This window comes from Pistacia vera, unplaced genomic scaffold (assembly GCF_008641045.1).
Source record: "Pistacia vera cultivar Batoury unplaced genomic scaffold, PisVer_v2 Contig784, whole genome shotgun sequence".
NCBI classification, from domain to species: domain Eukaryota; kingdom Viridiplantae; phylum Streptophyta; class Magnoliopsida; order Sapindales; family Anacardiaceae; genus Pistacia; species Pistacia vera.
The window spans coordinates 74,232-146,320 of record NW_022196650.1 but is presented as its reverse complement, the minus strand read 5'-3'; the positions used below and the strand labels follow the sequence as shown (position 1 = coordinate 146,320).

The window sequence follows — 72,089 nt, the reverse complement described above, 5'->3', positions numbered from 1 at the left end:
ATGCTCAGGTGTCGATTATGCTGAGACTTTCAGCCCTATTATAAAACCGACCACCATTCGGCTCATTCTCTCACTGGCTCTGTCAAACAATTGGCCCCTCAAGCAAATCGACGTCAATAACGCGTTTCTTCATGGCCAGTTAACTGAGCAAGTATTTATGCAGCAACCTGTAGGCTTTATCGATCAGCCCCACCCTCATCATGTTTGTTCTCTCCAGAAATCCATTTATGGTCTCAAGTAGGCGCCTAGAGCCTGGTACAATGCATTGCGCTCCGGCCTTCTTGAGTTGGGTTTCTGTAATTCCAAGTCTGACAGCTCCTTATTTATCTTCAATCAGGATGGAGTTTTACTATTTGTGCTGGTGTACGTTGATGATTTAATCCTCACCGGTAATAATAGCCAGTTCTTGCAGCATGTTGTCAAATCTTTAGGTGAAAAATTTTCTCTGAAGGAACTCAGTGATCTACATTATTTTCTCAGGGTGGAAGTTATTCCAGTTCAGCAAGGTCTATTTCTTTCTCAGAACCGTTACATTCTGTTTCTTTCTCAGAACCGTTACATTCATGATCTCCTTACTAGGTTGAAGATGGCTGGTGCTAAGGAAGTTCAAACCCCCATGTCTGTGACTGCTAAGCTCATGCTTGATGATGGTTCTGCTAACTGTGATACTACTGAATACAGACGCACAATTGGCTCCCTTCAGTACCTCTCGCTCACTCGCCCAGACCTCGGTTTTGCAGTCAATCGATTTGCTCAGTTCATGCACAAACCAATAGTCACACACTGGCAACATGTTAAACGGCTCCTGCGCTATGTCAAGCAGGCCATTCACTTTGGTCTCCTACTGCGTCGACAATCAAACCCAGTGCTTAGGGGCTTCTCCGATGCTGACTGGGGTGGTGATCTTGATGATCGTAAGTCTACCACGGCTTATATAATTTTTCTGGGAAATAATCCCATTAGCTGGCGCACTAGGAAGGAGAAGGCTGTGGCTCGCTCCTCTACGGAAGCAGAGTATCGTGCATTGGCCATTGCAGCTTCAGATATAGCTTGGATGAAATCTCTTCTTGATGAACTTGGGCTTACGTTACGTGAACCACCGCTACTTCTCTGTGATAACGTTGGCGCAACCTAGCTTAGTCTCAACCCTGTCATGCATTCCAGGATGAAACACATTGTTATCGATCTTCACTTTGTTCGTGACTTTGTTAGTCGTGGAAAATTGCGTGTTGCCCATGTTCACACGGATGACTAACTTGCTGATTTACTGACAAAGCCTCTTGCTCGGTCTCGATTCAGCTTGTTACGTGGCAAAATCATCGTTGCTGATGGAACGTCCATTTTGAGGGGTCGTATAAGGGAACCTACATAAATCACATTTATCCGTGATTTCCTCTGTGTCAAATCCTTTGTATAGCAACTCTATATTCTTTGATTGTATATTCCTTAAATAGCTGTAGCTCTGTTTATGGTTGTACATTCCTTAATTAGCCGTAGTCTTATAATATATTAAGACTCGTTGTAATGCAAAGTATTATTGTGAATTTTACCAAATCACTTTCTTAATCTCTATATGTTGTTGTGATTACAAGCTATAGCTGATTCGGATGTTGAATTCTCATTTTCGAAAGTAATATCATTCAGATGCTGACTGCAGGTTGCTGGATGTACTGACCAGTGGGAATTATGTTTATCTTGTGTTTGAGTACCTAGACCTTGATCTTCATTCATTCATAGCCAAAGCAACTACTACTATGAAAACCCTCATGATAAAAGTAAGCAAGATTTTTTTGGCTTGATTTTGTGAATCAGTATTGTAAGAGTATTTGCATTAGCATTAGCATTCACAGTTAGAAATTTAGAATAACAAAACTGAAACAATGGACTACATTTGATACTGGGGAAAGGAGAAACTAAATAGCTTCAGTAACCTTGATTTTCATTCTTCATCTGCCTCTTTGCAGGCTATTCTGAAGCAAATTTTTATTAGTGTAGCATATTGTCATGCACTTGAAATTCTCAACCGAGATATAAAGCCTACGAATATTCTGATAGATCTCAAAAGCAACATAGTGAAAATCGCAGATTTTGGGCTGTCCAGAGCATTTGGAATTCCTCTTAAAGAACATTCTTCCCAAGTATTGAAATTTACCCGTTACTCTTATTGAAATTCCTATTTTCATTTAGTCTTAGCTCTCTTGTAATGTTCTATTTTCATCTGTTTTTGGCTCTTTATTGCGAGTTTCCATTTCTTTAAAATGTCTATATATTTATTGTGTGCAGATGGCATTTTCCTTGTACACTGCACCGGAGCTGCTGCTTGGCTCCCGGTTATACTCAACTCCAACAGATGTGTGGGCTGTGGGTTGTATATTTGGTGAGATGTTAACTCGGGAGCCTCTATTCCCTCACGACAACCAATTGCGAGCAATTCGTAGGTTTGTTTTAGCATTGAGAGACTACCTTATTATATTTTCATGTGTAGCTTTCCAAGAATAATCCTGACATGATATTTCTTTTATGAAGATTCACAGGAGAAGTGAGGCAGCAGCCTCGAGTCCCTCAAGACTGTAGGACGGCCGAATTGCAATTAGTTCGTAGGTTTGTTTTGGCATTGAGAAACCGCCTAATTATATATTTATGTCTAGCTTTCCAAGTATAATCCTGACATGATATTTCTTTTGTGAAGACTCAAAGGAGAAGTGAATGTCATGCTTGATGATCCTTGTATAAATGCTCTAAACAAGCTTGCAGTAAGAGGAACTCTTGAGATTGGTTTTCTTATTTGAATTTTCTTTCCTAGTATCTTTAAATTCTATGCCTTACATTGTTTTCATTGATCAGAAAATGTTGGAAACATTTCCAGATCTTGGCCGAGCCGGAATTGACCTTACTTCTGTAAGTCTGCGTATTTCTTTAGGCCATACGATATTAGTGGTTTAATTTCTTGACTGATATGAAGTTTTTTGTGTTATAAATAGAGTATGCTTACATATAATCCAAGGGAGAGGGTCACTATTAACAATGCGCTTAAGCACGAGTACTTGAATGATGTTGAGATTGTGGCATTGACACCACCACCCAGGACCAGCCTTTTTTCTGCTTTCCAGTGTTTTAGATTAATTACGAAATCAAAGAAGGCCCCCCAGGTCAACAGACTGAATTCTTTTGACACAATGCCAACTGTCAGGAACTTGAAGACCTTTGCTTATATTGTGTTGTTAATTGGTTAAATATATTTTCCCTGTCATGGCAGTAATTAGTATGATACAAATTACAAAATTAATGAACACAAACATATAGTACACGAACATGAGATAATGTATCTTCATCACCATTAAAGAAGTGCATTGTTATTAGAAACAATTTTAAAATTCCCATGCCTAAAACATACATGTAAATATTCACCTTTAAATACATTTCTTCGTCAACAAGTGACATGTAAATATTACTTCTTTCTATCACTCACGTCGTAAAGAGTTTGGGCTTCTTAACAACAAAGCAAAATAAGAGAAAGATTGACGATCCAAACCGTTATATGTGAAGCTTGGATCACCATCAATAACATACTGAAATTCCGTAGAAATTGATGGAAGTTTTACCGTTGGATTTGAGCTCCTAAAGCCAAAAAAAGAAAAAAAAGACCATTTTTTTTCTTTTCTCTTCACTATCACTTTTTGCTTCTTTTTCACTCTTACGAATGAATGTGGCAGACTGCCAATTTTTTAAAGTGAATTGCTTTCAGTTTATTTCTTTTCCTTTTTCCTTTTCTTTTGTTTCTGGGCTTTGGGGTTACAAGTCTTATTCAAGCCCAAATTTAGGTGGACAGCCCAATAAGTCACCCCCTCCACCTCATGTGAGGGGCTTTGCCAAGCCCAATACTGCCTACATGCTTCAAGCTTCCCTTTAGGCAAGGCTCTATTCGTCATATTTGAATCATTAACAACTCCATATCCAACACATCTCCAATCTAATGATAACTCACATCAATATGTTTAGAATGAGAATGAAAGGTAAAAGTTCTTACTAAGGTGGATAGCATTCCAACTGTCACAATATAGTCTCCAGTAGTGATGAGTTCTTCTATTTTGATTTTCTTGGCCTTGGTAGCGTATATGAATCTTGAACTAGTTTAACTTAATGTGAAAATCCTGTTTTTACACAATGATTTGAAAAAGAAAATCTACATGTCTCAACTAGATGGTTATAGGGTTGCTGGAAACAGGGGTCGATCTAGCAATTGTTGAGGGTGGGCCATGATTTTAAAAAAAAAAAAAATACTAATATGTACAATTTTTGGATTTTGGCCTACTTTAACAAAAATATTAATGTGCAATTAGTTTTTATTTTGGTCAACTCTAATAGAAATTTTTGGATTTGTTACTGGTTGGAAAGGAATATTGGGTTAGCAAATTAGAGACATCGCTATTGAAGAAGTCACCGAGATAGTGGCACAAGCGATTTAATAGGTTTATGATTAGGAAGAAGTACAAAATAAATCAGATTGATCATTGGCATACAATGATGTATACTAGGCCCAACATTTCACATACAGTTGGAATTGTGAGTAGGTATTTGCATGATTTTGGTAAAGGATATTGACAATTTATGAAATAAAACTATGTGTTTGATAGCGCCATTTGACGCATTTGAAGGTGTTGTCGAATTTGTCAAAAGAATAAAAAAGAACTTTGAAGGTTTGCTAATTTATCAAGGTGGAGATTTGTTAAAAAATTGACTCATTAGCGATCCTACATCAAGTGGCAATAGGAATAGAATAATTAGCAATCTCATATCTAGGAGGAATGAAATAATTAGCAATCTTATATCTTGTAGGAATAGGATAATTAGCAATCATGCATCAAGTGGGAATAGGAATGAGAATAGGATTTTGGGCCTATATAAAGGAGGTCAAGTTATAGTATTGATCATTCAAAAAACGTTTCTCCTTATACTCCTATTGAAAAGGGTTTTTATTCTATAGTTTAGAGTTTCTTTGTATTTCTTTTTATTTTGGAGATTTGTAGTATTGTTTAAAAGTTTGTAATATTCTTAAAAAAAAATAGTAGAGTTTTTCTACTAGGCCGGAAGGTATAGATAATAATATTGAACCTCATTAAATTCTTATATTCTTTATTTATGTATTTATTATTGACCATTTAGTAGTCATTAATATATTTCAATAACTAGCTATAGAGTTTGTATTTCCGCTGCACAACGCTAACAATTACTTTATTATTTTGAAAAAACTAAAGCTGAGGTTGATCGCAAGTTTGATTATTATAGAACTACGATTGATGCGCATCGTGAGAAGTTGGCACGTGGACAATTGCTGAGAAAGGCGAAGAAAGACCGTCAACAATGATAACTTGGAAGGATATTAGAAAAAATCTTTGATGATATTGCGGGCAGTTATCTCTTTTCTAGAGTATGATAAATTACTATTTTTATTAGTAATGTTGTAATTGTGCTTCTCACTATTTTAAATAATACATATAATTTTGTTTTGTTTCAATAGTCTAGCTATAGAGAGCTCCTTTGTATTCTCATAAAAAATGTTGATGAATCAGAATTTGCGTAGATGGAGTCAAACATTTTAGACAATATAATTAAAGAACAATATGTTTCCAACCGTGCAAAATAAGATCACTCATAAAACGCCATAAAATAATTTATTAATTTTTTTACAAATTTGAAGGTAAAAAATTGATGAAAAAGAAATTAATTAGGTCCACACCGGTTTCACACAAGCATCATCCACTCAAAGTACGCTTGTTTAGTTATGGAAAAACCAAGCCAAATTATAGGCTCATTCGTAATGATCTAGAATGTGACAATAATTTTTGACACTTTATAAATGAGGGAAATAAATATTAAATATAAGTTTGGATAAAAAATTTATTAAAGAAAATCCTTTTAATGTCTAACTAAACAAAATAATTTTCTTTTTAAATGTTGTCTTTTAAGTATATTTTATAATTAAGATTTGAAATAAGTAGTATAAAATTTCTTATGTTGTGAAGGATGACTTAAATATTAGGAACCATTTAACCAAAAAGTTGATTATTCTATATATAGTTTTACGGCAAAACTACATTTACAATTTAATCCCACAAATTTTCTCTCACAATCTCGACGTAGCAGTTTGTTATTAGTCAACTTTTAAATAGATTTCTCCTATTTACTATGGGTCTCGCTTATCTAATTATAAGTTATTACGCTAGAGTTATAAGAAAAAGTTTATAAAATTAAGTTGTGAATAAGAATAACAATTCTCAATTGGGATGGGGGTGTCTAGATTTTTTGCTGGCCCAAATAAGAAATTACCAAAGTAATAATTGGTAACGTTGGTGGTTGGATAACAAATAACAATCTCATATTTAAAAAAAAAAAAAAAAAGAGCATTAATTGTATATTATATTTATTTAGATAATAAATATATTTCGTATTGAAATCTTATAAAAATTAGTAGTCATACCATATCACCTAAGCTAAACCGCCGAAAGACTCAAGTGACGTGGCATTCTTCTTGACCGGATATCTTATGTAAAAACTTGTCCACGTATAACGAAATTAGTGGTTCATATAATAGTTATAGCCAAAAGAAAATCTTGTAGGGATAAGGTATATATATTTATATAATAACATAAAGCCCCTCAATATTCATCATTAATTCAACATCTTATCTATCTGCAATGGCCATGGCCATTTCCACTTGTTCAGATTGTTCATTTCCTTTTATTAACTCTTCCATCAAATCTTACAAATTTACCCTCTTTTCATCGTGCAAAAACCTTCCCTTTTTTATTCTCCCAACCACAAATCTTTCACTCTTTCATGTAAATTCTTCAGGTTATCCATCTCCAATCCTGGAAGATTCTTCTACAAATTTGCCAAATCCCATGATTGAATCGGATCAACAATTTTCACCCAACAATTTTGATAGTTTTTTGTATGGTTTGTTACAAGATCCTCAAACACAACAACTAGCTTATGAGTACTACAGCAAAGCTAAAGAAAATCGAGAATTTAGACCAGAAAAACCAACTCTAAAGCTTCTCATCAGGTACTTGATAAAATCTAAGAAATGGGGTCTCGTTATCTCACTTTCTGAAGATTTTAAAATTTACAATGTGTTTCCTGATGCTAATACTTGTTCCACATTGATTACTAGTTGCATTTCTGCTAGAAAATTCAAAGTTTTAAACAGTTTGCTTCAAGTTTTAAAAACAGATGGTGATATTGCTGTATTGGCTTTTGATTCTGCAATGAGAGGTTATAACAAACTTCATATGTATAGTAGCACAATTACGTTGTATGAGACAATGAAATCTGCTGAAATTGTTCCTAATTCTAGTTGTTATTGTCAGATTATGGAAGCTTATAACAAAATTGGTGATACAGAGAAAGTAGTTAGCTTGTTTCATGAATTTGAAGGTAGAAAATTAGATGCAACACCATTTTTTACCAACATTTATAGACTTGTATGCGATTCGTTAGGGAAATGTGGTCGTGCTTTTGAAGCTCTTAAAATCTTCAGAGATATGACAAGGAAAGGTATTTCTGAGGACTCTTGTATATACGCTTCTTTGATATGTTCTTTTGCAAGCATTCGAGAAGTGAAGATAGCGGAAGAGCTATTCAAAGAAGCAGAAGAGAAGAGAGTGTTGAGGGATCCAGAAGTGTTTTTAAAGGTTGTATTGATGTATGTTGAACAAGGTTCAATGGAAAAGACTCTTGACATTGTTGTGTCAATGAAGAAAGCAAAATTGAAGGTTTCTGATTGTATATTATGTGCAATTGTGAATGGCTTCTGTAAAAAAAGAGGATATTGGGCTGCCATTAAGGTTTATGAACAACTCATCTCACAAGGGTGCAGTCCAGGGCAAGTGACATATGCTTCAATCATAAATGCATATTGCCGAATTGGGTTGTATTCAAAAGCAGAAATGGTGTTCTCAGAAATGCAAGAAAAGGGTTTTGATAAATGTGTTGTTGCATATTCAAGCATAGTAGCAATGTATGGGAAAACAGGAAGAATAAGAGATGCAATGAGGCTTGTAGCCAAAATGAAAGCAAAGGGTTGTGAGCCAAATGTGTGGATATACAATTCTCTAATGGACATGCATGGAAGGGCTAAGAATTTGAGGCAAGTGGAGAAATTATGGAAGGAAATGAAGAGAAGAAAAGTTGCAGCTGATAAGGTGAGTTACACAAGTGTGATAAGTGCATACAATAAGGCAAGAGAATTTGAGAAATGTGTGAATTTTTACAATGAGTATAGGATGAATGGTGGGGTGATTGATAGGGCAATGGGTGGGATAATGGTTGGTGTTTTCTCTAAACTCAGTAGGATTGAAGAATTGGTGAAACTTTTAAGGGATATGAAATCTGAAGGAACAAGACTTGACGAGAGGCTTTACCATTCAGCTTTGAATGCTTTGAGGGATGCTGGACTTCAAATGCAAGTCCAATGGCTGCAACAAAACTTTGAGGGGACTTAGCTACCCTACCTTTTTTTTTGGTAAGCATTTATTAAATCATTATCAGCTCTTCAATTATAACTCCCTTGCTTTATCTAAATTCTGACATTTTTTTTTTTAACTATTAGTTCCATATATATATATATTAAATTTCGAGGTTTTAACATGCAGACCAAAATTGAGTGACCGATCATTGGCTTTTGAATTTTGCATTTTGTGAAAATAGCAACCAATCACTCACCTTTGGTTTTTTTTTTTTTTTTTTCTTATGTATTATGCATTTGTCATTAGAAGGAAAAGAAATGTAAATACCATATTTGGCTCAAATTTCAATTGGTTGATAAAAATTCCTTTAATACACATTCTCTCATAATTAATGAGATTGATAATCGGTATTAGAATTTTAATTTTTCCTTCTTGAAGAAAGGCCTCCTTTCGTAGATGACTCTCTACAAGACTTGTATCGGTCAATGTTATCAATTTTATAAAAATCTTAGGCTTTTAAACCTGCAAATTATCTAATGAAAGGTTAAAATACATATTAGCCCATAATAGGTTATTTACACATAAACAAAAAAAAAAAAATTCATAAAACATGAAACAACATAGAATAAGATTATCAATGTATTCACTAAAAAAAAAAAGAAGCTTTTTTCATCGATATCCAAATAACATTTCGTAGAACAAAGATTTTCACGTCCAAAGGGCAGATATAAATCCCCTCCCTTTTTCCCTTAATCAAGCAATAAATTATATAATAATTTTGTATTAGAATTTTTGACTATATGCATATTGAAATGTATAAAATTTCCTAATCAGTTAATACCAAATATAAATATATATATTAAAATCCAATGATTATCTAAATTTTAGATAAAGAAAATACCAAATACAAAATAAAATAAATCATCAAAATATTCATGTTATATTATTATTTTTAAATTTTTTTATTATCACATAGTAGGTGCAGCGCAGAAATTTAGCCCCAATGGTGTCAGAAAACATGTTCTAACATACTAAGGAAGTAATGAGAATTAATTTTCATATGACAGGGGTATTTTAGGTAATTTGTTCATGTAGAATAACATACTGAACGACATTATGACAAAGAAAGACGCCGTTTTGTACATTTTTGAAATGAGAAACAACGGGATTCAAATCCCCTAATTCAATTCGATTTCACTCTCACGACTCTACTTCAATCTGATATTGTTTCTTGGAGGTTCATTTTGGAAACCCTTACAGCATTTTCGCTGGAAACTAGTTCAGGTTGCTGTCGGCATCGTCTTGAGGCGGCGCTGTTGCATATTGTTTTCACTGCTCTCCTTTACTGTCACTATCTTGTTGGTGGAAATTCACGGCAGTTTCGTCGGAAACTTGCTCGGTCCCTGCGGGTTTGTGGCGTTACTTGAGGCGCTGGGCGTGGCCTTTTTTTCTTTTTTTTTTTTCTCTCTGCTCATCTCCACTCTCCTTATAAGGTAAGCTTATTTCCCAAAAGGAATAAAGCTCACATAATTCCGTTGATAACCAATTGGAAAGCTCATATTTGGGCGGTGGTGTTCACCGGAAAGCTTGACTGTAGACGAAGACTAGGTGCTTATAAAAGTATCGTACAGTCTTCTGCCTTTGTTTTTTTGAATAAAAAAAAATTCTTTTCTTTCAAAAGCTGAGTAGTACCTGAATTTAATGATAAAATGGGGTACTGGCGGATTGAGATTATGCAAATTCTCCCTTAATCAAGATTTGCGTTTGTTTATTAGTGGATCCATGTAGATATGTAGTTTATATTAATTTTGATTTTTTAATTCAACTTAGTAACAACAATGTAGCTTGCAGGGTATTTCATTTGGTGAGAGTTGAGAGAATGCACTTGAGTGATTTGTGAAGCTTCTAAGCTAATTAAATTGTGATACCGTTTTGTGAAAAATGGAATTATTTGCTTCTAAATTAGTTAATACACATTGAACTGGGCAACGTTGGCTCTAGATGCTCTTCTGCCCAAGCTTGTTGTTTTGGAGTGATATTGGTTGTAGTTTCTAGTATTATATATATATATATATAATATTATATATATAATATATATATATATATATATATATATATATATTGTATCTTTTAGGGGTGAAACGTGCTTGACTGACTGAAAGTTTTTTATGAACTTTGTTATTAGGCTATTTGCTTGTGGAAGTTCTTTTGGTAGTCATCCTTTCCCTACTTTCCCAGAAAGTTACAACCCTCCTAATCGGCCTCTAACGAAGAAGGTTTTTGTCATAGTTCTTTGAACTGTCATTTCATCCACAGTTCGGGTATAAAGAAGCATTTATGTTGTTTTTTTGATAAGTGTTGGGGTGTAAATTTCATGTGTTATGGTGGTGAATTTTTCTATAATTTATGGTTCTAGATAAGTAGTAGAAGCTGGGAAAGTTGGGTCAACTTTATGAGAATCTCCTCACATGGGATATCAAATATATTTCAATTTTGTTAAATGTAAATCTTATCAAGTGTTGTTATGTGTACAGCCATGTGTTTCTCACAAGTTCCCATCTTTTTAATATGTGCATTAAATTTTATAGATTATTTGTCAATTTACTTTGTACGCCTTTAAGGCTTCATTTGTTTGATGCTCTTTGTTTTTCATAAATTTTATTGTTCCTATTGTAATTTGGCCGTCATTCATTCCGATTTACATAATTTTATATCAACCTAACATTGCGTAAAGTTTGCATGACATCAATAGGAATAGATGAGCTGTGCGATGAGTGGGTTCTAGAATCTCTTATTCTCATTATCAGTAAGAAATGCTATATGAACCCCCAGTATTGGAAAGGTGCAAATGATGTTATTACCAATAGATTTTGTTTGAATGTAGCAAAGCTATGTTGCTGCCTGACTTTTTAGATGTAAGGGATACCCTGTTTCTACATAGTTGAGTTTCTTTAATGATACCTCTCATTATTCCTGTGTTTTATATATTTTGGTTGCCACTCTTGTTTGCACTCTATTGTAGTTTACAAGTCAAACTATTGTCTTACATGCCATATTAAGTGATATATATATTTCAAAGTTATAAGTAATGCCTTACATGTCTTCATTAATTTCTACTTTGGGTAAAAAACATTGTTGTATATGGTTTACCCTATAAACAAGAAATTGGTCTTGTAAGATTGAGAGTTATTACTGAATAATTGATAGTGTTTTGCAAAGTATTTGAGCCCATGAGTGCAGTGCTGCAGGGCCGCATACAATAATAATGGAAAAGAAGTGTGAATTTTGCTTCAGCAAAATCTTGGATTTATCAGACTAGAAGTTACTTGTAAGAAAAGCTATTTCCATTCTAAACTTATAGTATCCATGAATCAACGGTGCTCAAGACACTTACTGAAAACCTATATTAGGAGTCATGCATCTTTGCATTGGAGATATGGTGTTGATTCTGTGGTCTACGTGGCTTCTATGGAACAATGGTTCAGACTCGGCTATGAAACTACTTTCAAATGGAACGAGTTTAAGTTGCTTTTCCTTTTATATATGTACGTACTTCATTTAGTAAGATAATGGACCTTTTCATATTTTAACAAGTTTATATTCTGTTCAGGTGTTCATCTTGATTGAGGCCAAAATTGCTAAGTTTTTGGGAACCCTCTATCGTATGGACTTTCCACCATGTTCAGTGCTATTCCCTGTCTTGTAAAAGAGAGATCTCATTGTTGTGTGATAAGATTCCCTGCCAACACTGATCCAGACCAATACACACAGCAATCCAATGAATTATCCAAGACAAACATGAATAAAAGTAATTCTGTATTAATAATGATCTGAGTAACAAGCTCTTCCCAAATTAGTAAGGAAAAACAAGCAAAAATGTAGCTTCGTTTGGTTCACATATTGGGAAACTATTCTAGTTTTTCCGAAAAAGTTAACTTTATTTCACTTATTTTCAAAATAGTTTTCAAAATTATTTAATTTCCTTTAATCCCCCTAAATTTTTAATTTAACTAAACAATCCCGAATTTTTTTTTTTTTTAAATTGACAAAAACACCATAGTAACCCAAATTTACCAGATTCTGGCCACCATTGCTGGAATCTGGCCGGAATCTGGTGTAATGGCGTACTACAGATTGAATTTGGTCGGTAGTGCGCCGATCTAACTTTTTTCGATCAGATCTTTGGTCGTAGCACGTTATCTTTGGCCGTCGTTGACGATCAAATGCAGCCAGATCTGACTTTCAATGGCAGATCTAGCCGTAGTTCTAGCATTTTGGCCAAATCCACGGTGGATCTGGCCGGAAAATGCCATATCGGCGACGACCGACAAGATCGAGTAGGTCATACGCCGATAAGGCAACTCCGGCACCCTCCGGCGGTGGTGGGCGGCTGTCCGTATTTATGAGTGGATTGAGAGTGTTTTTGTTAACTTTGAATATTTATTATAGGGGTGTTTAGTAATAAAATAACATAGGGGTATTTATGTAATTTTCAAAATCTACATCGTAATACCTACCCAATTTAACTTTTTTTCAAAAGATTATTCTAAAAACTACCCAATAATGAACCAAACGGAGTCGTAAAGGATAGTTCTAGCAATTTGAGGAGCTAGGGGCCTCCATTGATTAACTTCCCTCAAAGAATAATCCTATATTATATACTAAAGTCCCTAACAAGATATCCTTCTCCAACACAATCTTGCCACGTTGAGATGCTTCTAACCAATTCTCTTAGCAGCACCTCTAATGCTCATTCACACTCTTAACACCATCTTGCCCCTTATTCCTCTTATGCCCCCTCAACTGGTATACATTATTAATAGGAGGCCCTATCATTACATGTAATATTATGACACTTTAATTTTTAGATTACCTGTGTGGTAGGGTTAACGAAGGGAGATGATGATCACTTTTAATTTGTATGTGATCTATATGGATAATATGAAAAATTAGTTAAACTTTAACATAAGCTATTTGGTATTGAATGCGAGTTTCCGAATGTGGACCTTGACAAATTTAGTGATATAGTGTTGATTAAGGACATGAAAAAATGTGTGGTTGAGGAGAATGAGGAAGTACACCTTATCTTGATGAGAAGTTTAGGTGGAAGCTTTATCCTGATGAGAAGTTTAAGGTGAAAGCTTTATCCTGATGAGAAGTTTAGGGTGGAAGCTAGGTTACGTTCGTCGGGGCAGAATTGTTTATTAGACAGTTGTTGAGTTGAAGACATGAAACGGTGCAGTTTTGGCCATAAGTGGTGTGACGTCGTTTTGGGAGTTGCTGAAGTGAATCCTTGTTATTGATTAACTTCAGATCCAATGGCTGAAAATCAACCCTTGGTCAACACTATATAAAGAAGCAAATATTGGGAAATGGCTACAGTTCTTCTTCGTGTTTGATAGAGCAATTCTCTTAAGGTTTTTTTTTCTCTTTTACATTCAATCTTTGTAATTTTGGGTGAGTGAGTGTTTGTTATTCATTCAAGTGAGAAGGGTTTTACTCTCAAGTTCTTAGGGAATCTGATAGTATTCTCTAGGTAGGATTACGGGTAAGATTGGGTTGTATCTTTGAGTGATTGATCTTTGATCTGTGGTGTAAACTCTTGATTCTAATTGATTAGTGCAGCGAGCTCCTCCAATTCTGGAGCTCAACGTGGACGTAGCTACCCAATCTTGGATAGGTGAATCATGGTAAATCTGTGTGTATTGTTGTGGTTTTTTGATCTTGATTGTGTGTTAAAGATTAGGAAGCTTTTCATAACAATGGTATTAGAGCATTGGAGATAGGATCTTGTTTGATTTCTAAGTGACAAATTTGTTCAATTGAAAGTTTAGGGAAACCTAGGGTTTGTGAACAATTTGGGGCTTTTGTGTCTAGGCATCTCTTTAGAACTCCAGGGTTCCCAAATCGTAAAATCGAAGGTGAAATTTGTTGATTTGATTTGTTCTTGGAAGTCTAGGGTTTTGTTGGGGATATTAAGTCAGAAATCAGAATTGAACTTTTAGGATTAAAATTAGAGTGAATCTTGAAGTTTTTTTAATACACACACAATGTCTACAACTACTAGAATGGAGATTACCCAATACGATGGGAAAATCGACTTCAGTAGTTAGAAGAAAAAGATGAAGACACTGCTCTCCCACAACAAGGTGGCTCTGGCTCTAGAGAAGAATGCTGAGAAGTGGCCTGAGGATAAGCTGAAGAAAAAAGCAGAAATCGATGAAGAGGCTTACAACCTAATCATCATGAACTTGGTAGACAATGTCCTGCGGAAGGTAGATGGCCTAGAGACTCCTTTGGCCTTGTGGGGTAAACTCGAATCACTTTACGCTTTACAATCTGCACCTAATCTTGCATTTTTAAAGGGTGCATTGTTTTCTTATAAGATGGATAGTTCTAAGTCTATAGAAGACAACCTAGATGAGTTTCTAAAAATGACCTTAATACTTAAGGGGACTGATCAAGAACTAGGAGATACCAGCCTTGCCATGATTTTACTAAATTCTTTAACTGATGATTATTTGGTTGTAAAGAATGCACTGCAATACTCAGGGACTGTATCGAGTCTAGATTTAATAGTAGCAGACTTAAAAGCTAAGGAACTTGAACTAAAAACCCAAAGAAGGAACATAAGCAATTTGTTTGTAAAGAGTAAAGGTGAAACTAGTCAATCTAGTAAAGGAAACCAGTATAATAATGGTCCTAGGAACAAGAAAAAGGGTAAAGGAAACAATAGGCCCAAAGGAGAAAACAGAAAATGCTTTTATTGCAATAAAACAGGTCACCTAAAGAAGAATTGCTTTGAATGGATTAAAAAGCAGAAACAGGGAAATACTGAGAGTAATATAGCTTCAACTAAAACCCACATAGAAGAGCCTGAAGTCCTTACTTTGTCAAAAACTGATTGTGTGCATGAATGGGTGTTGGACTCTGGTTGTTCCTTTCACATGAGCCCAAATAAAAATTAGTTCCAGGATTTTGAATTGTATGAGCATGAAATTGTTTTTATGGGTAATAATAATGCATGTAGGGTTAAGGGAATAGGGAGTATCACACTAAAGCTAACTGGTGGGAAATTGGTTAAATTGACCAAAGTCAGATTTATCCCTGAACTAAAAAGAAACTTAATATCTTTAAGGACTCTAGATGAATCTGGTTGCAGTTATAGAGCTGAAAATGGATGTTTGTTTGTGTACAAAAATGAGAACCTTGTCCTTAAAGGAGAAAAGAAAAATGGCTTGTACATTATCTATGGTAGTTATAACTCTGAACTGCATAATTCTGCTCTTGTTACTACTAATGTTTCTGTAACAGAAAAATGCACCTAAGATTGGGCCACATGAGCCAAAGGGGGATGAACATCCTCAATAGCCAATGGATGTTTGGTAAGGATACTATTTCTACTTTAGACTTTTGTGAAAATTGTGTGTTGGGAAAACAGCACAGGTTGAGTTTCAGAAGAGGAACTCACCTTGCTACTAAGTGTTTAGAGTACCTTCATTCAAACTTGTGGAGACCTGAAAAAGTTAGGTCCCATAGAGGAAATAGTTATTTCCTCTCTATTGTTGATGATTATAGTAGAAAAGTCTGGGTTTTTCTTCTTAAGTCTAAAGACCAAGCCTTTGTTAAGTTCAAAGAGTGGAAACTTCTAGTAGAGAATCAGGTTGATCATAGAGTCAAAGCATTGAGGACAGACAATGGTCTAGAATTATGTAATACTGAATTTGATAATTTTTGTAGAGAGAATGGTATCCTAAGGCATAGGACTGTTAGAAAAACCCCTTAGCAAAATGGGGTTGCTGAGAGGATGAACAAGACTTTATTGGAGAAGGTTAGGTGTCTCCTCTTTACCTCTGGCCTGCCTAATACTTTTTGGGGGGAAGCACTAACCATAACATCCTATTTAGTGAATATGAGCCCTTCCACAGCTATAGATCTGTATTGTCCAGAAGAAAAATGGTCGGTTAGGAGGCCTGATCTGAGTCATTTGAGGATTTTTGGGTGTGAGCCTATGCACACACTGTAGGAGGACAATTAGAACCTAGATCTACCAAGTGTGTCTTCCTAGGGTACCAAGAAGAACAAAGGGCTACAAATTGTGGCATAAAGAATCTCTAGGGATCAAAATCATAGTCAGCAGGGATGTAGTGTTCAATGAAAGTGTATTCCCATGTTATAACACCAATCATGGTGGAATAGCCCCAAACACCTTTGATACTCCCATAACCTCAACTGAAATTACCCAAATTGAGGTGGAGCCTACTGTCTAGCCTCCTAACTCACCCTAGCTAGAAACTGAAGCTACAACCAAAGCTGAAACAGGGCCAAATGATCCTGTCCAAGAAGAAATAGTTGAACCAGAAAAGCTTTCAGAGGCACAACAAAACTTGCAACAATATCAACTTGCAAGGGACAGAGCTAGGAGAGAGGTAAGACCCCTACTAAGGTATTCTTATGCTGATTTAATATACACTACCTTACTTGCAGGTACTAAAGTGCAAAGGACAAAACCTGAATCCTTTGAAGAAGCTGTCAATTCAAAGGACAAAGGAAAATGGTGGGCAACAATGAAAGAGGAAATGCATTCACTGGAGGTAAATGGGACTTGGTCCCTTGTTCCTAAACCTAAAAATAAAAGGATAATTCAATGCAAGTGGTTGTTTAAGATAAAGGACATCATCTCTTACAAGGACCCCCCTAGGTATAAAGCTAGGTTAGTGGCCAAAGGTTACACCCAAAAGGAGGGTATAGACTTCAATGAAGTCTTTTCCCCGGTAGTAAAGTATAATACCATTAGGATGATGCTCTCTGTAGTTGCTCACCACAACTTAGAACTGGAGCAACTAGATGTAACCACAGCATTCTTACATGGAAATCTAAAGGAAGAGATATTCATGAGTCAGCCCCTTGGTTTTGTAAATCCTAGAATGTCTAACTATGTATGCCACCTACACAAGTCCTTGTATGACCTTAAATAGTCTCCTAGACAATGGTACAAGAGATTTGACTCATTTGTTGTAAGCATAGGGTTTACTAGAAGCAATTATGATAATTGCTTTTATTTCTCTTTGAGTGATAAAATGCCCATTTATTTGCTGCTCTATGTAGATGATATGTTATTAATAAGTAAGTCTAAGGATAAAATACTTGAACTAAAGGGTAAACTTAGTTTTGAATTTAGCATGAAAGACTTAGGAGCTGCTAAGAAAATTTTGGGTATGGTTATAAATAGAAATAGAAGGAACTTTACATTAAAAATACATCAGCATTCATATTTGCAGAAATTGGTTGATAAATTTGGGATTACTGGGTCAAAGCTGGTCTTTATGCCTTTAGCCAGCCACTTCATGTTGAGTAAAGCCCAAAGTCCAAAAACTGATGCTGAATTGATTAAGATGGAGTCTGTACCATACGCTAATGTTGTAGGATTTGTTATGTATGCAATGATTAGTACTAGGCCTAATTTGTCATTTGCCATATCCATGTTAAGTAGATTTATGTCCAATCTAGGGGCTGAACATTGGACTGCGTTAAAATGGGTGATTAAATACATTAACAGTACATTGTGGGTTGGATTAGAATATGGAAAAAGGGATACTTCACTTGATTTGGTTGGTTTTGTAGATTCTGACTTTGCAGGTGATAAAGACACAAGGAAATCAACCATTTCTTACTATTTTACCCTTGGAGGAAACTACATAAGTTGGAAATCACAACTGCAACCAATTGTGGCTCTCTCATTGACAGAAGCCGAGTACATTGTAGTTGCGGATGTATTCAAGGAGGCAGTATGGTTAAAGGGAATCCTATCAAAGGCAAATTTGACATATGGAAAGGTGACAATCTACTTAGACAGCCAGAGTAAAAATCCGGTTTACCATGAAAGAACCAAGCATGTGGATGTACGCTACCACTTTGTGAGGGACTTGGTGGCCTTGGGTGGGATTGATTTGAAGAAGATTGCTACAGAAAATAATCCAACCGATATGGGTACTAAGGTAGTCACAACAGCCAAATTCAAGCACTACTTGAATTTGTTGTTTGTAACTTAGGCTAGAGCTTTAGAGTGATAAGGGACTTGGATTGGAGTGAGCTGCACTGATTAATGGTTGTTAGGATGACTATTTCAAGTCTTCAAGGTGGAGATTGTTGAGTTGAAGACATGAAACGATGCAGTTTTGGCCATAAGTGGTGTGACGTCGTTTTGGGAGCTGTTGAAGTGAATCCTGGTTGTTGATTAACTTCAGATCCAATGGCTGAAAATCAACCCTTGGTCAATACTATATAAAGAAGCAAATATTGGGAAATGGCTACAGTTCTTTTTCGTGTTTGATAGAGCAATTCTCTTAAGGTTTTTTTCTCTTTTACATTCAATCTTTGTAATCTTGGGTGAGTGAGTATTTGTTATTCATTCAAGTGAGAGGGGTTTTACTCTCAAGTTCTTAGGGAATCTGATAGTGTTCTCTAGGTAGGATTACGGGTAAGATTGGGTTGTATCTTTGAGTGATTGATCTTTGATATGTGGTGTAAACTCTTGATTCTAATTGATTAATATAGCAAGCTACTCTGATTTCGAAGCTCAACGTGGATGTAGCCTACCCAATCTTGGATAAGTGAACCACAGTAAATCTGTGTGTATTGCTGTGGTTTTTTTATCTTGATTATGTGTTAAAGATTAGGAAGCTTTTCATAACAACAGTGATGAGGAGGTTGCCTTCATTTTTGAGCAATATGGGTTGAAGAGGTTAAATGACATTCAGTTGTATGTTGATGCTTTACCCTTAGAATGTATTGAACTGTTACCTTCTTTGCCAGATCCTAACGCTACGAGCCTACTGATGAGCAATTTGAAATTCCTCTTGTAACGTGTTGTGAGGATGAGTTCTATTGGAGTGATGCATCTAATGATGACGATGATAATGAAAATCACAATGTTAATTGGAATGGTTATGGGATGTGAATGTAGATGGTTAGTGTGATGTTAATATTGGGGTGAATGTATTTATTATGGCTGTTGGAAATGGTGATAATGGGTTTATGTATTGGTTTAAAAATAATTAGGTTATCATGGGGTCATGGTCTAGTGGGGATGATGATGTAGTAAGTATAATGAGTAGGCATATGAAGTCTAATGAGTTTAAGTATGAGGCAGATGGGAAGATTTATTTTCAAGTAAGGCAGGTGTTTATGGGTGTTGACCATGTTACGAAGGTATTGAAGGATTATGTAATTTAGAGATCGGCTTTGTTGTTAAGAAGGTGTATAATGAGAATGGGAGGATTAAAGCAGTGTGTGTAAACAAGTGGGGTGTCCATTTCATATTTATGAAGCTTTAATGCTTGATAAGCAATTATATTAACTTAGGCAATATGACACACACACACACACACTTGCCTTAGAGTAGATAACAATCTGGATGCCTCTATCTCATGGATTGCTAAGAAAATGGGTGAGTTTATTAGGTCACACAGGGGGAGTTGTGTAAAGCCCTTATATGCTGAATTAGGGAAGGTACATTATTTGGAGGTGCGTAAACACAAGTTGTATAGTGTTAGGAGAATTGCCACTGGTATGACCCAAAAACAACATGTTGAGTCTTTTGCATGGTTGTACAAGTACTATCACATTCTTCATGTTACCTATCCTAGCTCCATGACATAACTGAGGGTGATTAGATAGCAAGTAGTAGAAACTCCTTAGTTCAAGAGACATTTTCTAAGTTTTGCAGCTTAGAAAAATGAATTTCTATAGGGGTTTAGACATTTCATAGGGATTGATAGGTGTTTTCTCAAAGGTTATTATGGTGGGGTTCTTTTTTCTATTGTCTCAATGGATGCAAACAGTGGGATTTACTCTTTGGCCATATGTATTTGTAAGGCAGAGAATAAGGACTCTTGGGGGTTTTTCCTTGACTTATTGCATGATTTTTTTGGGGATATAGATATTGTCACATTCATGAGTAGGGCGGACCCAACCCCTTTGAGGGTAGGCTTGGAATTTAGATTAAGAAAAAAAAACCAATTTTTTCTATAGAAAAGTTTTTCTTAGAATCTCTCCTTATCCTTTGGGATTCTACATGTCTTTATTAATTTGACCTTTCTGTCCTCCCCCTTTCCCCTAATTTAGTACATGTAAAATACCACATAAATCACTATTAATTGTGATTTTTAATTCTATGACCTAGCCTCACTGTCGTTTCATCTGTACTTACCTTTCTGTCTTTTATCCATTTATCTAATTAATTACTTAATAGACACCAATTCCCTCTATTAATAAAAGATTCTATTTTGTAACTTACACCCCTTTTTAATAAAAATAAAATTAATAACTTATATAATTAAAAACTAATAATCTACTTAATAATTATCATAATTTTTCCCTGATTTTAATAAATTTTGAATGATTATACTATATTATTTTCACAAATCTATCCTCTAATTAATGACAATGACATGACATAATTAAAAAATAATTAGAATATAATTCAATTTCAATCATTCATTGAACTTTGACTATGACAATTTAGTGTTAAAAGCAAGCATAATTTTTTATTATTTAATTTTTTTTTTTTTTTTTTTAAAGACCTTAATCATATAAAACATTACTTTAAAAGTGCATATAACTCAACTCATTTTTCCATTTGACCCTTGCTTCTTCCCTTCCAATTTCATCACAAATTTTCATAAGACATCAATAACATCAATTGGTAAGAGAAGAACTTGAATTGAAAGCAAATTAGGTTAAGATTTACAGTTTAGGGTTTCTGCTCTCTTCATATTGAAGAGGTTTTTCCACGTGAAATTTTCTTGTGTTTCCTTGTTAATTGAATGTTATTTTCAACACATTTGTTTAGTTTTGCTTCTCATAAATTTATTCAAGTAAGACAGTACTATGTTACTGTTTTCTTTCTTTTCAACTTCTTGATATTATATTATTTCATTTGCTCAAGATTTGATGGTTTTTTAAAAGTTTTCACTAATAATGATGCAGCTGTGGAGGCCCCCCGGGCAAAAATCCTAGGTCTACCACTGTTCACGAGTGATAGGCAGAAAAGTATTTTAAATGTGTTAAGCCCTTATGTGCATTGATGTGTCAAAACTAATCAAAAGAATGTTTAAAGACTAATAAATGTGCAAATGTATGACATAAATCATAACCAAAAATAAAAGTACAGTTTTCTAGCTGGAACGACCCTTCACGCAGATGGAATGCCCGTTCCAATAAAATATTTCTCAAATTAACTCTCAATTAAGCCGTTCCAAGTTGGAACAACATCGTTCCATGATGTCGTTCATCATGCTGCCCAAAATGAGGCAATCTTTTAGTCAAGTTGTTCCAAGCCGAACGGTCATCATTTTGAACATATTTGAAGACCTAGACAAAAAGACTGAAATAGACATTTGAAGAAGGAACGACCAAATCGAACGACCGTTCTTCAAGACTGTTCCACATGAACGACGTAGTTCCATCACATTGTTCATGGTTTTGGAATCTTGACACTCTTTGCAATATGAAGAGGAACGTCTGTTCCATGAGAGGAATGCCCATTGCAAGTTCAAGTCAAGATTTTGGACTTAGAAGATTTCGAGCTCAAGTCAAGGTTTTGGAAATTTCAAGTCAAATAGGATCGACCATGATGAACGCTCGTTCCCAGAATTTATCAAGTCATTGCAAGAAGGAACAACACCATTCTAGGAAGTCCTTCAACGTTTTGGAATTTTCTAGACTTTAAGAGATCTAGAATGGAACGACTGTTCTGAGAAGGAATGCTCGTCCGTGATAAGGGAACAACCATCTCAACTAGGTCCACTAAAAAACCCTAAATCAAATCTAATTTCATTCTCCTTTCCTTTATTCATCTGTGAATTTGTGTTCTTCTTCTGTCTTCGAGCTTCATTTTCATTGTTCACTAGCTCTTCTTCTTTTCTTTATTTCTTCTTCTTCTTCTTCACCACCCCTTCCCTCATCGTTGCCTCCTACCTCCTCACTGTTGTCCCCACCCTCACCATTTTGGCCACCCCTTATATATTCAATCCACCTTCTTTTGGCCCCATGGTTTACATCCATCACCATTAAACCGATGTGGAGATTTGTGGGTTTTTTGGTTTAGTTGTGTTTCATTTGGCTTGGTTTTGGAGATATTTGGGGAAGAGAAGTGAAGGGGTGGAGATCTATAGTAGATTTGTGGCTGGGTTATTTTTTTCGATAATGATGACATCATCATGCTGACGTTAGCATGATGATCTCACCGGTCGGACTGGTCGGTATGATCGATCGGACTGCCTGAACCGTGACCTAGCCACCTGACCAGGCCACCCAACAGTTCGGGTTTCAGAACCTTGTCTGTTAGTGAATTTGAAATGTTTCTGGACAAGTTCCCACCCAATGTATGATATAATGACAAGTTCCCACCTCATATGTTTAAAGTTTTTCTTGCCATACAGAGACAAATTGGTAATTTAAAATGTTACACATTTTAAAAATCCCAATGATTACTTCAAAATATCAAAATAAGAGGAACAAATTGGTATTTTACATCCCCATAAATAGTTGATGGTTATTAGTATTTTAAATTACAAAGAATGGGTATATAGGTAAGTGACTATGTTGACTTGACATAAATTAATTGAATAATGTTAAGTCAAACAATTAAGGCTATTTTCGTCATTGTTGTTATTGTACCATGTCAGGTAACAGAATTCACTAACAAATTCTGACGGAAAGTGAGTATTTGTCATTTTCAAACTTTTTGGGTAGTGAATTGTCTTCAGGGTAAACTTCGGGTGGGAGGATGTCGTTCGGCTAAAAAAAAAAAATCCTAACCTAAACCTCTCTCTCTCTTCTTCTTTTTTTTTTTTTTTTTTTTTTTTTTTTTTTTTTTTTTTTTTTTTNGCATCCGAGTCAACATTTTCAACGAGTGGTCGGATTGTTGAAGACAGAAGATGTTCTTTAACTGATGAGATGATTGAAGTGATAACGTGTTTACGGGATTGGACTCATGCAGAAAAAAAACTACAACAGCACCCTGAAGATCCCGAACTACTCGAACTCTTTAGGAATACATATTTGAATGATATAAATATTATTGACGATGAAAATGAATAATTTTATTAAAAAAAATATTTAATTGTTTATTTGTGAAGCGTGAATGTGTGAAACGTGAATTTATGTTAAAAATTAAAATTAAAATTAAATTAATTAAAATTTTAGAAATTTACTAATCTACCCCTAAGAAATACTAAAAACCCCCTACAAAATTTTGTTTTGGCCCCAAAATAAAAAAAAAGATTAGACGGGGGGGGGGGGGGGGGGGGGGGAAGAGAATTGTCCTGGCCCATAGGACCAGTCCTTAGGATCGGTCCGGGTCCTCATTCTGCTCATGGGCCTGGGAGACCAGTCCCAAAGGACCAGTCCTAGGACAGGCCTGCTTGGGACTGATCCCTGCCCACCTCTAATGTCAAGTAAGAGAATTCACTAACAAATCCTGACCGAAAGTGGGTATTTGTCGTTTTCAAACTTTTTGGGTAGTGAATTGTCTTCAGGGTAAACTTCGAGTGGGAGGATGTCATTCGGCTAAAAAAATAATCCTAACCTAAACCTCTCTCTCTCTCTCTCTCTCTTTTTATTTTATTATTATTATTATTATTATTTAAGAATGGATAATGGGACAAATTTGGGTATTCATGAAAAAAGTGGGATAGACACGGAAATCTTAGTACTCATCCGCATAGAGGAGAAGATCCTGATCCAAATAAAATATACTTTATATATTCTACATATTCACATGGCAAAATGGGGTAAAAGACTAAAAGATTGAGATACCCATAAAATATATATACTTTTTTAACACCCACAAAGCAGCCAACTTGAGAGAATATGCACTAGAAGATATATGGTATGATTAACAAAATTTTCTAATGAAATAATGCAGGTGAAAAGATAATAAAATAATTTAGAAATAACACAAAAATCTGAGAAGGCAGATGACAAGAGAACACCCCCATAATGAAACCTATTAATCCTTAATATTAAATGAATGAATATCATTCCTATTAATGAATTGGTTATAACTATCTATAGGTTCTCCAAGTCCAACTAATTAAGAAATCTAAATTCACAAATATTTTGACCAAACACTAATCAATACAAATATTAAATCTAAATGTCAATTATAATCGGAAATAATTGAGTGAATAGAATCAGAAAGATTGTTAATGGCCTCAACAAAGTTGGCGATTTCTTGGCGTTCAACTTCATTTCTAGTTTCTTCAATTTGCAGCCTATGTTGTTCGATCTCCATGAATAGTTGGTGTCGTTTCTCTTTCATTTCGTCGCATCTTTTAAGGGTTTGAGCCAATTTTGAAGCACTACGAACGATGCTGGAGCTTATATTTTTAACTCTTCTCCTCTTTGAATTGGAGTCGCTTTTCTCACCTGTGACAAATAATTATAATAAAAGAAATTATGGAAACCGGTTTAAGTGGAGTCAATCTATATCCATTAATTAGATTAATTTTTTAATATCTATACATAAATCGGTTGTACTATATGCATCATATTGATAATTCTTAATTTATCCTAAAGTTTTTAGTAGGCCAATTAAATTAGTCCGTGGACCAAAAGGTTAGGTGATGTTCCAGCTACATTCACCTCAATAAATATCATGTAACTTTTACTCACTTGTTTTCATCTTTATTTATTTATTTGCAACAAAATAAATAGAAAAGGGAATCTAGAAATTGGTAAAATTAGCTATATATCTATCTCGCTACTTCATTTGCCTTTCACCTATATATAATCATCCCTTCTGGTTTCTTTCTTCTTTGTCTTACCCTAATTGAATATTGGAGTCCAAATATTGACCTCAATACTTAAATATCTATAAAGGAAAATTCTAATTGAAGGTAGGTGTCTACATTTTTTAAATTTTGAATATTTATTTTCTGATGTAAGAAAACATCAAAAGATCGAACTTAAAAATTTCCTATATAATTGAATTTTTTTTTTTTTTTAAATTTACCAACTAATTAAGAGACACCAGAAAAAGATGTGTATAATCATAAATCTCAATTAAATTTCTCCAGCCACCAAGAGTATTTCTTCATCCACAATAGATTATGTATCATCAATTAAATACTGAAAAGTCTTATACATATATATACGTTAACTTATAGGGTGGAAATGTATTTTGTTTAAGCTGTATCACAGTCCACATGATTAAAAACAATAATGCGGTTGGTGGTAAATGCGACAGAATTTTCAAAGCCTGCAACTTTGACCAAATAATTTTTTATACTATTAACTCTCCTTCACGACAAAAATCAAGTGCTGATTTTAGAACGTACTGACACATATATGAATCAATGAAAAATTACTATTACTTTTGATAATTCAAATACCTGAAACATGGGTCCCAGAACCACCCACCGGTGCCGGAGGATATGGCCGGAAGGTCAATTGTTGTGGAGATGCATTTCTATGTCTCCTTTGAACAACCTCATTAAGTGCTTGAAAAACTTCTTGGGACATATTAGAAGGAAGATTATGAAGTTTCCGCTGGTGCTTGTCCATTTGCCAGTATGACTGTTGGTGGGTACTGAGTTTCTTATAGTCACGAAGCAAGTTATCCCATTTGTCATTGCATTGATTCTGGCTATGGCGGCAGCCGTGAGCCCAGCAGTAGTTCTCCACCCAATTCCAGCGGAGGTTGGCGGTGGTACGCAGGTGTTCAGTGCTAAGTTTCTTGGCAGTTATAAGGATGAGAGTTTCTTGGATTGTCCAGTTGCCTTTGTGGTACTCGCGGTTGCGGCTAATGAGAGGCGGCAGGTGGTGGTGGTGGTGGTGGAGAGAGGTTTGTGGGTTGGACATGGGCATTAATTGAAAGGAAAGATAAAGTGAGTGAAGGTCGATCACAAGTATGATTATTAGCTTGCTGGATTTCTTCTTTTTGGGAGATCTAGTGGTTTATGAGAGGTTTTCACCAAATCATCATGATGGTGTAGTGAAATTGTTCAAGTAAAAGTATGCATGTGAAGCACTTAATAGAAATAACATACTGATGAACATGTTTAAAAAAGAGCATTTTTTTATAAACAAAAATATAGGAGTGTTACAGATTAAAATAAATACATGTTATGATAAGTATTTTTTTTGTAGTGTATACAATAGTTTGAATTTTATTTGGGATTTGAGGAAATAAAACACTTGAAACAAATAAAATATTAAGTTAATTAATTTGAAGAGGTTAGAGAGTAATGAAAATGATGTTGGGTTACTTCATAAGAAAATAAGGTTAACAATAATAAATCAGGGTTCATTTTCAAAATAGAGAGAAAAACTACACTACCAATTAGATACCAATTAAAACTCTTTCATTTTAGAAATTTTAGAAATATCAAAGGAGATGCATTCAATTGCTTCAGTTCCTTAATAATCAAGTCACAAAAAATTAGCAACTCAAGTACTGTGAGATACTAATTTTAAATATAGATATAATAAAACTTCTTTATAGTCAAAATGATGGGAGTAACTAATTTTATAACTATTAGGAGGTTATAACTTAATAAAGGTGTAATTACAAAAATTATTATTTTAATTTTTAATTTTATAATTCATGTTTTAATAGTACAATATTATGATTTCAATTCATGTTTTAGTAGTTTCAGGATTTTAATTCAGTGCTTCAATTCCCTACTTTTGAAACAGATAGAAGATCGTGTCTTGGAATCAATAGAGAAAAGTGTCTTCGATGGAATTGTAAATGCAGTTGTTGTATGGTTAATTGATATGAAACCATAGACAATTGCCAATTCTTTTTGCACTGCAAAATTAGAACCCCTAATGTCGATGAATTGCAAGTTACTAATGAAGTGGATGAGGAAAATCAAAGAGTCATTGCAGAATTGAGTGATCAGATTCGACAACTTCACTACACTAATCGAATGGATATTAATATATTCCTTAATCATCCAAATGAGCAACAAGTCATGTATGCTTTAATTAAAGAAGAATTCATTGTCACAATTAGATAAGAAGAGAAATGAAATAATTATAAGGATGATAGTACGGAAATACAAAAAGTTTTATGCCAAGAAGCTAAAAATATTTTGTCTTCAACAAGAAGGTGTCCATGTTAGTGAATTATTGCGTACTTGCAAGTTAAAAGATATGGTAACAACTTTAAAGTATAAATCATTATTTTAAAAAACTTTAGATAAATATTTTATTTCATCTTAAACCTTTAATGTAACATACACATACACAGAGTAGAACCTCTCTATAGTGATACTCTATATAGGAATAACCTCTATGTAGTCATAAAAAATTCTGGTCCCAACTTGGGTCAGTTATAAATAAGAATAAATTTTACATTGTAATAAGTTATAATTTTTCTAGATTCTATCTTAAGGAACTTACCTCTACATAATTATAATTATATGTATATTGCAAAAAATAAATGCTATGTTACATTAAAGGTTTAAAATGAAATAAAATTTATCTAAGGTTGTTTGGGACAATGATTTATGCTTTAGAGTTGTTACCACATCTTTTATCTTGCGGGTACTTAATAAGCCGCCAGCATGAACACTTTCTTGTTGAAGCCAAAATATATCTAGCTCTCAAGCATGTTTATAGCTTTTTGGCATGAAATTTTTTGTATTTTCATATAATCCTCATAATTATCTTTTTCCTCTTCTTGTCTAATTCCAGTAATGATTTCTTCTTCAATTAAAACATATACAACTTATTACTCATTTGGATGATTGAGAAAGTTATTAATATTCATTTAATTAGTGTAGTGAAGCTGTCGAGTCTGATCACTCAATTATATATTAACTCTTCGATATCCATTTTCGTACTATCCTAATGTTATTAAAACAATGAATTGAAATCCTAATACTACTAAAACATGAATTATAAAATCAAAAATCAAAACAATAATTTTTATAACTATACCTCTATTAAATTATAACCTCCTTATAGTAATAAATTTAATTGGTCACAACATTATGACTATATATATATACACACATATAATTTTATTTGGATAATTTTTATCTAGATTATGGGTAATTTCAATTGAATCAGTATCAACTAAAATAAATTCATAAAAAATTATTGTTTTTAATAGATTATCAGGAATAAAATAAAAATCTGGAGGAAATTTTTTTGATAAGGTTTCTTGAAAAGTTTGTCCCCATAATTCGGGCTCAACAATACAAATTGATTGGGTTGTTTCTTTTTCAATGTATTGAAAGGTCGGATTAATGTTAATAGGTTTGGATGGAGAAGGTGAGTAAAATGTCGGTATTGCAAGGGCTTGTTGGTAATTTTATGGTGGTGACGAAGAAACTGATTCTTCATCTAGAAGAGTAAACTAATTTGGTTGGGTAATAATGATTTTCTGTTTATTGGGTTTTGAAGGTTTTGATTGTGGGGTAATAGGTTGTGGTAGTATTGCATACGATGCTTTTGATTTTGGATTATTTTGGGGTTTGATGGGAGTGCCCATCTTTTCCTCACTTTCTTTCAAAAAAAATTCGTCTTGAAAGTTATTATGAGAGAGACCATTAGAGTAAAAGCTTTTTGACTTTTGCATTTTATTGAAAACATAATTTTGAAACTTTTTAAATCTTATTACAAAAAGTTGAAAACACGTTTTTGTAATGCAAACATCCAAAATTTTGTTGGAAGTGAGCCATTTTTTTGTAGGAACAATTTCTAGACTCTCTAATTTAGTAATAGTATTTATCTTAGATATTGAAATATTTTTTTAAATTATTAATACTTTTACTAATGGCGGATTAACTCATGTGAGGGGCTTTGCCAAGCCCAATACTGCCTACATGCTTCAAGCTTCCCTTTAGGCAAGGCTTTATTCATCATATTTGAATCATTAACAACTGCATATCCAACACATCTCGAATCTAATGATAACTCACATCAATATGTTTAGAATGAGAATGGAAGATAAAAGTTCTTACCAAGGTGGATAGCATTCCACCTGTCATTTTCTTAGCCTTGGTAGTGCATATGAATCTTGAACTAGTTTAACTTAATATGAAAATCATGTTTTTACACGATGATTTGGAAAAGAAAATCTACATGTCTCAACTAGATGGTTATAGGGTTGTTAGAAACAGGGGCGGATTCAACAGTTGTTGAGGGTGGGCCATGATTTAAAAAAAAAAAAAATACTAATATGTACAATTATTGGATTTTGGCACACCCTAACAAAAATATTAATGTGCAATTAGTTTTTATTTTAGCTCACCTTAATAGAAATTTTTGGATCCGCTACTGGTTGGAAAAGAATATTGGGTTAGCAAATTGGAGACATCACTATTGAAGAAGTCACCGAGATAGTGGTACAAGCGATTTAATAGGTTTATGATTAGGAAGAAGTATAGAAGAAATCAAATTGATCATTGGCATGCAATGATGTATACTAGGCTCAACATTTCACATACAGTTGGAATTGTGAGCAGATATTTGCATGATCCTGGTAAAGGATATTGACAATTTGTGAAATAAAACTTGTGTGTTTGATTGTGCCATTTGACGCATTTTAAGGTGTTGTCGAATTTGTCAAAAGAATAAAAAAGAACTTTGAAGGTTTGCTAATTTATCAAGGTGGAGATTTGTTAAAAAATTGCCTCATTAGCGATCCTACATCAAGTGGCAATAGGAATAGAATAATTAGCAATCTCATATCTAGTAGGAATGAGATAATTAGCAATCCCATATCTTGTAGGAATAGGATAATTAGCAATCATACATCAAGTGGGAATAAGAATGAGAATAGGATTTTGGGCTTATACGAAGGAGGTCAAGTTATAGTATTGATCATTCAAAAAACATTTCTCCTTATACTCCTATTGAAAACGGTTCTTATCCTATAGTTTAGAGTTTCTTTGTATTTCCTTTTATTTGAAGATTTGTAGTATTGTCCAAAAGTTTGTAATATTCCTAAAAAAATAGTTGAGTGTTTTTACAATGCCCAAAGGTATAGGTAATAATATCGAAACTCATTAAATTCTTATATTCTTTATTTATGTATATATTATTGGCCATTTAGTTCCATCTTAATAATCATTATTATATTTCAATAGCTAGCGATAAAGTTTATATTCCCGCTGCACAACACTAACAATTACTTTATTATTTTGAAAAAACTAAAGCTGAGGTTGATCACAAGTTTGATTATTATAGAACTACGATTGATGCGCACCGTGAGAATTAAGTTGGCACCTGGACAATTGCTGAGAAGGGCAAAGAAGAGTAATGCTACACTTACACTATTTTTTTTATATTATTTTGTAAACATCATGATATGACATATGCTACAACCACATAAATTTTATTATAATATTAAAAATTCAAAATAATTAAAAATTTGTGTGGTTGTGACATATGTCACATTATGATATAATAAAAATCGTGTAAAAGAGTGATGTAAGTGTAGCATTATTCAGTCAAAGAAAGATAACGATAATGAGGACGATGACAAACCAAAAAAGACCGTCAACAATGATAACTTGGAAGGATATTAGGAAAAATCTTTGATGATATTGCTGGCAGGTATCTCTTTTCTAGAGTATGATAAATTACTATTTTTATTAGTAATATTGATAGTAATGTTGTAATTGTGCTTCTCACTATTTTAAATAATACATATAATTTTTTTTTTTTTTTCAATAGTCTAGTTATAGAGAGCTCTTTTGTATTCTCATAAAAAATGTTGATGAGCACCATGAATCAGAATTTGCGTGGATGGAGTCAAACATTTTAGACAATATAATTAAAGAACAATATGTTTCCAACCGTGCAAAATAAGATAATAACACATGCTGTTCTATCAAAATAAGATCACTCATAAAACGCCATAAAATAATTTATTAAATTTCTTAACAATTTTGAAGGTACAAAATTGATAAAAAAGAAATTAACAAAATAAAGCTAATTAGGTCCACACCGGTTTGTTTCCGGGTTTCACACAAAGCATCATCCACTCAAGTACGTTTGTTTAGTTATGGAAAAACCAAGCTTCATAAACCAAATTATAGGCTCATTCGTAATGATCTAGAATGTGACAATAATTTTTGACACTTTATAAATGAGGGAAATAAATATTAAATATAAGTTTGGATAAAAAATTTATTAAAGAAAATCCTTTTAATGTCTAACTAAACGAAATAATTTTCTTTTTAAATGTTGTCTTTTAAGTATATTTTATAATTAAGATTTGAAATTAGTATAAAATTTCTTATGTTGTGAAGGATGACTTAAATATTAGGAACCATTTAACCAAAAAGTTGATTATTTTGTATATAGTTTTAGGGCAAAACTACATTTATAATTTAATCCCACAAACTTTCTCTCACAATCTCGACGTAACAGTTTGTTATTGGTCAACTCTTAAAAAGATTTCTCCTATTTGCTATGGGTCTCGCTTATCTATTGTGAGCTGTTACGTTAGAGTTGTAAGAAAAAATTTATAAAATTAAGTTGTGAACAAATATTTATTAATAGTTTTAAGGAATAACAATTCCCAATTGGGGTACGGGTGTCTAGATTTTTTGCTGGCCCAAATAAGAAATTACCAAAGTAATAATTAGTAACGTTGGTGGTTGGATAACAAATAACAATCTCATCTGGAAAAAAAAAAAAAAAAAAAAGCATTAATTGTATATTCTATTTATTTAGATAAAAAATATATTTCGTATTAAAATCTTAGAAAAATTAGTAGTCATATCATCAATAAAGCTACGGACACCGAAAATTTTACACCAAAAATGTGTACCGACCTACGTGTACCCTGACTCATACCAACAGTTCAGACGGCTGATTTTTTTATAAATATTTTTCTAGTGAACGGTCGTCCATCAAATATAGACGGCCGTTCACTCACATAGACCCCCGTCCATATTATATGGATGGGGGTCCATATACGACAGACGGGCGTTCCCATTTAAAGGACGCCCGTCCATAAAGAAAATATAATTAAAAAAATTTATAAACATTAGGGACGGTCATCCCTTCATTTTAGACGGACGCCCGCAAATAAGAGACGACGTCTTTAACCAAAATATGAAAATAAAAAAAAAAACTTTGGGGACCATTCTTCATAAATTTTAGACGGCTGTCCCTTACGTTTGAACGGATGTCCATAAATTTTGGACGATCATCCCTTACATTTGGACAGGCATCTATTAGGAATGGACGCCCGTCCCTCATGTTTGGACGGGCGTCCATTCAGTCCATATTTAAAAAAAAAAAAATCATATTTAAAAAAAAAAATTCATATTTTAAAAAAAAAAAAAAAATTCTAAACAAACTTGGCTCTTCTTCTTCATCTTCATTCCTTATCTCCTCTCTTTTTCTTCTTCTTCATTCCCCATCTCTCTCTTCTTCTTTGTCTTTGTTTTATGAGATAGGCGTGTCAAATCCAAGGCTCCAAAACTCAGAAAACTACGGAAGCAAAACAGAGAGAGCACGGACAGCTTTATGGGAAGACTGATGTCATCATGTGAACGGACATTCACAGCAGAGCTAATGACCGAAGCAAGGTGGTCGCGCTCAGCTCCCATAGCTTCTGCTGCCTCCACACACTGAGCAGCCACCAAGGTTGCCGCAGATGCCACAGCCGTATCCGTCTTGGCAGACTGCTCGTTCCTTCTTGAAGATGAAGACGCAGTCGTGGCTGCTGTAACGGCTGCTATGGCAGCGGCCACTGCAGCCACTGAAACAGCAGCGTGGAGCTGCGCATTCTGGGCTCTGCAGCCACTGAAACAGCAGCGCGTTTCAGGAGAAGAAGAAAGAAGAAAGCAGAGCCCAGAATGCGCAGCTCCACGCTGCTGTCGACCCAGCCTGCAAAACGCACTGAATACAAAATTGAAGCTTAAAGAAAATATATCATTATTAAGCACGTGTTGATATGTATATTGTTGTACTGTTTTTATGTTATACAAGTATACGACATTGTTGAGAATTGAGAATGAAACTTGACCCATATGAACACGTTTTAAAACCCCAGTAAGGCACCTCAGCTAATCAAGATTTCTCAATTTCGACAAAACTCCAGTTAGCGTCCAACTGTAAAACGTCTTTTACTTGGTGCTGCGGTTTTGAGAAATTGGTTGTCAAACATTGTATGTTAATGTTTCTTCTTTTGCAGACTGGACTTCCATACTTTCCTTCGGATTTTCCTGATTGTAATGCACATGCATCCTTTATGGCAACTGAAGCTGCTGCATCTGACCAAAAAGCAGGACGAAATTCTGCTAGTAAAGAGTCTTCTCTTACGAGAGACACGCTCAAAGTCCATAGTAAAGAGTCTTCATCACGTGAGAGAAGACTCTTTCAGTATATTCGCAGTCTGAAGCTTGAGAGAAGGTAGAGTTTCAGCGGATGCTCGAGTCTGAAGCTTGAGAGAAGGTGGAGTTTCAGTATACACTCGAGTCTGAAGCTTGAGAGAAGGTAGAGTTTCAGTAGATGCTTGAATCTTTTGCATCTGCTGGTATTCTTTCAAACTAGCATCCCCATACTGTTACATACAAATATGAAAGTACAAGTTAATCTTAAAAATCTCCAGCCTGAGTATGTGCTTTTTGGACAGCCGTCCATATAATTTGGACGGCCGTCCATATTAATTGGAGGGGCATTCATTATTATTATTATTATTATTATTATTTAGACGTTTGTCTAAAATAAAGGGACGGCCGTCCATAATAGATGAACGGCCATCCCTAAATATTTTTTAATTTAAAAAAAAATTGTTAATGGACGGGCGTCCATTAAAATAATGGATGCCTTTCCCAATTTAGGGATGGCCGTTCATAACCTATGAATGACCATCTCTAATTTTTATAAGAATTTTTTATTTATAGATGAGTATCCTTTAAATAGGGACATCCGTTCGTAGTAAATAGATCATGTCCATATAATATGGACGGGAGTTTATGTAAGTGAATGGCCGTTCATATTTTAATGGACGGCTGTTCACTGGAAAAAAATAAAAATAATCTCAAATGTGTCCAATTTGTGGTGTGAATCGAAAGACACGCAGACTGATATAATATTTCGGTGCAAAAATTCAGGTGACTGTAACATTTTTGGTCATCAATATATCACCTAAGCTAAGCTGCCGAAAGACTCAAGTGACGTGGCATTCTTCTTGACCGGATATCTCATGTAAAAAGTTGTCCACGTGGAACGAAATTAGTGGTTCATATAATAGTTATAGCCAAAAGAAAATCTTGTAGGGATAAGGTATATATATATATAATAACATAAAGCCCCTCAATATTCATCATTAACTTAACATCTTATCTATCTGCAATGGCCATGGCCATTTCCACTTGTTCAGATTGTTCATTTCCTTTGATTAACTCTTCCATCAAATCTTACAAATTTACCCTCTTTTCATCATGCAAAAACCTTCCCTTTTTTATTCTCCCAACCTCAAATCTTTCACTCTTTCATGTAAATTCTTCAGGTTATCCATCTCCAATCCTGGAAGATTCTTCTACAAATTTGCCAAATCCCATGATTGAATCGGATCAACAATTTTCACCCAACAATTTTGATAGTTTTTTGTATGGTTTGTTACAAGATCCTCAAACACAACAACTAGCTTATGAGTACTACAGCAAAGCTAAAGAAAATCGAGAATTTAGACCAGAAAAACCAACTCTAAAGCTTCTCATCAGGTACTTGATAAAATCTAAGAAATGGGGTCTCGTTATCTCACTTTCTGAAGATTTTAAAATTTACAATGTGTTTCCTGATGCTAATACTTGTTCCACATTGATTACTAGTTGCATTTCTGCTAGAAAATTCAAAGTTTTAAACAGTTTGCTTCAAGTTTTAAAAACAGATGGTGATATTGCTGTATTGGCTTTTGATTCTGCAATGAGAGGTTATAACAAACTTCATATGTATAGTAGCACAATTACGTTGTATGAGACAATGAAATCTGCTGAAATTGTTCCTAATTCTAGTTGTTATTGTCAGATTATGGAAGCTTATAACAAAATTGGTGATACAGAGAAAGTAGTTAGCTTGTTTCATGAATTTGAAGGTAGAAAATTAGATGCAACACCATTTTTTACCAACATTTATAGACTTGTATGCGATTCGTTAGGGAAATGTGGTCGTGCTTTTGAAGCTCTTAAAATCTTCAGAGATATGACAAGGAAAGGTATTTCTGAGGACTCTTGTATATACGCTTCTTTGATATGTTCTTTTGCAAGCATTCGAGAAGTGAAGATAGCGGAAGAGCTATTCAAAGAAGCAGAAGAGAAGAGAGTGTTGAGGGATCCAGAAGTGTTTTTAAAGGTTGTATTGATGTATGTTGAACAAGGTTCAATGGAAAAGACTCTTGACATTGTTGTGTCAATGAAGAAAGCAAAATTGAAGGTTTCTGATTGTATATTATGTGCAATTGTGAATGGCTTCTGTAAAAAAAGAGGATATTGGGCTGCCATTAAGGTTTATGAACAACTCATCTCACAAGGGTGCAGTCCAGGGCAAGTGACATATGCTTCAATCATAAATGCATATTGCCGAATTGGGTTGTATTCAAAAGCAGAAATGGTGTTCTCAGAAATGCAAGAAAAGGGTTTTGATAAATGTGTTGTTGCATATTCAAGCATAGTAGCAATGTATGGGAAAACAGGAAGAATAAGAGATGCAATGAGGCTTGTAGCCAAAATGAAAGCAAAGGGTTGTGAGCCAAATGTGTGGATATACAATTCTCTAATGGACATGCATGGAAGGGCTAAGAATTTGAGGCAAGTGGAGAAATTATGGAAGGAAATGAAGAGAAGAAAAGTTGCAGCTGATAAGGTGAGTTACACAAGTGTGATAAGTGCATACAATAAGGCAAGAGAATTTGAGAAATGTGTGAATTTTTACAATGAGTATAGGATGAATGGTGGGGTGATTGATAGGGCAATGGGTGGGATAATGGTTGGTGTTTTCTCTAAACTCAGTAGGATTGAAGAATTGGTGAAACTTTTAAGGGATATGAAATCTGAAGGAACAAGACTTGACGAGAGGCTTTACCATTCAGCTTTGAATGCTTTGAGGGATGCTGGACTTCAAATGCAAGTCCAATGGCTGCAACAAAACTTTGAGGGGACTTAGCTACCCTACCTTTTTTTTTTTTGTAAGCATTTATTAAATCATTATCAGCTCTTCAAATTATAACATCCCTTGCTTTATCTAAATTCTGACATTTTTTTTTAATTATTAGTTCTATATATATATAAATTTCGAGATTTTAACATGCAAACCAAAATTGAGTGACCGATCATCGGCGTTTGAATTTTGCATTTTGTGAAAATAGCAACCAATCACTTAACTTTTTTTTTTTTTCTTATGTATTATGCATTTTGTCATTAGAAGGAAAAAGAAATGTAAATACCATATTTGGATCAAATTTCAATTGGTTGATAAAAATTCCTTTAATACACATTCTCTCATAATTAAATTGAGATTGAAATTAATCGGTATTAGAATTTTAATTTTTTCCTTCTTGAAGAAAAGGCCTCTCTTTCGCTAGATGACTCTCTACAAGACTTGTATCGGTCAATGTTATCAATTTTATAAAAATCTTAGGCTTTTAAACCTGCAAATTATCTAATGAAAGGTTAAAATACATATTAGCCCATAATAGTTAATGACACATAAACAAAAAAAATTCATAAGACTTGAAACAACATAGAATAAGATTATAAATGTATTCACTAAAAAAAAAAAAAAAAAAAAAAAAGCTGTTATGCTTGAAAAAGTAGGGCTGATGTAGAGTCTTATCAGTAAAGGATGGTTTGAGCTCAGAAGGGTTTTGTGCCGTCCATGTGCGGCCATATCGCACCTAACGCAAGTGGTATAACTCTTATCAGTGCAGCAGGTGAGTGTCAGGCCAACAAACGGTTGGAGATCACCTACGTGTCAAATACTTGTTTTAATCGAGAAAATCCCTCGGGCAGGTGATCAATGGGACGCAAAGAAAGGATTTGCACGGCTCTTATCCACTTGTAGCTTTTATAATTATTACCTTGAATTCTCCCACTATAAATAGAGAACTTCTCTCTCATTTATGGCAGATTAGCTAATTTTATTTTGAAATAGCTCTCTCTCTCTTTCTCTCTCTTGTATTCTCTCTTTAAACTATAACGCAGTTCGTTGAATGCGATCTGACCTCTCTCTCTCTCTCTCTCTCTCTCTCTTATTAATACAATAACAATGGACGTAAGATTTGCTTTTGAACACCTGAACTACTTTAAATATTGTTCTCCACCTTTTATTTAATTTAATCCCCTCATATTATGTATGACTTCTAAGCTTTTTTAGTATTTTATATGTATAAATAGTTGATGTCAAAATCAAACATCAACAGAAGATTTTTTCATCAATTATTCCAGATAACATTTCGTAGAACAAAGATTTTTCACGTACAACCAAAGGGCAGATATTAAATCCCCGCCCTTTTTCCCTCAATCAAGTAATAAATTATATAATAGTTTTGTATTAGAATTTTTGACTATATGCATATTGAAATGTATAAAATTTCTTAATCAGTTAATACCAAAATATAAATATATTATATTAAAATCCAATCATTATCTAAATTTTAGATAAAGAAAATACAAAATACAAAATAAAATAAATCATCAAAATATTCATGTTATTTATTAGTATTTTAAATTTTTTTAGGGAGAACGACATTGTCCCACCCAAGGTTTGGCGAAACGACACTTTTCCACTCATCAAGTTTCAAAATGACACTTTCCTACTCTCTGTTATGTTTCGATAGAAAATTCCGTTACTATTTGACTAAAAAGACAAAAATATCCTTAAATATTTGACTTAATAATTTCTTATATAAAATATGTTATATCAATATATTTAATTACCAATATATCAACTCTTTAAATCTGAAATTAATGATATGCCATTATTTATGCCCTCATATATAATGTAAATTACCAATTTTTCCTTCCAGATTTTTATTAAAAATGATGTTAGAAATGAATGATGTTACCATTGGATCTTTATAAATTTAAAACCTTTAAAATTACCAGTTTGTCCTTATAGTTGTCCCATATTTAAATTTTGTCAATTTAAACCAAAATAAACTAAGTATTGACATTACTAATTTGCTTAAATAAGAATCCAGATTGTAAAATTATAGTGCATAAAAAATATATTGTAAATTCAAACCTAATAAAAATAAGGAATTCAATACAAAAAAATCAGGTTTTCCAGTTTCTCATTAATTTCCCAAAATCCAGAAAGTTTTGCTTTCACCCACCCACTTTCTAGCTCCTTGAAGCTTGCTTTTCCTTTGCTTTATGGATCTTCAAAACTTTCTTCACTATCTTTTTGCTCTTCCACCAAGAAACCATCTCCAATTTGTCTTGTCATAGCATATCCGCAATCCAAAATCAAATATTAAGGCTGGGGGTATTAATAGGTGCTTCAGAAAGGAAAAGATATGAAGACATAATTTTCCAAACAAAGGTTTCAAGTGTGCACAGTAGTTCACTAAACAGTCACAGCAAAAAGGACTGAAAGATTCATTTTTGAGTAGTAATAACTAGTATTCCAAAGTACTACATGTAACTAACTTTGGCATCACCCAACGTGGGAAAACTCACTGTAGTAACTCTCAATGCTTTGAGGTCACAAGCCCTTCCTAACTTAAATGTTAATTATGATAAGGGAACAGAATGGAACAAGATGGGGAAGAGGGGAATGATTTTATTCATAGAAATGCACTTTAATTCACTACATTATACATATTTGCATCTGATTTTCACGCACATGCTTTTATATTTTTCCTCTAATGTACAAGCAAAACCTTGGTTCCATTAGTACACATTTGTAGATAACTCAAGAAATAAATTTCTAGACCTTAATGACACATGAAGACATATCTTGCATACGTAAAAGGTAACCAATACAGGACAATGTATACGTGTGTGCATACTATTCATAGGAGTGTAACCTTGAAATTACAAAAAATATAAAACTACATAGAATATAGCTTAATTTACCTGTTCCCTTGAAAGTTGCCCACACGACCACCCTCCCTGATAGTTCAAACACACATAACAACAGCTCCTCTCGACTCAGAACTTTCAGCTACTCACCCACCGCCAACAATAACCGCATAACACCTCCTTGAGCTTTATTTTTTGAAATCTGAATAGCAACAAGGGTATAAAGTGTGAAGTATAATAAATTATGCAAACACATACCCATATCAATGTGAGTACATGAGAAAAATGAGCTAGAGATCATGCTGTTTTTCTCATTTCAATGCAATGAATAATAGCAACTGAAAGATATAGGCTTCATAATAATAAGAATTGAAATTTATATTATGAGAAGAGGCAGGGAATGATAACAAGACTCCAAAGGAGAAAAAAAAAATTAACCTCAAATATGAAAAAAAATTGCAAACTGATTCTCAACAAAATATCTACTTTACCAAACGTTTCCATGTTCTGAAACATCTTAAATTACATACAAATATACATAAAAACATATAAAGTACCCAAATCTAATTTAAAAAAAAAAAAAAAAGGAGAATTAAATACAAACAAAAGTTATACCTTATAACTAATAGAAATTCCATTCGAAAGACAGCGTTGAGCGATCCCAATTTCTTTGTCATGCACTTTCGTGACATTTAATTCTAAGACCTTGGCACCAATGGAATTAACCTATAGTAGCAGATAATCGAGGATCAAAACCACTGTGTAAGAAAAATATTCATTTTTTAGAAAAGAAAAAAACTTGGAGCAAATCAGTAAGAAAGATGCAAGTCGTGTTACTACATTCTAAGAATTACAATAACGATACTTGTGCCTTCTTATGAGCACAAATTTGCTGGTACTTTTACAAAAACCCCTTATACTGAATAACAATTTTCACAAAAGCATTCCGAAACACAGCCCAAGAAATCCAGATGACAAGTACAAACAACCTCACATTCTCTCCTCCAGATCAGAAACAATACAATCAAACAGAGCAGCAAACCACAAACTCGCTAACTTACTGTTAACAGTTCAAAATTCCATGAACTGGGTACCAACTAAAGTGAACACCACAAGTAATCTAGATTAACTATGCCCGTGAAGAAATAGTTGTTGTTGTTGTAGTACCAAACGAAAAGAGAACAAAACAAAACAAAAAAACACAACAATTTTTTTAACCTAAAAAAAAATAGAAAGATTACCCACGACTTTCGGCTCAGTCGTCGTCGTATGTATTTTTTTCTCACTCGTCATCGCAGCCAATTGCAGTTTGTCGCTCACTGCTTTCAAACCTTTTTCTTAATCGTCGTCGTCAGTTGCCAACCCTAAGTCGCCAGCCGCTTCATTAAGAATAGCTCAAATTACACACCAACCCTAAGTCGCCAGTCGACGAAATTTTCATGTATTCAAAGTTCAAACCACTCCCATTATCAATCGCTTCAGTTACAAAGAGTGGGGAGATTTACAGAGTCTAGGAAGAATAGATAGCCAACCTTTCATTCTCGCTTTTTTTATTCAGAGTCAACTCTAGTGGGACACGTGGCAACCATTGAGGGACACTGAGATTTCAATTTTTTATTTTTTATTTTTTATTTTTTCGGCTTCCTGAGAATGGGCAATTCTACCCTTCTTCATAACGGAACTTCCTAACAGTACATAACGTTGGGTGGGAAAGTGTCGTGTTAAAACTCGACTGTCGTTTTAAAACTCGATGGGTGGGAAAGGGTCGTTTCCCCAAACCTTGGGTGGTAACAAGTCATTCTCCCATATTTTTATTATGACATAGTAGGTGTAACGTAGAAATTTAGCCCCTCAATGGTGTCAGAAACACTGTTCTAACATACTAAGGGAAGTAAGATTTGAGAATTAATTTTCATATGACAGGGGTATTTTAGGTAATTTGTCCCTGTAGAATAACATACTGAACGACATTATATCGACAAGAAAGACGCCGTTTTGTACATTTTTGAAATGAGAAACAACGGGATTCAAATCCCCTAATTCAATTCGATTTTCACTCTCACGACCCTCCTTCAATCTGACTATTGTTTCTTGGAGGTTCATTTTGGAAACCCTTACAGCATTTTCGCTGGAAACTAGTTCAGGTTGCTGTCGGCATCTGTCTTGAGGCGCGCTGTCACATATTGTTTTCACTCTGCTCTCCTTTACTGTCACTATCTTTTTGTTGGTGGAAATTCACGGCAGTTTCGTCGGAAACTTGCTCGGTTCCTGCGGCGTTTGTGGCGGTTATCTTGAGGCGCTGGGCGTGGCCTTTTTTTTTTCTTTTTTTTTTTTTTCTCTCTGCTCATCTCCACTCTCCTTATAAGGTAAGCTTATTTCCCAAAAGAAATAAAGCTCGCCATATTCCGTTGATAACCAATTGGAAAGCTCATATTTGGGCGGTGGTGTTCACCGGAAAGCTTGACTGTAGACGAAGACTAGGTGCTTCTAAAAGTATCGTAGCAGTCTTCTGCCTTTGCTTTTTTTGAATAAGAAAAAAAATTCTTTTTCTTTCAAAAGCTGAGTAGTAACTGAATTTAATGAAATAAAATGGGGTACTGGCGGATTGAGATTATGCAAATTCTCCCTTAATTCATAGATTTGCGTTTGTTTTATTAGTGGATCCATGTAGATATGTAGTTTATATTAATTTTGATTATTTTTAATTCAATCTTAGTAAACAATAATGTATATGCTTGCAGGGTATTTCATTTGGTGAGGGTTGAGAGAATGTACTTGAGTGATTTGTGAAGCTTCTAAGCTAATTAAATTGTGATACCCTTTTGTGAAAAATGGAATTATTTGCTTCTAAATTAGTTAATACAACATTGAACTGGGCAACGTTGGCTCTAGATGCGCCTTCTGCCCAAGCTGTTGTTTTTGGAGTGCATATTGGCGGTAGTTTCTAAGTTTTAGGGGTGAAACGTTGCTTGACTGACTTAAAAGTTTTTTATGAACTTTGTTATTAGGCTATTTGTTTGTGGAAGTTCTTTTGGTAGTCATCCTTTTCCTACTTTCCCAGAAAAGTTACAAGCCTCCTAATCGGCCTCTAACGAAGAAGATTTTTGTCATAGTTCTTTGAACTTGTCATTTCATCCACAGTTCGGGTATAAAAGAAGCATTTATGTTTGTTTTTTTTATAAGTGTTAGGGTGTAAATTTCATGTGTTATGGTGGTGATTTTTTCTATAATTTATGGTTCTAGATAAGTAGTAGAAGCTGGGAAATGTTGCGTCAACTTTATGAAGAATCTCCTCACCTGGGCTATCAAATATATTTCAATTTTGTTTAAATGTAAATCTCTATCAAGTGTTGTTATGTGTACAGCATCATGTGTTTCTCACAAGTTCCCCATCTTTTTAATATGTGCATTTAAATTTTTATAGATTATTTGTCAATTTACTTTGTACGCTTTTTAAGGCTTAATTTTTTTGATGCTCTTTTGTTTTTCATAAATTTTATTGTTCCTATTGTAATTTGGCCGTCATTCATTTTTGATTTACATAATTTTATATCAGCCTAACATTGCATAAAGTTTGCATGACATCAATAGGAAATAGATGAGCTGTGCGATGAGTGGGTTCTAGAATCTCTTATTCTCATTATCAGTAAAGACATGCTATATGAACCCCCAGTATTGGAAAGGTGCAAATGATGTTATTTACCTAATAGATTTTGTTTGAATGTAGCAAAGCTATGTTGCTGCCTGACTTTTTAGATGTAAGGGATACCCTGTTCTCTACATAAGTTGAGTTTCTTTAATGATACCTCTCATTATTTCCTGTGTTTTATATATTTTGGTTGCCACTCTTGTTTGCACTCTATTTTAGTTGACAAAGTCATAACTGTTGTCTTACATGCCCATATTAAGTGATATATATATTTCAAAGTTATAAGTAATGCCTTACATGTCTTCATTAATTTCTACTTTGTGTAAAAAACATTGTTGTATATGGTTTACCCTATAAACAAGAAATCTTGGTCTTGTAAGATTGAGAGTTATTACCTGAATAATTGATTAGTGTTTTGCAAAGTATTTGAGCTCATGAGTGCAGTGCTGCAGGGCCGCATACAATAATTAATGGAAAAGAAGTTGTGAATTTTGCTTCAGCAAATTATCTTGGATTTATCAGACATGAGAAGTTACTTGTAAGAAAAGCTATTTCCATTCTAAACTTATATGTCATCCATGATAATCAATGGTGTTCAAGACACTTATTGAAATACCTATATTAGCAGTCATGCATCTTTGCATTGGAGAAATATGGTGTTGATTCTTGTGGTCTACGTGGCTTCTATGGAACAATGGTTCAGACTCAGCTATGAAACTACTTTCAAATGGAACGAGTTTAAGTTGCTTTTCCTTTTATATATGTATGTACATTCATTTAGTAAGATAATGGACCTATTTCATATTTTAACAAGTTTATATTCTGTTCAGGTGTTCATCTTGATTTTGAGGCCAAAATTGCTAAGTTTTTGGGAACTCCTCTATTCTTATGGACTTTCCACCATGTTCAGTGCTATTCCCTGTCTTGTAAAAAGAGACATCTCATTGTTGTGTGATAAGAACTTCCCTGCCAACACTGATCCAGACCAATACACACAACAATCCAATGCAATTATCCAAGACAAACAATGAATAAAAGTAATTCTGTATTAATAATTGATCTTAGTAACAAGCTCTTCCCAAATTCAGTAAGGAAAAACAAGCAAAAATGTAAAGGATAGTTCCTATCAATTCGAGGAGCTAGGGGCCTCCATTGATTAACTTCCCTCAAAGAATAATCCTATATTATATACTAAAGTCCCTAACAAGATATCCTTCTCCAACACAATCCTGCCACGTGGAGATGCTTCTACCCAACTCTCTTAACAGCACCTCTAATGCTCATTCACACTCTTAACACCTTCCTGCCCCTTATCCCTCTTATGCCCCCTCAACTGGTATTACATTATTAATAGGAGGCCTATCATTGTGTAAGTACATGTACTATTATGACACTTTAATTTTTAGATTACCTATGTGGCGGTGTTAACGAAGGGAGATGATGATCATTTTAAATTTGCATGTGATCTATATGGATAATATGAAAAATTAGTTAAAACTTTAACATAAGCTATTTGGTGTTGAATGTGAGTTTCGGAATGTGGACCTTGACAAATTTAGTTACATAGTGTTGATCAAGGACATGAAAAAATGTGTGGCTAAGGAGAATGAGGAAGTACACCTTTATCTTGATGAGAAGTTTAGGGTGGAAACTTTATCCTGATGAGAAGTTTAAGGTGAAAGCTTTATCTTGATGAGAAGTTTAGGGTGGAAGCTAGGTTACCTTCGTCGGGGCAGAATTGTTTATTAGACAGTGATGAGGAGGTTGCCTTCATTTTTGAACAATATGGGTTGAAGAGGTTAAATGACAGTAAATTATATGTTGATGCTTTACCCGTAGAATGTATTGAATTGTTACCTTCTTAGCCAGATCCTAACGCTAGCGAGCTTACTGATGAGCAATTTGAAATTCCTCTTGTAGAGTGTTGTGAGGATGAGTTCTATTGGAGTGATGCATCTAATGATGACGATGATAATGAAAATCACAATGTTAATTGGAATGGTGATGGGATGTGAATGTAGATGGTGAGGGTGATGTTAATATTGGGGTGAATGTATTTATTATGGCTGTTGGAAATGGTGATAATGGGTTTATGTATTGGTTTAAAAATAATTAGGTTATCATGGGGTCAGGGTCTAGTGGGGATGATGATGTAGTAAGTAAAATGAGTAGGCATATGAAGTCTAATGAGTTTAAGTATGAGGCAGATGGGAAGATTTATTTTCAAGTAAGGCAGGTGTTTATGGGTGTTGACCATGTTACGAAGGTATTGAAGGATTATGTAATTTAGAGATCGGCTTTGTTGTTAAGAAGGTGTATAATGAGAATGGGAGGATTAAAGCAGTGTGTGTAAACAAGTGGGGTGTCCATTTCATATTTATGAAGCTTTAATGCTTGATAAGCAATTATATTAACTTAGGCAATATGACACACACACACACACACTTGCCTTAGAGTAGATAACAATCTGGATGCCTCTATCTCATGGATTGCTAAGAAAATAGGTGAGTTTATTAGGTCACAGAGGGGGAGTTGTGTAAAGCCCTTATATGCTGAATTAGGAAGGGTACATTATTTGGAGGTGCGTAAACACAAGTTGTATAGTGTTAGGAGAATTGCCATTGGTATGACCCAAAAACAACATGTTGAGTCTTTTGCATGGTTGTACAAGTACTATCACATTCTTCATGTTACCTATCCTAGCTCCATGACATAACTGAGGGTGATTAGATAGCAAGTAGTAGAAACTCCTTAGTTCAAGAGACATTTTCTAAGTTTTGCAGCTTAGAAAAATGAATTTCTATAGGGGTGTAGACATTTCATAGGGATTGATAGGTGTTTTCTCAAAGGTTACTATGGTGGGGTTCTTCTTTCTATTGTCTCAATGGATGCAAATAGTGGGATTTACTCTTTGGCCATATGTATTTGTAAGGCAGAGAAAAGGACTCTTAGGGGTTTTTCCTTGACTTATTGCATGATTTTTTTGAGGATATAGATCTTGTCACATTCATGAGCAGGGCAGACCCAAACCCTTTGAGGGTAGGCTTGGAATTTAGATTAAGAAAAAAAAAACAAATTTTTTCTATAGAAAAAGTTTTCCTTAGAATCTCTCCTTATCCTTTGGGATTCTACAAGTCTGTATTGCTTTGACCTTTCTGTCCTCCCCCTTTTCCCTAATTTAGTACATGTAAAATACTACATAAATCACTATTAACTGTGATTTTTAATTCTATGACATGGCCTCACTGTTGTTTCATTTGTACTTACCTTTTTGTCTTTTATCCGTTTATCTAATTAATTAATTAATTGACGCCAATTCCCTCTATTAATAAAAGATTTCGTGTTGTAACTTACACCCATTTTTAATAGAAATAAAATTAATAACTTATATAATTACAAACTAATAATCGACTTAATAATTATCATTATTTTTCCTTGATTTTAATAAATTTTGAATGATTATACTATACTCCTTTCACAAATATATCCTCTAATTAATGACAATGACGTGACATAATTAAAAAATAATTAGAGTATAATTCAATTTCAATCATTCATTGAACTTTGACTGTGACAATTAGTGTTAAGAGCAAGCATAATTGTTTATTATTTAATTTAATTTTTTTTTTCAAAGAACTTAATCATATAAAACATTACTTTAAAAATGCATATAACTCAACTCATTTTTCCATTTGACCCTTGCTTCTTCCCTTCCAATTTCATCACAAATTTTCATAAGACATCAATAACATCAATTGGTAAGAGAAGAATTTGAATTGAAAGCAAATTAGGTTAAGATTTACGGTTTAGGGTTTTTGCTCTCTTCACATTAAAGAGGGTTTTCCACGTAAAATTTTCTTGTGTTTCCTTGTGAATTGGATGTTATTTTTAACATATTTGTTTATTTTTGCTTCTCATAAATTTATTCAAGTAGGACAGTATTATGGTATTGTTTTCTTTCCTTACAACTTCTTGATATTATATTATTTCATTTGCTTAAGATTTGATGGTTTTTTAAAAGTTTTCACTAGTAATGACGTAGCTGCGGAGGCCCCTCTAGGCAAAAATCCTAGGTTTGCCACTATCAAGAGTGATAGGAAGAAAGTATTTTAAATGTGTTAAGCCCTTATGTGTTTTGATGTGTCAAAACTAATTAAAAGAATGTTTAAAGACTAATAAATGTGCAAACGTATGACATAAATCATAACCAAAAATGAAAATGCAGTTTTCCAGGTAGAAAGACCCTTCACGCAGATGGAATGCCTGTTCCAATAAGTTATTTCTCAAATTAACTCTCAGTTAAGCCGTTCCAAGTTGGAATGACATCGTTCCATGGTGTCGTTCATCATGCTGCCCAAAATGAGGCAATCTTTCATTCAAGTTGTTCCAAGCCGAACGATCATCATTTTGAACATATTTGAAGACTTAGACGAAAAGACTGAAACACACATTTGAAGAAGGAACAACCAAACCAAACGACTATTCTTCAAGACCGTTCCACATGAACGACGTAGTTCCATCACATTGTTCATGGTTTTGGAATCTTGACACTCTTTGCAATCTAAAGAGGAACGTTTGTTCCATGAGAGGAATGCCCGTTGCAAGTTCAAGTCAAGATTTTGGACTCAGAAGAGTTCAAGCTCAAGTCAAGGTTTTGGAAATTTCAAGTCAAATAGGATCGACCATGATGAACACTCATTCCTAGAGTTTATCAAGTCATTCCGAGAAAGAACAACGCCATTCTAGGAAGTCATTCAATGATTTGGAATTTTCTAGATTTTAAGAGATCCAGGATGGAACGACCATTTTGAGAAGAAACACTTGTCCGTGATAGGGGAACAACCATCTCAAGTAGGTCCACTAAAAAACCCTAAATCAAATCTAATTTCATTCTCCTTTCATTTATTCATTTGTGAATTTGCGTTCTTCTTCTGTCTTCGAGTTTCATTTTCATTGTTCACTAGCTCTTCTTCACCTCCCCTTCCCTCATCGTTGCCTCTTACCTCTTCACTGTTGTCCCCACCCTCACCATTTTGGCCACCTCTTATATATTCAATCCACCTTCTTTTGGCCACATTGTTTACATCCATCACCATCCAAATCGATGTGGAGATTTGTGGGTTTTTTGGTTTAGTTGTGTTTCATTTGGCTTGGTTTTGGAGATATTTGGGGAAGAGAAGTGAAGGGCTGGAGATCTATAGTAGATCTGTTGCTAGGTTATTTTTTCGATAATGATGACATCATCATGCTGACGTTAGCATGATGACGTCACTGGTCGTACTTGTTGGTAGGATTGATTGGACTGCCTGAACCGTGACCTAGCCACTTGACCAAGCCACCCAACGGTTCGGGTTTCAAAACATTGTCTGTTAGTGAATTTGAAATATTTCTGGACAAGTTCCCACCCAATGTATGATCTTATGACAAGTTCCCACCTCATATGTTTAAAATTTTTCTTGCCATACAGAGACAAATTGGTAATTTAAAATGTTACACATTTTAAAAATCCCAATGATTACTTCAAAATTTCAAAATAAGAGGAGCCAATTGAAAGATGGATGCATGAAGAATCAAGCATATCATGCTATAACAAGTATAGTCATAGTTTAAAAATAAATTTAAATCAAATTGAAATAAGTAAGGTAGAACATGTTACCTTAAGTCCTTAGCAACCTTGGAGACTCTTAATTTTAAGAGAAATTAAGCAAAAGAGCATCCACACCAAGGGAAGAAGAGATTTGACCAAGAGGGAGATTTAGGGTTCTTAGAGATTTTTCTCTACACAAAAATTCATATATCATTTTCTTTATATAGGAATCCTTGTAAACAATTCAATAATTGTTTTGGACTTCCTTAAACAATTCCATAATTGTTATGAAGTTGTTAAACTTCTTTAAATTATAACATTGGATTAACATTTAATCACAATTAACAATTTAACTCTTAAATTGTTTACATAACAATTTAACCCTTAAATTGTTTACAATTACAACCCCTTGTAAAATCCAATTTAATATAAAGAAAATGATTAATATAAATAACTTTATTACCTTTGGTAGGTGCTAGCCAACCTTGGATAATCAACTCTCTTTGGCTATTTCTTCATTCTCCTTAGTTTTTATGTGTGACCTCTTAGGTTCACTGTGGCCTAGCCGTGGGCCCAATATCACAGACTATTTCGATATGTTTTGTCATAACTCTTTATGAACAAAACTCCCACTGATTATGGTAGGCATCTAGCAATGCTCCATAACCCCTAAGTCACAATGAAGATATACTCCAACGAACCTTTTACAATCATACATGTTGTATAATCAAATCCTTCCGTTGTCTAATCCCAATTAAGAATGGATTCATGGTATGTCAAAATCCTTATCTTAATTTTAATTCAATACATATGGAACGTGTCACCATGAAACAACCTTTCATGTAACATTTTATATACCCCGGCCGGAGATTTCCCTTTTCCAATGTATCTTGACATTTGTCTTGGAACTTGATATCAATCTATACCAAGTCAACGGATCCCATCTTGACTATCACTTGTCCTCACACATAAACAACACATGGCCAAATCGGCTTATTAACACATGGCATGATTAGCCTCATGTTTATACACCATATGAACCATATGCGTTTATGCAGAATCCAACCGTGATATCTCAGGTCTAAGGATTAAAAATACCCTAGTATGATCTTATGATAAATCATTGACTACATTTTAAATGTCCATGTGATTCATCATAAATGGCCATATTCGATAAACAGTTCACTAACCGCGTATCCATGCTAATGCCCTAGTGATATAACTTTTATAATCACCCACACCAATACCATCACATGATATTCTACGGAGGCATTCAGCATGCCTACTATGTAATATTATTGCCCAATTAATATTACCTATGTAGGGAATACTTTGATGATTTTGATCTTCTAAAGATTTGTATCATCCGGACATTTCACATGTAATACATATATATAAATGAAGCAATAAACCACATGTGAAATAAGAACACTTTCTTCTATTGATAAGATAAAATGTATATACAAACTATACACATTCACATATATATACAAAACATAATGCCTCAGAACCGATGACACGATTGGTTCCTAGGGCATACGCTAACACCAATTGGTATTTTACATCCCCATATATAGTTGATGGCATATTAGTATTTTAAATTACAAAGAACTGGTATATATGTAAGTGACTATGTTGATGACTTGATATAAATTAATAAAATAATGTTAAATCAAACAATTAAGGCTATTTTTGTCATTGTTGTTATTGTACCATGTCAGGTAGAAGTAGGCATTTCGGACCGGGTCCAAAAGCCCAGTCCCAAAACCCGGTCCTAGGACTGGTCCTTGAGAGGACAGATCCTTTTGGGACCAAGCCTAAGGACGAGAGCCTGGGCCCTCCATTGGGCCCTCCTCCAAGGCTTGGGCCTAGGACCAGTCCCAGGCCTGGCCCCAAATTTTTTTGGATTTTTTCAATGTAATCCCTTGTACAATTACATAAAACCCCCTATCAATTTAAAAATAAACATAAATTATGGGGTTAAAATAAAATTTTACAAGATTTATAAAAAAATAAAAAAAATTTTGCTAACCGTTGGCTACTGCCAACGGTTATATATTTTTTTTTAACCGTTGGTTGGCAACGATCACATGCCAGCCAACAGTTATAATTTATTTTATAACTTTTTTTTTTTCATGTCAGGTAGAAGTGGGCATTTGGGATTGGGTCCAAAGCCCAATCCCAAAACCCGGTCCTTTTGGGACCAGGCCTAAGGAGGAGGGCCCGAGCCCTCCACTGGGCCCTCCTCCAAGGTTCGGGCCTAAGACCGGTCTCAGGCCTGGCCCCAAAATTTTGGACTTTTTCAATGTAGTCCCTTGCACAATTATGAAAACCCCCTATCAATTTTAAAATAAACATAAATTATGAGGGCTAATAAAAATTTTACAAGATTTATAAAAAAAATAAAAAAAATTTTTTTGCTAACTGTTGGCTGCTGGTAACGGTCACATGCCAGCCAATGGTTATAATTTATTTTATAGCCTTTTTTTTTTTATTCACTCCCCCCCCCCAAACTACACTATAAATAACCCTAAAATCTTTTATTTTTTCTACACCAATCAATCTCTCATTCTCTCAATCTCTCTACTCCAATTCTCCAATCAATTTCTCATTCAATTTATATTTATATTTATATTTATAATTTATTCATATTATTTATTTATATTATTCAATTTATTTATATTTTTCAATATCATCATAATTTTATATTATTATTTAATTTCTTTTCATTTTAATTATTTATTATTTTATCATAAATTTATAATGGCTTCTCCAAATGAGTTTTATGTTTAATCCACCGAAGAAATGGAAGGGTTTAATCCATTTTCACCATTTCCTCCAGAGGAAGCAGCTGCAATTCTACAACCACATTCGATCAGGACGAGGTGTAGCCAAACACATGCGAGCTGCGAGTCAACAGGCATGGGCATAGCCCAACCCTCCCGACCTTCAAAGAGGGATGTGTTCGATGTATGATGATACTTCACCAAATCAAAACAGCCAAAGACAAATGGGGAGGGGGAAGAATCATGTGGGATATGTAATTTTTGTGGAACCATTATTGGCGCTGAGAAGGGGACTTCGACGATACGACGACACGTGGAGAAGAAGCACCCCCAAAATAATGCAGTTGCCCGATGCATCTTCAAGCGGATTAGGTAGACAAATTTAAACTCAACTTAATTTTAATCCAAAATCCTCAACTCTCTCAACATGGCAATACAGTGCACATGTTGCACGAGAGGAAATAGAAAGATATATAGTTGCTACGGACTCTCCCATTTGTTTATCTGAAAATCCTTTTTTTATTCATATGGTTAAAACTGCATTTTGTCTAGCATATACCCCTGTTAATAGAAGTACAAGTAGAAGAGATATACTAAAACTTTATAAAAAAATAAATAATAAACTTAAAAACGAATTTCAAAATTTTTGGAATATATCTTTGCACTTACATCAGACATATGGGCTTGTAGATCAAAAACCGATTTTTTAACTGTCACAGTACATTTCTTAGATCATAATTGGGGTTTACAATAAAAATTGATTGGTTTTAAATTATTATATGAAAAACATAGTGCTGAAACTATTTATTTTACAATTCTTGAAGTTTTGCAAGAATATTTATTAACTGATAGAGTTGTAGCGCTAACGTTTGATAATGCAGTTACTAACACCGTGACAATCTCTTTATTTGTAAAGAGATTGGATTCGTATGTTGAAGACAAATTTTTTCACCAGAGATGTGCTTGCCACATCATCAATTTGATAGTTAAAGTAGGTTTAGATGCTATACATTCGAAGATGGAGACGGTGCGCAGAGCTATCGGATTTATCGTCAGCGGTAGCAATAAAAGATGGCAGGAGTACTTCAAATATTGTAAGCAAGAGAACCCACCGGTTCGACCTTTGAAGTTATGTACAGATATGCCTATCCGTTGGAACCCCACCTACTTGATGTTGGAAAAAGCTTTACCAACCGCGAGACAAATTACGTATTTCGTCAACCGGAAGAACCGTCCAGAGGAAGTTGTCAGCTATGATGATTGGACGGTTTGTGAACTTTTTTTTCATTTCTTCAAATTTTTTATGATGCTACTATTACATTAAGTGGTATTTATTATCCAACTACTAATTTAGTGTTAGATATTTTACTTCAAATTGCTAGAACTTTTGCTCAATATAGATATAATAACATTTTAAGTGAAATTGTCTTAAAGATGGAAGAAAAATATAAGAGATATTGGTTAGATATTTCATTCTTATATGGATTAGGCCTTGTTCTAGATCCTAGGTTTAAATTACACGTAGTTAACTGTATAATTACTTAGATAGGCCAGCATTTAGGACATGATTATACGTCTTATTTGACTGACTTTAAACAAAAATTGGATAGCCTTTTTTCTTTATATGAGAACAGGTACAATGGATGTGGAAGTGGAAGTGGAAGTGGAAGTGGAACGTTCAGGAGAGAGGATCCGAACCTTAATGCAACCCTCCGTCAAGGATCGAGCAAGTGGACATGTGTGGAACGTGGTGAAAATAGTAGCTCTAGCTCATACATACATACATGGACCAAATGAGCTGAATCGCTACCTACAAGTGGACCTGTCCTTTATGACGATGAAGGAGCAACATGATATGGATATTCTTCAATGGTGGAACCAATATGAAAGTCGATTCCCCATTGTAGCCCAAATGGCACGTGACATTTATCTGTGCCGGTTTCTACAATTGCATCCGAGTCAACATTTTCAACGAGTGGTCGGATTGTTGAAGACAGAAGATGTTCTTTAACTGATGAGATGATTGAAGTGATAACGTGTTTACGGGATTGGACTCATGCAGAAAAAAAACTACAACAGCACCCTGAAGATCCCGAACTACTCGAACTCTTTAGGAATACATATTTGAATGATTTAAATATTTTTGACGATGAAAATGAATAATTTTATTAAAAAAAATATTTAATTGTTTATTTGTGAAGCGTGAATGTGTGAAACGTGAATTTATGTTAAAAATTAAAATTAAAATTAAATTAATTAAAATTTTAGAAATTTACTAATCTACCCCTAAGAAATACTAAAAACCCCCTACAAAATTTTGTTTTGGCCCCAAAATAAAAAAAAAGATTAGACGGGGGGGGGGGGGGGGGGGGGGGAAGAGAATTGTCCTGGCCCATAGGACCAGTCCTTAGGATCGGTCCGGGTCCTCATTCTGCTCATGGGCCTGGGAGACCAGTCCCAAAGGACCAGTCCTAGGACAGGCCTGCTTGGGACTGATCCCTGCCCACCTCTAATGTCAAGTAAGAGAATTCACTAACAAATCCTGACCGAAAGTGGGTATTTGTCGTTTTCAAACTTTTTGGGTAGTGAATTGTCTTCAGGGTAAACTTCGAGTGGGAGGATGTCATTCGGCTAAAAAAATAATCCTAACCTAAACCTCTCTCTCTCTCTCTCTCTCTTTTTATTTTATTATTATTATTATTATTATTTAAGAATGGATAATGGGACAAATTTGGGTATTCATGAAAAAAGTGGGATAGACACGGAAATCTTAGTACTCATCCGCATAGAGGAGAAGATCCTGATCCAAATAAAATATACTTTATATATTCTACATATTCACTTAGCAAAATGGGGTAAAAGACTAAAAGATTGAGATACCCATAAAATATATATACTTTTTTAACACCCACAAAGCAGCCAACTTGAGAGACTATGCACTAGAAGATATATGGTATGATTAACAAAATTTTCCAATGAAATAATGCAGGTGAAAAGATAATAAAATAATTTAGAAATAACATAAAAATCTGAGAAGGCTGATGACAAGAGAACACCCCCATTGAAACCTATTAATCCTTAATATTAAATGAATGAATAGCATTCCTATTAATGAATTGGTTATAACTATCTATAGGTTCTCCAAGTCCAACTAATTAAGAAATCTAAATTCACAAATATTTTGAGCAAACACTAATCAATACAAATATTAAATCTAAATGTCAATTATAATCGGAAATAATTGAGTGAATAGAATCAGAAAGATTGTTAATGGCCTCAACAAAGTTGGCGATTTCTTGGCGTTCAACTTCATTTCTAGTTTCTTCAATTTGCAGCCTATGTTGTTCGATCTCCATGAATAGTTGGTGTCGTTTCTCTTTCATTTCGTCGCATCTTTTAAGGGTTTGAGCCAATTTTGAAGCACTACGAACGATGCTGGAGCTTATATTTTTAACTCTTCTCCTCTTTGAATTGGAGTCGCTTTTCTCACCTGTGACAAATAATTATAATAAAAGAAATTATGGAAACCAGTTTAAGTGGAGTCAATCTATATCCATTAATTAGATTAATTTTTTAATATCTATACATAAATCGGTTGTACTATATGCATCATATTGATAATTCTTAATTTATCCTAAAGTTTATAGTAGCCAATTAAATTAGTCAGTGGACCAAAAGGTTAGGTGATGTTCCAGCTACAATCACCTCAATAAATATCATGTAACTTTTGCTCACTTGTTTTCATCTTTATTTATTCATTTGCAACAAATTAAATGGAAAAGGGAATCTAGAAATTGGTAAAATTAGCTATTTATCTATCTTGCTACTTCATTTGCCTTTCACCTATATAAAATCCTCCCTTCTGGTTTCTTTCTTCTTTGTCTTACCCTAATTGAATATTGGAGTCTAACTATTGACCTCAATACTTAAATATCTATAAAGGAAAATTCTAATTGAAGGTAGGTGTCTACATTTTTTAAATTTTGAATATTTATTTTCTGATTTAAGAAAACATCAAAAGATCGAACTTAAAAATTTCCTATATAATTGAATTTTTTTTTTTTTTTAAATTTACCAACTAATTAAGAGACACCAGAAAAAGATGTGTATAATCATAAATCTCAATTAAATTTCTCCAGCCACCAAGAGTATTTCTTCATCCACAATAGATTATGTATCATCAATTAAATACTGAAAAGTCTTATACATATGTATACGTTAACTTATAGGGTGGAAATGTATTTTACTTAAGCTGTATCAGAGTCCGCATGAGTAAAAACAATAATGCGGTTGGTGGTAAATGCGACAGAATTTTCAAAGCCTGCAACTTTGACCAAATAATTTTTTATACTATTAACTCTCCATCACGACAAAAATCAAGTGCTGATTTTAGAACGTACTGACACAAATATGAATCAATGAAAAATTACTATTACTTCTGATAATTCAAATACCTGAAACATGGGTCCCAGAACCACCCACCGGTGCCGGAGGATATGGCCGGAAGGTCAATTGTTGTGGAGATGCATTTCTATGTCTCCTTTGAACAACCTCATTAAGTGCTTGAAAAACTTCTTGGGACATATTAGAAGGAAGATTATGAAGTTTCCGCTGGTGCTTGTCCATTTGCCAGTATGACTGTTGGTGGGTACTGAGTTTCTTATAGTCACGAAGCAAGTTATCCCATTTGTCATTGCATTGATTCTGGCTATGGCGGCAGCCGTGAGCCCAGCAGTAGTTCTCCACCCAATTCCAGCGGAGGTTGGCGGTGGTACGCAGGTGTTCAGTGCTAAGTTTCTTGGCAGTTATAAGGATGAGAGTTTCTTGGATTGTCCAGTTGCCTTTGTGGTACTCGCGGTTGCGGCTAATGAGAGGCGGCAGGTGGTGGTGGTGGTGGTGGAGAGAGGTTTGTGGGTTGGACATGGGCATTAATTGAAAGGAAAGATAAAGTGAGTGAAGGTCGATCACAAGTATGATTATTAGCTTGCTGGATTTCTTCTTTTTGGGAGATCTAGTGGTTTATGAGAGGTTTTCACCAAATCATCATGATGGTGTGGTGAAATTGTTCAAGTAAAAGTATGCATGTGAAGCACTTAATAGAAATAACATACTGATGAACATGTTTAAAAAAGGGCATTTTTTTATAAACAAAAATATAGGAGTATTATAGATTAAAATAAATACATGTTATGATAAGTATTTTTTGTTGTAGTGTATACAATAGTTTGAATTTTATTTGGGATTTGAGGAAATAAAACACTTGAAACAAATAAAATATTAAGTTAATTAATTTGAAGAGGTTAGAGAGTAATGAAAATGATGTTGGGTTACTTCATAAGAAAATAAGGTTAACAATAATAAATCAGGGTTAATTTTTAAGATAGAGAGAAAAACTACACTACCAATGAGATACCAATTAAAACTCTTTCGTTTTAGAAATATCAAAGGAGATGCATTCAATTGCTTCAGTTCCTTAATAATCAAGTCACAAAAAATTAGCAACTCAAGTACTGTGAGATACTAATTTTAAATATAGATATAATAAAACTTCTTTATTGTCAAAATGATGGGAATAACTAATTTTATAACTATGAGAAGATTATAACTTAATAAAGGTGTAGTTACAAAAATTATTGTTTTAATTTTTAATTTTATAATTAATGTTTTAATAGTACAACATTATGATTTCAATTCATGTTTTAATAGTATCAGGATTTTAATTCAGCGCTTCGATTCTTTACTTTTGAAATGGATAGAAGATCGTGTCTTGGAACCAATAGAGATAAGTGTTCTCGATGGAATTGTAAATGCAGTTGTTGCATGGTCAATTAATATGAAGCCATAGACAATTGTCAATTCTTTTTGCACTGCAAAATTAGGATTCCTAATGTTGATGAATTACAAGTTACAAATGAAGAAGATGAGGAGAATCAAAGAGTCATTGCAGAATTGAGTGATCAGATTCGACAACTTCACTACATTAATCGAATGAATATTAATATATTTATCAATCATCTAAATGAGCAACAAGTCATGTATGCTTTAATTGAAGAAAAATTCATTGTCACAATTAGACAAGAAGAGAAAATAAATAATTCCGAGGATGATAGTACAGAAATACAAAAAGTTTTGTACCAAGAAACTCTAAACATGCTTGAGAAGCTAAAAATATTTTGGCTTCAACAAGAAGGTATCCATTTTAGTGAATTATTGCGTACTTGCAAGGTAAACGATATGGTAACAACTCTAAAATATAAATCATTATTTTAAAAACCTTTAGATAAATATTTTATTTCATCTTAAACCTTTAATGTAATATATATACACACACACACACACACACAGAGTAGAACCTCTCTATAGTGATACTCTATATAGGAATAACCTTCATGTAGTCATAAAAAATGTTGGTCTCAACTTGGGTCAGTTATAAATAAGAATAAATTTCACATTATAATAAGTTATAATTTTTCTAGGTCATGTCTTAAGGAACTTGCCTCTACATAATTATAATTATATGTATATTACAAAAAATAAATGTTATGTTACATTAAAGGTTTAAGATGAAATAAAATATTTATTTAAAGTTGTTTGGGACAATGATTTATGCTTTAGAGTTGTTACTACATCTTTTATCTTGTGGGTACTTAATAAGTCGACAGCATGGACACCTTCTTGGTGAAGCCAAAATATATCTAGCTTTCAAGCATGTTTATAGCTTCTTGGCATGAAATTTTTGGTATTTTCATATCACCCTCAAGATTATCTCCTATCTCCTTCCTCTTTTTGTCTAATTCCAGTAATGATTTCTTCTTCAGTTAAAACATACACGACTTATTGCTCATTTGAATGATTGAGGAAGTTATTAATATCCATTTAATTAGTATAGTGAAGTTGTCGAATCTGATCACTCAATTATACAGTCACTGTTTGATATCTATTTTTGTACTATCCTAATGCTACTAAAACAATGAATTGAAATCCTAATACTAATAAAACGTAAATTATAAAATAAGAAATCAAAACAATAATTTTTGTAACTATACCTCTATTAAATTATAACCTCTTTATAGTAATAAATTTAATTGGTCCTAACATTATGACTATATATGTATATATGTATATATATACAAATGGTGGGATATGTAATCTTAAGATTTGAGATCACTGGAGCATCGTGTGTATATAGTAGTTTAGTTTGACACTAACCTAATATAGTCTTTTCTAAGGTTATCAATATGGTAGTGGTTGGTTACATTATGAAATACATCATGACTATGGTGGATCAATAAAAGATTTATCACTCATGATTACGAGGGTAGTCATCTCACCATGCAGTTTGATGATATGGCAACAACCATTAATCTGTGGGCCACAGTGGAATTAAGTTGTCGCACAAATCTGATTTAATCGCAATCGTTAGTTTGATAACCAAACACTAAATATATCAAGGATGTTATTTGAGGATAACACTACTTTTGTACCTCAACCTTGATGGGATAATAGATGAATGAAAGAATTAGATTGCATAATAACCATACCGTTGATAGATATCAGTTCTTCGCTGATCTTTACTTGTTGAGTGACCATGATGCCTTACTAGAGGTTAATCTTGTTCTGTATATTGTGAGATAATTAATTGGTGGTTAATCGCGATACTATTTACTGCAAACATGATAGTGAGCTTACGGGTTACATACATAAAGAGAATTAAATCTAGAATCATATATTTAATCAAAGAAGGGTTAAAGGGTATTTTGGTCTTTTTACTAAGACAATGTAATTTAGTAATTTTGTATAGGTTGTTGCCTATGCCTATTTATTATTTAAATAGAATAAATAAAATTACTTAATTAATATTTAATATAATAATATTAATTGAACAAATTAAAATTACCCTACTTAATATTAAATATAGTTATTAATATTAATTGAAACAAAATACCTAACTAATAATTAATATATTTAGTATATTAATATCAATATTAATTGGAAACCTATTTAATTCTATCATAGATTGGTTTAGTATTAAACCAATAAGGAATAGAATTGTATCCTATTCTAAGATGGAATAGGATTTTAAGTTACACTATATAAGTCAACCTAAATTTAGGTTTCATGAGAGAATTCATTCACTCACTCAAAAATATTACTCAATAATTTGAGAGAGAGCTTTAGCCCTAGCCGCTCATCCCATTCTAGCAAATTGGGATTTTTCCTCTTTGATTGTTCTTGGGTTTTTTCATTATGTTGATACTGAAGCGCAATTTTACTCTTGAATCGAGTTGTAAAGAATTAGAGAAAATGAGCTTCCAATCTAAAGTATCTCAGTCTTTGAATGGATTTTAAGCATGAAAACAGTAAAATCAATACCCAGATACTAGACTTTAAGGTTTAATTAAAAATTTAAATTGTCAACTCTACTGCGTATGTTTTAATTAAACCTTACAGTCAATAAGATTACTTACTCTTAGCTCAGAGGCAAGCCTATTGACATCAAAAGTTTCCATTGCAACATTTTTCATAGCTCTTTTAAGAAACATGCAATATCTAGAAACATGTCTTTTGTTTGCTCATCGAGTCCATCATAACTTATTTTCAACACATCTTAGATCTTTGGATTCGGATTTCTTTTTAAGTTATACAAAACACTTTCCCATTCTAACTTTGTCTTGCCAAGAAGTAGGCCATCCAAAATTTTAAGAGGTAATGGAACACCTTTACCAAATGTTGCTGCCCTCGTTAATAGCTCCTTGTAACTTGTTGGAGGATAATTCAGCTTAAAGGTATGTCGACTAAAAAATTTAAGAGCTTGATTATATTTTAATCCTTTAACCTCATATGGATATAGGTGCTCGAGATTTCCTACGTGGTAGAGACAAATGTCGCTTAATCCACCCATTTTACTTCTGGTTGGTTGACGACATGGAGAAGTTTAACTCTTATCCATTGAGCATCGTTGTTTGGGCGTACACATATCGATCCTTTATGTCATTTTGGATGCATGTCCAAAAAGCTATAAAGCGTGCGGGAAAGAAAACCCATGAAAAGTATTAACTTAGGTGGATATCCCTTGTTCTTTTAAGTACTATAACTTTTCATGTATTTGTAATTACTATAGCTTTATTTTGTCAATCTATTTTGCATTTCATACAAGTAGCCATGTTCGTACACCATACCTCATGCATCATCACCCTCATTAAGGTCCTCGATTTCGCATGTTTTGCCTCATATCCAGTATATAATTTTAACCATTATTATTGTTATACTAATATCACATTATAGTTATTGACAAATGTTTGCTACCTGTGGATAATGTTGGAGATGAGAGTGTCCGTAAGATCCCACAATTCCAGGTGCAACTTTCTTGATTTGAATGCCGTAGATTTACATCCCCATGATACGTAGTCTATATGCGACAATCCGTTGTAGACCATTGATGTCGACAGCCATCAGCACATTAACGGGAGGCTGCCTTTGTATTTTAATGAGTGCTTGACTGTTGACCATGTTACCATTCAAGTGTGGATTGATTTCTTACAAAAAGTTAAAGACATCTTAGTGGCTAGAACCCGACGTAAGACATTATTCTTATTTAAGCACTGGAAATATTATTTTTAACTATATTACCATGTTTTTTTTTTTCAGCATACTGATATTTACATGTTTATGTTACATCTTCGACAGCGCTGTAACACAAACATAGTCCCACAAGATTGCATTTCAGCACATATTCTACTGCACATTGGATGTTACGATGATACAATGGGGCCTAGATGTTAAGGAATACGTGGATAGACATAGACTTCTTTGTCAATCGCACTCATGCTAAGATGTAGATACAGTATGTATTTCAAGATATATTCGTCTACTAATATACGTATTGTGTTCTTTATATATAATGGGATTCTAATTTTTGTATAGATGTTCCAATTAATGTTGGTAACATGCATTGGTGTGTGGGCGACTAGACTTGGCAACATGGAGATTGGATATTTAAAAAATCTTCATTCTAAAGCCTCAAAATTCAAACATATAGGAAACTAATTTCAACTAGAAACCTAACATAGGTTTTATTAATCTCTCTCCATAAGAGCTACTCCTTAACTCCCACTTTCTAATTAAGAACTTGTGCTGCAAGGGATAAGTGATCAACTTGATATGTAAAATCGAACATAAGATGCAATTTTTATAAATTAATGTGAATGTAACAATTTATGACCTTTAAACATATAACTAAAATTAATAAGGTTCACATTGTAAAAACAACTTCAATTATTCTAGAACATTACCAAATTTCAAAAAGCAACATTTTTACTCAAAGCCGTAGAATCATATTACCATTTCATGTACAAATTTTCTTTTTCTTAAAACGGTAACGACTCATATCACATAGTATCCTTTGCGCTCATTCACAATCATCACAATTTAGAGTAGTTGATTTAGGGGGTGTAAATGTAAAAAATTAAAACTGCAGGAATTTTGGGGGTGTAATTGTCACAATTGAAAACTGTTAGGGGTGAAACTGTCAAAACCGAAAGCTGGAGAGAGAAAAAATGGTCCACCCGTGGGTCCACCCGTACTCTTATAGGGTAGGGCATGGGTCCAAAATATTGGACCCGTATATATCCACCCGTATAAGACCCGTACCCGTTTTACCCGGCCCGTACCCGGCCCACCCACCCGTTTTGCCAGGTCTAGCTCCATATAATCTTTTGTTGTTTTTTCATAATATTTTGTTGGAGTTAATCATTCTCTCATACAATTTTGATCTCCTCTTGTGTCTACTAAGGCTTGTGTAATAATATCTAATTCATGATTAATATTGATCCTAATGTAAACATGCCATTTTTGAAATTAAATTCTAGAGATTTCATTAATAAATGATTCTTCGGTTTCTTCAATAATTTGTAATTCTGATTTTGAAGTTGATGATTGTCCTATAGTTTCTTTAGAGGCTTTTAAACATAATAAGTCTGTCTTAATTTCAAAATTATATTTTTGTAATTCTTTAACTTGATTTTTAGAATATTAATTTCTCCTTGCAAATCACTTAGAGTAACTTGTGTGGGTTTTTCAAATCATTTTAATATATCTTTTAAATTATAAGAATCTACATCTTTTTGTTTTTCTTCAGATACAATTAATTCTTTAAGTTTTAATAAATACTCTCTTTTAATATCTTCATCTTGAATTTTATCAATAATATCTAATATAAATTCTTTTGATTTAGTGATAACATTTGTTGACTTCGGTTTGGATATTGATATCATATTTATTGATTTCATTGCACAGTAACAAGACCCTATGCAATCATAATCTTCAGAGTTTTGTGAAGACTCACTTATTTTTTTAGAAGAGTTTTTTTAAATTTGATAAATCATATCTTCGTTATCTGTATTATAACTAGATTCTTTTTCATAGTCTGTTTGAATAATATTTAATAATTGTTGTTTTGATTTTGAATCTATTTCTAATTTTTTAATTTGATCTTTTATTGGACACTTAGTAACATAATGGCCTTGTTGTTTACATTTCCAACATATGATAGATTTTTCAGATATTTTCTTATTAGAAGATTTTTTCTTTTTATAGGGCTTATCGTAAGATTTTTCTTCATTTTTATAATCTCTTTTGTAATAATGTTTTCTATATTGTTTTTGTTTTTTGATCTTTTTTATATTTAACAGAGGGAGGTAATATTTTCTTATAGCTATATTGACTACAAAATCCACTTAATTCTGTTTTCTTATGTTTTAATTCATTTTTTAATTTAGCTTTTAATTTTAAATTAGTGCAAATTATTAAAGCTTCATTGTTAACAAAACTAATTAAATTTCCATAAGTTAAATCTTCATAAGGTATATTTCCATCAAATTTTTTGTATAATGCATTTTTAACAATTTGACTAAATAATCTAGGTAAACCGTCTAAGAACCTTTCTTTCCAATAGGGTTTCCTACAGTCTGTTCTTGTGAATACTTTTGTAAAAACATATCTTTATACCATCTAAAATCTGTCATAGTTGGACATCTTAGGTTTGATAATATTTCTTGTGATCTTTTTTGAAAACTTGTTGGATCTCCTACAAAGCTTTTAGTTATTGCATAGATTAATGTAGAGAATGTGTCTTCTTCTTCTTGTTCATACTCTAGCTGACTTGTACCTTCTGTTTTAATTTTTCAAATATTTTTTTGTTGCATGTAATATTAATTTTCGATGAGCTTCTGTTAAATAATTATCCCACCAATTTTTTAGCATTCCTGTAAATCCTGAAACTAATATTTTTGCTATTTGGTGATCAGTATTTTCGTGGACTTTTTGGGCTAATGCTAACATTGTCATTTCTTGTAAAACATTTAATATTTAATGTTCAGCTAATCCATCTATATTCCATTCATCTATTCCTGTTCCATTATAGGTAGATCTTGACATTTGAGTTACATCTTCGAATTGTATATCTGGAAAGGAAGGTCTTGGGTAATAATTTTGAGTTTTTTGATATTTCATATTAGTTCTCATTTTATTAATAGATAAATTTTGGAAATTTTGATTTAATTCTTCTATAAGATTGGATTCTATAAGAACATTAATGTTTGATTTTGAAGGTGCTAATTCATTAACTTTTTTGGTAATTTTTTCTAGAATAGTATTGTGATTATTGAATTTTATTATTTCTTCTTTTGATATATCAAAAGGTTCAAAAAATGGTTTAACATATTTTTGTGAATAAAGGGCTGTTGAAGTGCAATTCTACTCTTGAATTGAGTTGTAAAGAATTAAAGAAAATGAGTTTCCAGTCTAATGTATCTCAATCTTTGAATGGATTTTAAGCATGAAAACAGTAAAATCAATACCCAGATATTTAAGGTTTAATTAAAATTTTAAATTGTCAATTCTACAGCGAATGTTTTAATTAAACCTTACAGTCAATTAGATTACTTACTCTTAGCTCAGAGGCAAACCTATTGATATCAAAAGTTTCCATTGCAAAATTTTTCTTAGCTCCTTTAAGAAACATGTAATATCTAGAAACATGTCTTTTGTTTGCTGATCGAGTCCATCATAACTTATTTTCAACACATCTTAGATCTTTGGATTCGGATTTCTTTTTAAGTTATACAAAACAATTTCCCATTCTAACTTTGTCTTGCCAAAAAGTAGGCCACCCAAAATTTTAAGAGGTAATGGAACACCTTTACCAAATGTTGCTACCCTCGTTAATAGCTCCTTGTAACTTGTTGGAGGATAATTCAGCTTAAAAGGCATGTCCACTAAAAAATTTAAGAGCTTGATTATATTTTAATCCTTTAACCTCATATAGATATAGGTGCTCGAGATTTCCTACGTGGTAGAGACAAATGTCGCTTCATCCACCCATTTTACTTCTAGTATGGAGAAGTTTAATTCTTATCCATGGAGCATCGTTGTATGGGCGTACACATATCGATCCTTTATGTCATTTTGGATGCATGTCCAGAAAGCTATAAAGCGTGCGGGAAAGAAAACCCATGAAAAGTATTAACTTAGCTGGATATCCCTTGTTCTTTTAAGTACTATAACTTTTCATGTATTTGTAATTACTATAGCTTGATTTTGTCAATCTATTTTGCATTTCATACAAGTAGCCATGTTCGTACACCATACCTCATGCATCATCACCCTCATTAAGGTCCTCGATTTCGCATGTTTTGCCTCATATCCAGTATATAATTTTAACCATTATTATTGTTATACTAATATCACATTATAGTTATTGACAAATGTTTGCTACCTGTGGATAATGTTGGAGATGAGAGTGTCCGTAAGATCCCACAATTCCAGGTGCAACTTTCTTGATTTGAATGCCGTAGATTTACATCCCCATGATACGTAGTCTATATGCGACAATCCGTTGTAGACCATTGATGTCGACAGCCATCAGCACATTAACGGGAGGCTACCTTTGGATTTTGATGAGTGATTGACTGTTGACCATGTTACCATTCAAGTGTGTATTGATTTCTTACGAAAAGTTAAAGACATCTTAGTGGCTAGAATCCGATGTAAGACATTATTCTTATTTAAGCACTGGAAATATTATTTTTAACTATATTACCATGTTTTTTTTTTTTCAACATACTGATATTTACATGTTTATGTTACATCTTCGACAGCGCTGTAACACAAACATAGTCCCACAAGATTGCATTTCAACACATATTCTACTGCACATTGGATGTTATGATGATACAATGGGGCCTAGATGTTAAGGAATACGTGGATAGACATAGACTTCTTTGTCAATCGCACTCATGCTAAGATGTAGATATAGTATGTGTTTCGAGATATATTCGTCTACTAATATACGCATTGTGTTCTTTATATATTAATGGGATTCTAATTTTTGTATATAACATGGAGATTGGATATTTAAAAAATCTTCATTCCAAAACCTCAAAATTCAAACATATAGGGAACTAATTTCAACTAGAAACCTAACATAGGTTTTATTAATCTCTCTCCATAAGAGCTACACCTTGACTCCCACTTTCTAATTAAGAACTTATGCTGCAAGGGATAAGTGATCAACTTGATATGTAAAATCGAACATAATATGCAATTTTTATAAATTAATGTGAATGTAACAATTTATGACCTTTAAACATATAACTAAAATTAATAAGGTTCACATTGTAACAAAAACTTCAATTATTCAAGAACATTAACAAATTTCATAAAGCAACATTTTACTCAAAGCCGTAGAATCATATTACCATTTCATGTACAACTTTTCTTTTTCTTAAAACGGTAACGACTCATATCAGATAGTATCCTTTGCGCTCATTCACAATCATCATATGTTATTATGATACCTTTATCCTGGGTAACATCGCTTCACAGCATGTATATTATTCCAGTTGGACAATCATGTATTATTACCTTTAACCTGGGTAATTGGGTGATTCATTTCATAATATTATTACATCGTATCAGTAACTATGAACTTGAGCCAAAATGTTTTCTGAATCATTAAACCTGTGTAAAACTCATTTTTTCTTATTTAAATAAGATGATTGAAAACTAAAGGGTTGGAAAATTTTAGAAAAGAGACGTTAATAAAAATTATATAACAATAGACCTTTTGTATTCAAAATAATTTCCATTTTTAATATCATGAATTAATAATTTTACCTGTTTTTTAGTCCAAAATAGGTATTTTAGGTCAAAATGCCCATTTAAACCTTATTTTAACCGTCTCTCTCTCACAACACACTCTATGTAAATCTCTTTTTCGAAAAACAAAATAAAATACGCAAAAATTTGTCATTCAAACTTCAAACAAAATTTTCATGTTCTGAAATTTCGAAAATTTGGGGACACTTCTCCTATATTTCAGCTTTCTATTCCTTAGTTGTTTCTTCCGCAGAGTGATTCCTCTATCGCACTTTCAGTGAAAGAATCACTCTAGTTCTCAAAATTTGTTCCTTCTTGTCTACTACCTCCAAGGGTTGCTTTTTATATGACTTATCCTCTGACATTTGACCTTTCCAAACAACACCATGGTTAGTAGAATCAATTTCATATTGACTCTTGAATTGGTTTTTTTTATTTTTTGCATAGAGAGTCAATGTAGCTTGTAACTCGTCCTTGGTGACACATATTTGACCTTTCCAAACAATACCATGGTTAGTAGAATCAATTTCAAGGAGTTCATCGTTTGCATCATGTATTTTTAATAGAAATCTGAAGTTCACACGCCTCATCATAGTTGAGATTGTACAAGTATGGACCATGTTGGCAGCTTCATTTACTAGAGGCATTGTTGTTTTGGAAAGTCTCCAACCTCGTTAGAAAATCTTACCAGATTACCATAACTTGTCGTCCTAAAATCAGACCCATGACACAACACAATGCGATCATCATAATTGCGAGTCATCAAATTAACCAAAAGTATATCATTATTGGGAATATCACCAAGCCTCGGACCCATACAAGAGGACTAAAAACGGATGCACTAGTACCTTGTGTTAATATTGTATTGTCACTGCAATCTCGAATGTGATTTATGCATGGTAGAAGGAACAACACAACTCAATTGGTTACTACCACTTGTCGATTTAAATGTTGTCACCACTACAACTTCTCGAGATGAACTTGATCTAACATTACACAAATAGTGTATATGTTAGGCATAAAAGAAAGAAATGAAGATGATTGTCATTGGAAAGTGCTACTTCTTTGGATGGGAAATGGGTTTTACACTTGATCTTAAATTCTTAAGGATTTATATATAAAGCTTCATAAACATCTTAAAAGAATTTAGTGAATGTCCATGTCTTCTCAATCATTAAAGGAATGTCAGTTCTGTCCACATATATCCTCCCATTATTAGACATTGTTTTCCCACTCACAATTTTACTCAATCAAGACAGGAATGGCGAAAGTCAGTGTATGTACTTTGCATTGAAAAATAACCTTGTTAATCACTTGCATTAACAATAAGAAATAATGAATACTACTAAATACACATTTTTTCTGTTTTTAAATATTGTTAGATTAACTTCATTTGCAATGCAATTTCTCATTAATATCAATTTTATGTAATAAACAAATTTAATTATTCAATTTTAATTTCATAAATTAACATATTAAATAAATAAAAAAATGTATAGAATAAAATCATAACAACATTTAATAGTTTGACTCGAACACGAACTTGAGTGATTGAACTTGAATGACTAGATTGGAGCAATTGGATTGAGTAACAAGACTCGAGCAATTGGATTGCAACTAGACTCGAGTTTCTTCAAAAAACTTGGAAATTAGTTCAAAATTGAGTTGCATTTCAAGTAAACAACTAAATCCATTTTCTATTGGTAACACATACAATCATATAAAAAGAAACAACATATATCTACAAAGTTAAAAGCGAACAAAGTATTGAAAAAATGCCTTTATACTTATGAAAATATATTCTTTATACATCAGATTTGGAGTTAAAAAATGTGTTTGTAATTAGAGTGACGAAGGTAGATTGAATTAAAAGTGAGAGATGGAGTGGCTTAAGGGGAGAAGAGATGAGTGGGGTAAAGGTTGGGCTTCTCGAAAAGGGCAAAATTGTACATAAAAGTTAAGAAAGAAAGGTCTTGACGACAATCGAAATTAAAATAAGGTTATTTGTTAGTTTGGGATTTAAAATCAAGTAAATATCTCTACTTGAAGTTGAAGGGTGAAATAGGGAGAATATTATTACTTCTCTTATGGTAGGCTATTTATAAGTATATGAGCCACCTCTTGGTCTTGGGAAGTAACATGTTAGCATTTAGACAAAATGTTTGATGTCATGAATTAGTTTCACATGTTCACTTAGAGTTAGCTTTTAAATAAGTCATATCACATTTCATGTATTATAATAATAATTCAATAATTTTCTTATTGAAAAATTATGTCATATCATAACCCTCCAAATATTCCCAGTCTACATTTTTAGTAGGTGGAGTTAACAATAACATTGCTTAATTTTTACTTTTATCTTTGGGTAGAAAAAATTGCCTAATTTTAGTTGTTACTGTCATACTCGTATAAATATAATAAGCTTTCTGCAGTTACTTCTAAGAAGGAAACATTGTTATATTTCGAAAACCACTTCACCCATAAAACCTTATTTCTTTTCTTTTGGAGGAAAAACAAAGCAAGCTCAATGTTTGTTTGTTGTGAAAAATGCCAAACCCAGACTTGTCCTTATAGCAAAAGCTTGGTGAAGTAGATATATTCTTAACAAATAAACATACCCACAGCAGCCAAATTATAAAACAACATTCGATTTAGCATACACTAGTGATTGTTATCCCATTCATTTAAAGAGTATATACATATTAAATAAAAGCTTGATCCATGCTCCTGATAGAACAAAAGTAATCAAAACAAAAGCATATAATAAAACACAAAAACAAAAGGGCTTTAATTTAAGAAATTGGTTATATAGTGCCCAACAAGACCATGTTTTCATTCCCAAGTAACTGATATCATAGAGTTGGCAAGCCCTGATTCCTCAAAAGTTAATTTGCTCTCGTAATCCAAACTCTTTGAAGCTCCTGGGATTGCGTGTGTCAAGCGAAATGGCTTTGTCTCAGCTCCCTCTAGTTGAGAATAACAGAAAGACCATAGCAGCTGCACAACGAGAAAATCAAATAAAAAAGGAGGCTACTTCAATCTTACAATCTTAACAATACACTATGAAGCATATTATGGCTTTAAATTACCGATAAGTAATTCCAATTGGATTGCCAGGAATACCAATGTATTGTTAATTTAATTCACCAGAGTGAGCTGCTTATGAGCCATGACTAATGCATCATTTCATAATCATATTCGAGCAGTCTCCACTGAACAGTATGGTGAAAATCGCTCTAATAATCGAAAGCATAACCATAACATTGCGGTTAGGTTAAGTTATTAAGGCCTTTGGTTTCAACCAAGTGGCATGCAGGTTCAACTTCCCTTCAGGCCACATGCTTGGGTGAAAAACGTAGGAAAGTCAAGGTTCAGATATCAGAAAAAATTATAACAATAATCATGGTTTATCAGTCATCCTTTCTGTGCCTACATAATCCAATGAGATCCGCATTCAAACAAATGATTCAAAGAAGGCATATAGGTTGAGTATTACATCATATAACAGCAGAATACATGAACCTCTAAATGTATCCAAACCTGTATTTGATCTGTACGTAAAAAATTTCTCTGCATCCTCCGTCCATCAGGGAGACGGACACCAACCCTGCAAAGAAGACTCCTATCACCTTTGGGTTCTTCATGTAGAGGTGGATATGTAGGTTTCTTAGTAGTACATGTTTCATCGTCAGTAATAGTTACAACTTCATCACTAGGTATCACTAGAGTAGAGTCCTTTATGTTCTCCATAGAAGCTGCCAATGCTTGCAGCACTTCCTCGTCTTCTTCATCAGCTTCCTCTGTGGACACTGCAGCATATGAACTCTAATTTATATTACATTCATATATAATGCATTAAATAAATGGCAGACACCTAGATAATCTAGTGTTTGTGTATCTGTGCTAAATAACCACAAGGATAAATACAAACAACATTTTGTCTCTGCTTGGATTTGAAAAAAGAACCTAGAACCTATCATTGCTCCTATTGTCTAGAGATATTAACAATTATAATCAAAATTGTAAGAATCACTTTCAGAAACCTCCAACACAAATAAGAAAAAAACGACAAGATGACAAAAAATAATTTTATAAAAATAAATAAATAAAAAAAGAGAAAGAGAGAGAGAAGGGTTAAGTATAATTTTTCAAAGCACATTGGAGTTTGGCTAACAGCAAGACCAGGTCAAAAATGGTCCAAAACATTTTTTGCAACTTAAGAGTTGAATGCAAGAGAAAAATAGTCCAAAACATACATCACAACTTAAGAGTTTAGTTTAGGAGATAATCATGCATGGTAGAAGATAAAAGTCACAAGAAAGGAAAAATACTTTTTAACACTTGAAAGAACAAGTTCAGAGTGTTTCTTCAAGAAAAAATCCATTAGAAGACAAAAGAAAATAGATTCAGAAAGAAAAGAATATGTACGGAGTTATTGACAAGCAAATAAAACAAATGACTTTTAGTAACATAAATATCAATAAATGAAACCTTATTGACATGCACCAGTAGTAAAGCTTGCAAACAAAGTTCATCTAATGGGGATGCTGAACTCCATTAACAAATATGACCGAAAATATTATACATTTTTCACTAGACATTTTGCAATTTTAAATATAAGTTTCACTTAAACTAAAATTCAAGCAGTCAGGTTCGTTCCACATTAAACTCCACTACCAACACCATAACATCTCATATTAAGAAACAATGAATGCAATTCAATAACTCTCCTTGCACAATAGTAACCCACATACTATAGCAGGTTTTTCAAAGAAAAATGCAATAATGACTAAACTAAAGTGCAAATTTTAGACTTAAATTAAAATAATCACACAAATGAAACTTCAAGCAATTCTTTATTTGAGCTCGCACAGCGACATTATATGTTTAATTAATAAGGCAGAAACATGTAGAGATCATAAATTCACCTTTGATTTTTTGTTGAGGAGTCATAGAACTTCCTCTTGGGCGTTTATGAGACAAAGTTGCATGTTGATCCTTTGGACCACCATCCATGAAAGGAACTAGATCCTAAAATTATAAATATGTTAAGTGAGAACAGCAAGTCAACACAATAAAAATCATCATTGAGCAAAAACAATATTATATGTATTGTTACTAAACAAATATTTGGAAGAACTTTCCAATCTTTTTAAAAAAATTTCCGCAAAAATAAAATTATTCACTGCTGGGAATGTACCTCTAGCAAACTCTCAGGTTGGACCATTCCACACCATGAGCGCATCTTTTGTCCTGTGATTGGGTCAATGACAAGAACTACTGGAATGGAATCCAGTTTGTAATAGGTGCAAACTTTCCTGCCTTCACTTGTATCATCATACACCTATTTGCAAACCCCAAGATCAGTTAGATGAAGAAGATGATACTAATAAAACCTTTCCCTGTTCACATCAAACAGCACCCAAGAAATGG

At 33.5% G+C, this 72,089-nt stretch overlaps 6 protein-coding genes and 1 long non-coding RNA gene across 7 annotated transcripts in view; 3 read left to right on the top strand and 4 right to left on the bottom strand.

Annotated features, from left to right (window-relative positions):
- Positions 1-3,233, top strand: part of LOC116116815 (cell division control protein 2 homolog) — a 7,068-nt gene extending 3,835 nt beyond the window's left edge. The window contains exons 2-8 of the mRNA XM_031402869.1: positions 1,658-1,775; positions 1,965-2,138; positions 2,284-2,438; positions 2,527-2,601; positions 2,690-2,753; positions 2,845-2,898; positions 2,982-3,233. Coding sequence (XP_031258729.1) covers positions 1,658-1,775; positions 1,965-2,138; positions 2,284-2,438; positions 2,527-2,601; positions 2,690-2,753; positions 2,845-2,898; positions 2,982-3,233 — 892 coding nt within the window. The remainder of the gene's footprint in view (positions 1-1,657; positions 1,776-1,964; positions 2,139-2,283; positions 2,439-2,526; positions 2,602-2,689; positions 2,754-2,844; positions 2,899-2,981) is intronic.
- Positions 3,234-6,952: 3,719 nt separating this feature from the next.
- On the top strand, positions 6,953-8,513 carry LOC116116820 (pentatricopeptide repeat-containing protein At5g13770, chloroplastic-like). The gene is made up of 2 exons (XM_031402873.1): positions 6,953-7,066; positions 7,371-8,513. The coding sequence occupies exon 2, from the start codon at positions 7,374-7,376 to the stop codon at positions 8,502-8,504; it is 1,131 nt and encodes a 376-aa protein (XP_031258733.1). The 5' UTR covers positions 6,953-7,066; positions 7,371-7,373; the 3' UTR covers positions 8,505-8,513.
- A 16,120-nt stretch (positions 8,514-24,633) lies between these two features.
- LOC116116814 lies at positions 24,634-26,039 on the bottom strand. Its single transcript, XM_031402868.1, has 2 exons — positions 25,868-26,039; positions 24,634-24,902 (listed from the first exon to the last, which is right to left on the bottom strand). The coding sequence occupies exons 1-2, from the start codon at positions 26,037-26,039 to the stop codon at positions 24,634-24,636; spliced, it is 441 nt and encodes a 146-aa protein (XP_031258728.1).
- Positions 26,040-34,797: 8,758 nt separating this feature from the next.
- On the top strand, positions 34,798-42,474 carry LOC116116821 (pentatricopeptide repeat-containing protein At5g13770, chloroplastic-like). Its single transcript, XM_031402874.1, has 2 exons — positions 34,798-36,639; positions 42,464-42,474. The coding sequence occupies exon 1, from the start codon at positions 34,809-34,811 to the stop codon at positions 36,615-36,617; it is 1,809 nt and encodes a 602-aa protein (XP_031258734.1). The 5' UTR covers positions 34,798-34,808; the 3' UTR covers positions 36,618-36,639; positions 42,464-42,474.
- On the bottom strand, positions 39,595-40,977 carry LOC116116822. Its single transcript, XR_004125870.1, has 3 exons — positions 40,720-40,977; positions 40,094-40,204; positions 39,595-39,680 (listed from the first exon to the last, which is right to left on the bottom strand). It is a non-coding gene; the product is annotated as an uncharacterized LOC116116822 (long non-coding RNA).
- Positions 42,475-54,721: 12,247 nt separating the features above from the next.
- Positions 54,722-56,423, bottom strand: LOC116116813. Its single transcript, XM_031402866.1, has 2 exons — positions 55,955-56,423; positions 54,722-54,990 (listed from the first exon to the last, which is right to left on the bottom strand). Exons 1-2 carry the CDS (start codon positions 56,421-56,423, stop codon positions 54,722-54,724), a joined length of 738 nt encoding a protein of 245 aa, XP_031258726.1.
- Positions 56,424-69,288: 12,865 nt separating this feature from the next.
- LOC116116811 (plant UBX domain-containing protein 7) overlaps positions 69,289-72,089 on the bottom strand; it is a 6,567-nt gene continuing 3,766 nt past the window's right edge. The window contains exons 7-10 of the mRNA XM_031402864.1: positions 71,857-72,000; positions 71,585-71,687; positions 70,197-70,465; positions 69,289-69,653 (exon numbers count right to left, since the gene is read on the bottom strand). Of these exons, the coding sequence (XP_031258724.1) occupies positions 69,489-69,653; positions 70,197-70,465; positions 71,585-71,687; positions 71,857-72,000 (681 nt within the window). The 3' untranslated portion in view covers positions 69,289-69,488. The remainder of the gene's footprint in view (positions 69,654-70,196; positions 70,466-71,584; positions 71,688-71,856; positions 72,001-72,089) is intronic.

Coding starts and splice junctions, on each gene's coding strand:
- LOC116116813 (XM_031402866.1), bottom strand. CDS start 56,423: ATGTCCAACCCACAAACCTCTCTCCACCACCACCACCACCACCTGCCG. Junction 54,991..55,954: donor TTCTGGGACCCATGTTTCAG/GTATTTGAATTA, acceptor TATTTGTCACAG/GTGAGAAAAGCGACTCCAAT.
- LOC116116821 (XM_031402874.1), top strand. CDS start 34,809: ATGGCCATGGCCATTTCCACTTGTTCAGATTGTTCATTTCCTTTGATT.
- LOC116116814 (XM_031402868.1), bottom strand. CDS start 26,039: ATGGACAAGCACCAGCGGAAACTTCATAATCTTCCTTCTAATATGTCC. Junction 24,903..25,867: donor TTCTGGGACCCATGTTTCAG/GTATTTGAATTA, acceptor TATTTGTCACAG/GTGAGAAAAGCGACTCCAAT.
- LOC116116820 (XM_031402873.1), top strand. CDS start 7,374: ATGGAAGCTTATAACAAAATTGGTGATACAGAGAAAGTAGTTAGCTTG.